The 72089-nt window shown below is 39.8% G+C and overlaps 1 protein-coding gene across 1 annotated transcript; it reads left to right on the top strand.

Moving 5' to 3' along the window:
* Positions 1-1279: 1279 nt before the first annotated feature.
* Positions 1280-55510, top strand: LOC139468853 (uncharacterized). The gene is made up of 5 exons (XM_071250985.1): positions 1280-1870; positions 41414-41710; positions 45201-45321; positions 52568-52818; positions 53835-55510. The coding sequence occupies exons 2-5, from the start codon at positions 41505-41507 to the stop codon at positions 53968-53970; spliced, it is 714 nt and encodes a 237-aa protein (XP_071107086.1). The 5' UTR covers positions 1280-1870; positions 41414-41504; the 3' UTR covers positions 53971-55510.
* The last annotated feature ends 16579 nt before the right edge of the window (positions 55511-72089 follow it).

The following is a 72089-nucleotide window of genomic DNA, read 5'->3' on the forward strand; positions in this document are numbered from 1 at the left end:
CGTGGATCGATTCTCATGATATTAATCACTGGATTGTCTGGTCCAGACTCGATTATTTACAGACAGCCGTAATATAGCTGGAATATTGCTGAGTGCAGCGTTAAATAGCAAACCAACCAACCAACCTCATCCATGTAGTCCTGTTATAATATAGTACTCACGTTAAGTAGAAGAGACTATTTTCTTTGATTGTCCTCTGCAATTCCGATGTGTCTGAGCGTACATGTGTTTATCTCTGTGGTCTGGATACGTACATGTTTTTGTTTAACTGTATTGCCGCTCGTCCTGTACAGTGTCTCTGTGCGTGTGTGTTTGCCATAGCCTATATCAAACCTTTTCTTCCGCTCATGAGAGTCGAACGTATCTACACGTGGATACAGGGGATTTTTCGAAGCAAACAAACATCTATACATCGAATATTTTATGCGGAATACAAAATTACGTGTCACACATTATGACGAACCATTTTGGTTATATATTTTCAACACAATGTACCAATCACTCAACATGAATGACCAAATCTTAAACTGCACCCATCCTTTTCCCAAGCTATATCCTCTCCTTGGTACCCCAGTATTCATCATTAGGTACTTATATTACTTCTTGTAATCAATTATGCCCGTATGCTCCCCGGAGTCTGTACATATGAACGTTCTCGTTCCTCTTCCCCCTCCTGTAATCGAACTGAACTGACAAAATGTCTTATGACATAGTCATTTTGACGTGTTGCCTTCTCACTTTGATTCATCATGATTTCGTCCCCTAGAGCATTAGGTGTCTCTGGTACATACGCGGTGTTCGCATGGCACCACCATCTGCGTCCCTGTGTTATCGGGACTGAAGTACTCCTCAAGGATGAATCTAAGATGTTGTATATGATAAGTAGGTCCAGGTCCCCGCCCGGAGATATGTGACCATCTTTCATTCATCAGAGTCTGAACAAAGCTGACTAGCCCCAACAAGGAAGATATCGTTGATATGAACATCGTTATAACCAAGAAATGCAAACACAACAAAGGAACCCATGGATGAAAACGATCCTATTCATAATAGCAGACATCGATTTCTTCGAAAGAGAAATATGTGAAACACAGCGGCTCGGAGAACTCTCTGAACAGCCCGGTCGATATAAGGAAAAAGTCTTTCCATAACCTCACGGTTCCGCTTACATGTAGAATTAATACATCGGAAGGCAATACTACGCTCTCGATAATTGATTAATCGACAGAGCACTTGTAGGCAGAGAGCCTATGCGTTGACAACAGGTACGGAAGTCCTGGCCAGGCAGGGGGGTTGAGCTTTGTGACAAAAATGGTGCACTAGTTTATCTAGTTATTACCACCGCGGCACAGACATTCCAACAGTGATCAGATCGATTCTGAAATGTACATGATGCTATGAAGTCCCTTCACACCGAGGACAGAAAATGGACCGTTCGGTTTGCTGTTGTGCCACCGCCTCGAAAAATACCCTCTTTCGTTGAGAGCGGAGGAAGAGCGCCGAGACACTCAATTTGTGTCTGCTCTCTCTGCAGTTGACACTAAGCAGCAGACGACAGTAGCAGACGAAGAAGAGTGAAACGTAATCTCAGAGAGAATATAACAACGATTGTATCCACTGGAAACAAGCATTTATAAAGCCAGTGCTCGCTATCCTCAACAGCTGATGCGTTGTTGTCAACTATATATGACTATAAATCATGCATAATTCTGTATCGATCGCTACAGACGAGTCCGCCGATCTGACGCTTCGCCTCTTTCTAGCCTAGTTATTGGTACCATGCCTCGGCAACAGGCCATGTGTGATGGTAGCGGGCTTGCTGCAACACCAGAGGCCTGATTCATGGGACAATTTGGATAGGCTTGTCATGGTGAGTTCCCTATACGCCTCATACAGTATTGTGTCATGTGTTAATCATGCCAAATTCATTGATTTTCACGTTTGTAAACATTACGAGGGTGAGATCTGGCGTATGACTGTTAGGACCGTTGTATCAACACAAGCTTTTATTTCCAACCGTATACGATAGACGTGGTGTTTATGCTGTTTTAAACATTCATATTATCTCCTGATTGTTTAGCTGTGTCGCGTTCTAGAGCTTACAGCGAGATGACAGCACCACATGGTGTTGACATCTCCGCTCTTCCATCCACACCATGGTTCCCGCGACACACGCTGTACTTGGGCTTTTAATATGCATTCATGTAATAATGTGATGTAATGAGAGCTGCGAAAACTGTCTCGATAATCAGACCAGTGCATATTTGATATAGTGTTTACCATAAATGTGCAAATATTGACTAATCCCTGTAGCCGATACCATTCGGCCGTGGTTCCATTAACTAGATTCAAATGCATAGGTGGATCCCTGCCACTACTATGTATTATGCTAAGTATAACTCTAGCAGCCGCTGATCGCTGTATCGCAGAACCGTGCACCGCCAAATGCAACTGTTCGACGATATTAATATTACGTCACGCGAAAAATCATTAGATAGAATTGCAGAAATTGTGCGCGCTGCATCGAGAACAAAACACGATCACTTAAATTCATCGTATGATATCACCCCGCATAATACAAGTGTTTATCAAGCCAAGCCCATTAGAATAAGATGACTCCGAGTTAAGTGCAAGATCATTCGCTGGAACATCCAAATGTTGTGGAATAAGGTTATATATGTCTGCCTTTGAGGTTGATATGAACTGTCAGAGATTTCAGGGAAACATGCAATAATTATTTCTGAATGGAACTTGTACGACTCTACATAAATGACATATTTATGATTTTAGACTCAGTAGTGTTTCTGAATCTGAAATTTCTCTGCTGACACCATAGCCTGCTGGTGAAGGAGCCCGCCGCTTTTGTTGTGCCCAATAGGCGCCAATGACTATCAAGAACCCAATCATAATGTCGGCAATATTCATTGCCAGGCAAATAGGGGCATTGATCAAGGAGATTACCATGAAATAAGTACCGGCTCCTCTAACAGACGGGGGACTATCATTAAGTCAGCTGTTTCACTCATCAATTTCTGCCCATGACTGAAAAGCCTTGAAAACCTGCATTACCTTAAGCAAATGATAGCACTCAATTTCATACAGCAGTTATAGGATCCCAAAATATCGAACTTGGACAGTGATACAATTTAATTACGAGAAATTTGCTTTGGGTAAACAGCGCACACCAGTAAAGTAAACAATAGTATATTATTACAAAATGATTCCAAACAGTGAATGAATATGCAGTGACAAAATGGAAGTTGTGAGATGACTCGCTGATGCACCCGTTGGCCCATTGGAGGTCGCCGTGAGATGAGACTATAGGCGTTGTGTATGCACTAGCATAGGGTGTCGGTCTCATCTCTGCTGCAGCCATACTGTGCAACATGGAACCTAATTGATACACACTCGGACTTGCACAATGCATTAAGAACATTATGAATATTTGATTGTGTAGACTGTCAGTGGTGGAAGCGTCAGCATCACGCAATTGTATATGGAGTCGCATATAAAGTAATTACGTGGAAGTCAATGATGTAATAATTATTTGGCGGATATCATAAGTTTTCCGACAACACGTTTTCCCATTCATTACAGTAATGGATGTAGTGGATTATTTCCCACCTGGTCAAGACATGCTAGGCAACGGTTAGTTTATCTCCAGCGGGTGCAACCTATTTTGGGGAACAGTCACTGTGTCAGGGAACAGCCACCCTGTCTCCCATGTGTGCCAAACGTCAGGGAACAGTCAACGTGTCTCCCATCTCATAATGTAACACATATGTTTGGGAATGTCAACTTGTCTCATGGAACACATAGGCTGGGGAATGTCAACTTGTCACATGTAACACATATATTAGGGAATGTCATCTTGTCTCATAAAACCCATATGTTTGGGAATGTCAACTTGTCTCATGGAACACATATGCTGGGAAATGTTAGCTTGTCTCATAGAACACATATGTTTGGTAATGTCAACTTGTCACATGGAACACATATCGTAGGGAATTTCAACTTGTCTCATGTAACACATATGTTTGGGAATGTCAACTTGTCACATGGAACACATATCGTAGGGATTGTCAACTTGTCTCATGGATCACATATGTTTGGGAATGTCAATTTATCTCATGTAACACATATGTTTGGGAATGTCAACTTGTCACATGGAACATATATGTTTGGGAATGTCAACTTGTCACATGGAACACATATGCTAGGGAATGTCAACTTGTCTCATGTAACACATATGTTTGGGAATGTCAACTTGTCACATGGAACACATATCGTAGGGAATGTCAACTTGTCTCATGGATCACATATGTTTGGGAATGTCAATTTGTCTTATGTAACACATATGTTTGGGAATGTCAACTTGTCACAAGGAACATATATGTTTGGGAATGTCAACTTGTCACATGGAACACATATCGTAGGGATTGTCAACTTGTCTCATGTAACACATATGTTTGGGAATGTCAACTTGTCACATGGAACATATCTGTTTGGGAATGTCAACTTGTCACATGGAACACATATGTTTGGGAATGTCAACTTGTCACATGGAACACATAGGCTAGGGAATGTCAACTTGTCTCATGGAACACATAGGCTGGGGAATGTCAACTTGTCACATGGAACACATATGCTAGGGAATGTCAACTTGTCACATGTAACACATATATTAGGGAATGTCATCTTGTCTCATAAAACCCATATGTTTGGGAATGTCAACTTGTCACATGGAACACATATCGTAGGGAATGTCAACTTGTCTCATGTAACACATATGTTTGGGAATGTCAACTTGTCACATGGAACACATATCGTAGGGATTGTCAACTTGTCTCATGTAACACATATGTTTGGGAATGTCAACTTGTCACAAGGAACATATATGTTTGGGAATGTCAACTTGTCACATGGAACACATATCGTAGGGATTGTCAACTTGTCTCATGAAACACATATGTTTGGGAATGTCAACTTGTCACATGGAACATATCTGTTTGGGAATGTCAACTTGTCACATGGAACACATATGTTTGGGAATGTCAACTTGTCACATGGAACACATAGGCTGGGGAATGTCAACTTGTCTCATGGAACACATAGGCTGGGGAATGTCAACTTGTCACATGGAACACATATGCTAGGGAATGTCAACTTGTCACATGTAACACATATATTAGGGAATGTCATCTTGTCTCATAAAACCCATATGTTTGGGAATGTCAACTTGTCACATGGAACACATATCGTAGGGAATGTCAACTTGTCACATGGAACACATATGTTTGGGAATGTCAACTTGTCACATGGAACATATATCGTAGGGATTGTCAACTTGTCTCATGGATCACATATGTTTGGGAATGTCAATTTGTCTCATGTAAAACATATGTTTGGGAATGTCAACTTGTCACATGGAACACATATGTTTGGGAATGTCAACTTGTCTCATGGAACACATAGGCTGGGGAATGTCAACTTGTCACATGGAACACATATGCTAGGGAATGTCAACTTGTCACATGTAACACATATATTAGGGAATGTCATCTTGTCTCATAAAACCCATATGTTTGGGAATGTCAACTTGTCTCATGGAACACATATGCTGGGAAATGTTAGCTTGTCTCATAGAACACATATGTTTGGTAATGTCAACTTGTCACATGGAACACATATGTTTGGGAATTTCAACTTGTCTCATGTAACACATATGTTTGGGAATGTCAACTTGTCACATGGAACACATATCGTAGGGATTGTCAACTTGTCTCATGGATCACATATGTTTGGGAATGTCAATTTATCTCATGTAACACATATGTTTGGGAATGTCAACTTGTCACATGGAACATATATGTTTGGGAATGTCAACTTGTCACATGGAACACATATCGTAGGGAATGTCAACTTGTCTCATGTAACACATATGTTTGGGAATGTCAACTTGTCACATGGAACACATATCGTAGGGAATGTCAACTTGTCTCATGGATCACATATGTTTGGGAATGTCAATTTGTCTCATGTAACACATATGTTTGGGAATGTCAACTTGTCACATGGAACATATATGTTTGGGAATGTCAACTTGTCACATGGAACACATATCGTAGGGAATGTCAACTTGTCTCATGTAACACATATGTTTGGGAATGTCAACTTGTCACATGGAACACATATGCTAGGGAATGTCAACTTGTCACATGGAACACATATGTTTGGGAATGTCAGCTTGTCTCATGTAACACATATGTTTGGGAATGTCAACTTTGTAGAATGGGAAGTTTGTATATACTTTTACAATTTCCATTTTAGTTTGTATGCGATTTTGTTACTCTGTAGCCTTCATATGGATTGTTAAGGAAAGACATGGTCATATGTATTTGTGAGATTGATAGTGTTCACGACACCATATGGATATTCAAGAATGAATAAATATATTTCAAATGGAGGACATGTATATTACATGTATGAAGGTATATGGGTGTGAAATGGACACTCTTGTATATCACATGTTCGTAAGTAGTTTGAATGGGAAATGGATACTCTTGTATATTACATGTATGAAGGTATATGGGTGTGAAATGGACACTCTTGTATATCACATGTTCGTAAGTAGTCTGAATGGGAAATGGATACTCTTGTATATTACATGTATGAAGGTATATGGGTGTGAAATGGACACTCTTGTATATCACATGTTCGTAAGTAGTTTGAATGGGAAATGGATACTCTTGTATATTACATGTATGAAGGTATATGGGTGTGAAATGGACACTCTTGTATACTACATGTACGTAAGTAGTCTGAATAGGAAATGGATACCCTTGTATATTACATGTATGTAGGTATTTGGGTGGGAAATGGATACTCTTGTATATTACATGTATTTGGGTGGCCAGGGTGTGAAATGCCAAGTTAATTGAGGAGTTCTTTTACAGTTACTTTGAATATGCCCTTTAGAATAATACTGCAATAATTACAAGTTAACAGTTAATTTTCACAAGACTAAAGTTGTTTTTAAGAACGGGGGTATTCACTCGAGAAGCGAAAAATGGTATATATAGAGGAAAATATCTCGATTGTGTGCCATTCTATAAGCATTTGTGTATAACTTTTAGTAAAATATTATCTTGAGATAAGCGTACGAAAAGTGCGGCTTTTCCGGCTAGAAAGACTTTTGTTAGGCATTTTTAGGATATTACATAGATTTCCGTGTGAATTATTTTTTTAGGATATTTGATACTAAAATTATGCTTATTTTACTGTATGGGTCTGAGGCTTGGGGTTGGATAGCGATGCACGTGTTTGCACGTAAACGCTTTCTTGGAGTGAAGATCTCGACACCAAATTACACAGTATTGGGTGAATGTGGCAAATACACTTTGTATCTTTTGCAAATAAAAATTTGATAAGTTTATTGCATATGCTAATATAAGATATCCAAAACCGTGTTATAATATGTTTTTGCAAGCAGCAAATAATGATAAAAATAATTGGGTTTCCAAATTGAAGTATTTGTAGTTTCGACATGGATTTGGCTATGTATGGGAATCACAAACAGTAAGAAGTAAAGAATCCTTTATCAGGGAACTAATGCCAAGATAAAAATGAACAGGACTGGCATGCCTTTCTTTTCAGCAATTCTAAAACCAGACATTATACTTTCTTGCAAGGTACATTTGGAACGGAACTATACCTTGAACATATAACAATTGGAAAATTCGTTGCAGTTCCCAAGGTCTCAAAATAGAAATTAGCAGGTACTTCAACATTCCCAGAGATAAGACGCTGTGCACTCTTTGTAATGAAGATTACGTCGAAGATGAATACCGTATTTCTTTACCGGTATATAACACTACGTGGGAAGTACACACCTACTTAATGTATATCATACCCTACGTGTAGTGTAACAAGAACAATAAGCGTTTGGCATCAACGGATAGGAATGAAGTTACCTAGCTATGTATGGTAATTATGCAAATTGCTTCAGAAAGGTCCATGTTGATATGTATATTCATATATGTTATATTCTGACTGACCACCTGTATGAACACGGACCGGAGGCCTACATTCTTCATGAATAAAGATCAATTACATGTATGTAGGTATCTGGATGGGAAATGGATACTGCAACGTATAGGTTTTCCTGGATTGGAAATGGATACTCTTGTATATTACATACATGTGGGTATCTGGGTGGGAAGCCTATATCCTTGCATATTACATGTATGTAGGTATCTGGGTCGGAAATGGATACTCTTGTATATTACACGTATGTAGGTATCTGGGTGGGAAATGGATGTATATTACATGTGTGTAGTTATCTGGGTGGGAAATGGATACCCTTGTATATTACATGTGTGCAGGTATCTGGGTGGGAAAAGGATACTCTTGTATATTACATGTACGTTGGTATCTGGGTGAGAAATGGATACTCTTGTATATTACATGTGTGTAGGTATCTGGGTGGGAAATGGATACCCTTGTATATTACATGTATGTAGGTATATGGGTGGGAAATGGATACTCCAACGTATAAGTTTTCTTGGATGGGAAATGGATACTCTTGTATATTACATGTGTGTAGGTATCTGGATGGGAAATGGATGTATATTACATGTGTGTAGTTATCTGGGTGGGAAATGGATACTCTTGTATATTACATGTGTGTAGGTATCTGGGTGGGAAAAGGATACTCTTGTATATTACATGTATGTTGGTATCTGGGTGAGAAATGGATACTCTTGTATATTACATGTGTGTAGGTATCTGGGTGGGAAATGTATACCCTTGTATATTACATGTGTGTAGGTATCTGGGTGGGAAATGGATACCCTTGTATATTACATGTATGTAGGTATATGGGTGGTAAATGGATACTCCAACGTATAAGTTTTCTTGGATGGGAAATGGATACTCTTGTATATTACATTTGTGTAGGTATCTGGGTCGGAAATGCATGCTCCAACGTATAGGCTTTCTTGGATGGGAAATTGATACTCTTGTATATTACATCTGTGTAGGTATCTGGGTGGGAAATGGATACTCTTGTATAATACATGTATTTAGGTATTTGGGTGGGAAATGGATACCCTTGTATATTACATGTGTGTAGGTGTATGGGTGGGAAATGTATACCCTTGTATATTACATGTATGTAGGTATTTGGGTGGGAAATGGATACTCTTGTATATTACATGTGTGTAGGTATCTGGGTGGGAAATGGATACTCCTGTATATTACATGTGTGTAGGTATCTGGATGGGAAATGGATACTCTTGTATATTACATGTATGTAGGTATCTGGGTCGGAAATTGATACTCCAACGTATAGGTTTTCTTGGATGGGAAATGGATATATTACATGTGTGTAGGTATCTGGGTGGGAATGGATACTCCAACGTATAGGTTTTCTTGGATGGGAAATGGATACTCTTGTATATTACATGGGTGGGAAATTGATACTCTTGTATATTACATGTGTGTAGGTCTCTGGGTGGGAAATGGATACTCTTGTATATTACATGTGTGTAGGTCTCTGGGTGGGAAATTGATGTATGTTACATGTGCGTAGGTATCTTGGTGGGAAATGGATACTCCGACATATAGGTTTTCCTGATGTTTGTCAGTAGTCGCAGTGTTGAAAAGTATGCTTTTTACAATTGCATTGAATAACAATGTTTATACTCGTGCACATTACAATTGTATAGGAGAGTTGAATCATACTGTTTTATACAAAATATGCTCTGTACATTAGTGTAGGTAGTCTTGAATGAGAGATTGTATACACATGTATATCATACATGTGTTGCATGGTTTTATGTATTTGTGTGATTGATGGTGTTTACGACACCACATAGATATTCAAGAATAAATATATATATTTGGACTGCCATAGATAAAGTTATACACTGAGTGTGGTATCCCAACGTATAATATGTCAAATGTGTGTTGGTTGAAACATACACGTTTATCTTGTGTGCAAATCGGTTGCTACTATTGCAAATATATACACATCTGTGCGTGGCAAATGTTCCTGGGCATCACATCTATGTGAGTAGCCTGGATGGGTGGGAAATGGATACTCTTGTATATTACAGGTGTGTAGGTATCTAAGTGGGAAATGGATACTCTTGTATAATACATCTATGCAGATATTTTCTGGGTGGGAAATGGATACTCTTACATGTAGGTTTTCCTGGTGTTTGTCAGTGGACTCAGTTTTAAATAGTATGCTTATCACAATTGTATAGATACTCAGAATAACAATGTATATACTCGAGCACATTACATGTGTATAGATACTCAGAATAACAATGTATATACTCATGCACATAACAATTGTATAGGAAAGTTGGATTATGCTGTTTTTATACAAAATATGTCTGCATACTCGTTTATATTTATGTAGGTAGTCTTGAATAAGAAAATGTATACCCATGTATATTATATATGTGTTGCAGTCTCAATGAGAAATTGATATTGGTGTATATTACATTATGGCAGTAATCGTAATGAGATTTATATACTCGCGTATCTTACATGTATGTAGGTCTTGTAATAAGACACTCGTGTGTGTCATATGTGTGTAGGTCTTTGAATGAGACACTCGTGTATCTTACATCTGTGTAGGTCTTGGAATAAGAAACATGCGTCACATGTGTGTAGGTCTTTGGAATGAGCCGCTCGTGCATCTTACATGTGTGTAACTCTTGGAATGAGACACTCGTGTGTCTTACATATGTGTAGGTCTTTGGAATGAGCCACTCGTGTATCTTACATGTGTGTAACTCTTGGAATGAGACACTCGTGTGTCTTACATATGTGTAGATCATTAAAAGAGCAACTCGTGTATCTTACATGTGTGTAACTCTTGGAATGAGACACTCGTGTGTGTTACATATGTGTAGGTGTTTGGAATGAGACACTCGTGTGTGTTACATATGTGTAGGTGTTTGGAATGAGACACTCGTGTATCTTACATGTGTGTAACTCTTGGAATGAGACACTCGTGTGTCTTACATATGTGTAGGTGTTTGGAATGAGCCACTCGTGTGTCTTACATATGTGTAGATCATTAAAAGAGCAACTCGTGTATCTTACATGTGTGTAACTCTTGGAATGAGACACTCGTGTGTGTTACATATGTGTAGGTGTTTGGAAAGAGCCACTCGTGTATCTTACATGTGTGTAACTCTTGGAATGAGACACTCGTGTGTGTTACATATGTGTAGGTGTTTGGAATGAGACACTCGTGTGTGTTACATATGTGTAGGTGTTTGGAATGAGACACTCGTGAATCTTACATGTGTGTAACTCTTGGAATGAGACACTCGTGTGTCTTACATATGTGTAGGTGTTTGGAATGAGCCACTCGTGTGTCTTACATATGTGTAGATCATTAAAAGAGCAACTCGTGTATCTTACATGTGTGTAACTCTTGGAATGAGACACTCGTGTGTGTTACACATGTGTAGGTGTTTGGAAAGAGACACTCGTGTATCTAACATGTGTGTTGGTCTTGGAATAAGCCACTCATATGTTAAGGTACTTTGAATACTAAATGGATATGCACCGGTTTGTCACATGAATATCGGTAGAAAGATGTACCAGGAGCCTGAATGTCATAGGGCTTGTTTCATGCTATATCCCATGGGTGTAGCCTGTCTGAAATCCATATGGATTGTTGGAAGTGGAGCTGTAGTTGCATTACTAATCGATTGGGTTTATTTGTGATTCTTGTTCCATATTGTTATAAAACATGCAAAGAGCCTGGCGCCCAACGTGATGGGACCCGGTAAAATATACTGTGTTCTATAGAGTAATATTGTAGCAGAACTCGGCAATATCTGCAGAGAGAGATAATTGTGTTGCCTCAACAATGGCGGTCCTTTGTCTAATTGATAATCTTAAAGTAGTTTTCCTGATTCAGTTGCCTGTGGGGGTAAGGTCAAGCACATAACACGAACTATTTTACTCTAGACGAAGTTTGTAATGAGCATATTCGACTAAACTATAGCGCAAGTGAAGAAATACATTAATTATGGCCTATTCATTTGGTTGGGATGGAAGACAATACTCCGTTAATGTCAACACTTGGCGCATGAAGTCTCATGCATACAGCCACTCCACTAGCATCGTTTGAGAAGATAATACAGGTAAACATCATGGTTTGTGGACTCGTTGAAGTTTCGTAGTTCATATCCTGAATATTTCATGATTACAAGTACATCGCGAACAAAACACGTTGCAGTGTATTTGGGGTAAAGGCGGAACCAAATCATGGTATTGATAAGTAACTCGTAGTACTAGTATCGAAAAGTGGGATTGATTGTGTGTGTTTGGCCACCAGTCGGCGGGCTGGCAGCTGTCGATATGACCATTCTACTTCTACACACAAGGTCTCCGGGTAGTTGTGATCACATTTCATGTTGGCTTCATGTGATGTCAGTTGGACACAATCAAATGCGATTGTTGGTGTCACAGCTTTCAGACAGTCCAGCTCCCAAATGATTTTTAGTCGGTTTTTAATCTAGTTTTGGGGACCAGTTGATGCTGCTTGTCGGCACATACAGTCCAATTTCTGGTCCAGTTCAGTGGGAATAGTTAGTGCTATCTGTACGTCAGAAGAACCAGTTGATTTGCCCCAGTTCAGTCGGAATAGTAAGTGCTGTGTGTTCGTAAGTAGAGCCAGTTGGTGGTGTTTATGTTCCTGTTCAGTGGGAATAATTAGTGCTATCTGTACGTCAGTAGAGCCAGTTGGTGTTGTTTATCTTCCAGTTCAGAGGGAATAGTTAGTGCTATTTGTACGCCAGTAGAGCCAGTTGGTGTGCTCCAATTCAGTGGAAATAATTAGTGCTATCTGTACGTCAGTAGAGCCAGTTGATGTGCCCCAGTTCAGTGGGAAAAGTTAGTGCTACCTACGTCAGTAGAGCCAGATAGTGTTTTTTATGTTCCAGTCCAGTTGGAATAATAAGTGCTATTTGTACGTCAGTAGAGCCAGTTGGTGTTGTTTATCTTCTAGTTCAGAGGGAATAGTTAGTGCTATTTGTACGCCAGTAGAGCCAGTTGGTGTGCTCCAATTCAGTGGGAATAATTAGTGCTATTTGTACGTCAGTAGAGCCAGTTGGTGTTGTTTATCTTCCAGTTCAGCGGGAATAGTTAGTGCTATCTGTACGTCAGTAGAGCCAGTTTGTGTGCTCCAATTCAGAGGGAATAATTAGTGCTATCTGTACATCAGTAGAGCCAGTTGTTGTTGTTTATCTTCCAGTTCAGGGGGAATAGTTAGTGCTATTTGTACGTCAGTAGGGCCAGTTGGTGTGCTCCAATTCAATGGGAATAATTAGTGCTATTTGTACGTCAGTAGAGCCAGTTGGTGTTGTTTATGTTCCAGTTTAGTTGGAATAGTTAGTGCTATTTGTACGTCAGTAGGGCCAGTTGGTGTGCTCCAATTCAATGGGAATAATTAGTGCTATTTGTACGTCAGTAGAGCCAGTTGGTGTTGTTTATCTTCCAGTTCAGCGGGAATAGTTAGTGCTATTTGTACGCCAGTAGAGCCAGTTGGTGTGCTCCAATTCAGTGGGAATAATTAGTGCTATTTGTACGTCAGTAGAGCCAGTTGGTGTTGTTTATCTTCCAGTTCAGCGGGAATAGTTAGTGCTATTTGTACGTCAGTAGGGCCAGTTGGTGTGCTCCAATTCAATGGGAATAATTAGTGCTATTTGTACGTCAGTAGAGCCAGTTGGTGTTGTTTATGTTCCAGTTTAGTTGGAATAATTAGTGCTATCTGTACGTCAGTAGAGCCAGTTGGTGTTGTTTATGTTCCAGTTCAGCGGGAATAGTTAGTGCTATTTGTACGTCAGTAGGGCCAGTTGGTGTGCTCCAATTCAATGGGAATAATTAGTGCTATTTGTACGTCAGTAGAGCCAGTTGGTGTTGTTTATGTTCCAGTTTAGTTGGAATAGTGAGTGCGATGTGTACGTCTGTAGAGCCAGTTGTTGGTTTGCTCCAGTTTGAGGGAATAGAAGTTAGTGTCAATTGGTACAGGACTATAGTTCAATAGAGTTAAGTGATATTCGTTAATAGTACTGTAGTTCAGAGGGAATAGTTGATGGCCGTTTACAGTACTCTTGTTCAGTGGGAATAGCTGATGGCCGTTTGCGTCAGTTCAGTAGGTATTGGTAATACTCTCGTTCAATGGGAATAGTTGATCCCTACGTAAGTTCTATTGGTGTTGGCAGGTGTGTCGTTTGTGTATCAGACTGGCGGGAATTGTTCGTGTTATTTGTACATCAGTTCAGTAGAGCCAGGTGGTGTTATTTGTGCTTACCTTTCATGGGAACAGTTGATGTGAGTTTACGCCAGTTCAACAAAAATCAGTTGGGGTTTGTTTGTCAAGTGAAATTTCCATTATACGAGTAAGCTATCCATGCGTCAGGTCCATAAGGTAGACCTTCACTACTGCTTGTGGCCCAAGCCAAGAACATGGTGATGTCAGTGGTGCAAACCAGTTCGTGGTGATTATGTATCCATCCCATCTCAGTGTTCCGGCTGACCCTGCAGTTGAGCTCCCAGATGTGACTTGTTTACGTCCGAGTCCCAGACAATAAGACGAGGTCGTTTGTATTTCGATTCCAAGTATGGCGGAATCAGAAATCAGGTTGTTTGTCTCTGTAGGCGGCGGACTGTCAGACTGAGGTTATTTACCTTTCAGCTGTAGACGACGGTTTGTTTGCCTCAGCTGTAAACGTCGGGTTTATCTGTTGAAGTTGATTGCCTCTAAGCTGTAGACGGCGGGTTTATCAGTTGAAGTTGTTTGCCTCTCAGCTGTAGACGTCGGGTTTATCAGTTGACGTTGTTGGCCTCTAAGCTGTAGACGGCGGGTTTATCAGTTAAAGTTGTTTGCCTCTAAGCTGTAGACGGCGGGTTTATCAGTTAAAGTTGTTTGCCTCTCAGCTGTAGACGGCGGGTTTATCAGTTGACGTTGTTGGCCTCTCAGCTGTAGACGACGGGTTTATCAGTTGAAGTTGTTTGCCTCTCATCTGTAGACGGCGGGTTTATCAGTTAAAGTTGTTTGCCTCTAAGCTGTAGACGGCGGGTTTATCAGTTGAAGTTGTTTGCCTCTCAGCTGTAGACGGCGGGTTTAACAGTTAAAGTTGTTTGCCTCTAAGCTGTAGACGGCGGGTTTATCAGTTAAAGTTGTTTGCCTCTAAGCTGTAGACGGCGGGTTTATCAGTTGAAGTTGTTTGCCTCCCAGCAGTAGACGACGGGTTTATCAGTTGACGTTGTTTGCCTCTAAGCTGTAGACGTCGGGTTTATCAGCTGAAGTTGTTTGCCTCCCAGCAGTAGACGACGGGTTTATCAGTTGACGGTGTTGGCCTCAATTGTAGACGTTTGGGTTTAACAGTTAAAGTTGTTTGCCTCTAGATGTAGACGGCAGGTCTATCAGTTGAAGCTGTTAGCTGTAGACAGTGCGCTCAGAAATAGAAAATGAGATTTCTTTCACAGTTCAGCATGTCCATCAGTGAGATTGTATCTCCGTTCAGCGTGTCTACAAACTCTCAGTTCAGCGTGTCATTTAACAGGGTGAATCTCAGTTCAGGCTCAGCTCGTTTGTATACTAGTGATAGTATGAAACTGTTTGTATTCTAGTGGGACTCAAATATAAGTCTGACTGTATTCTAATTGGACTCCAGGATGAGTCTCTCGTCATCCTGGTGGTGCTCAAAAGTGAGGCCGGTTGTATTCTCGTGGTACTCCAGGATGATGATGACGGTATTCTACTTGGACCAGATGGAGGCTATATGTGTTATAGTAGGACTCCAGGATGAAGCTGATTCTATACCTGGTGGGACTTCAGGATGAAGCTGATTCTATTCCGATGGGACTTCAGGATGGTTCTGATTCTGTTCTTGTGGGACTTCAGAATGAAGCTGATTCTATTTTTGTGGGACATCAGGATGGTTAAGATTCTGTTCTTGTGGGACTTCGGGATGAAGCTGGTTCTATTTTTGTGGGACTTCAGGATGGTTCTGATTCTGTTATTTGTGGGACTTCAGGATGAAGCTGATTCTATTCTGGTGGGACTTCGGAATGGGGCAGATTCTATTCTTGTGGGACTTCAGAATGAAGCTGATTCTATTTTTTGTGGGACTTCAGGATGGTTCAGATTCTGTTCTTGTGGGACTTCAGGATGAAGCTGGTTCTATTTTTGTAGGACTTCAGGATGGTTCTGATTCTGTTATTTGTAGGACTTCAGGATGAAGCTGATTCTATTCTGGTGGGACTTCGGAATGGGGCGGATTCTATTCTTGTGGGACATCAGGATGGGGCTGATTCTGCTATTTGTCGGACTTTAGGATAGGGCTGATTCTATTCTTGTGGGACTCCATGGCCAGGATGATGTTGATATTATTCCAATAAGACTTCAGATTGAGGCGTTGTGTGTTATTGTGGAACTCCAGGATAAGGCTAGTTCGATACTAAGGGCCTTCAGAAAGATTCTGATTGTATCTCCGAAGTGACAAATAGACCATCAAGAGGACAGGCAGTAACCCTCTTCACGGGCAGTAGCCATCTACCATGAATGCGAGTCAACGTTTAACTAAGTCAGTCATATTATCCTCACTGAGTGAGATATGCCATGGGATATTTCCGACAAATTTTCCTACGATTCAGGATTGTCACACACTCGAGTCATCTTGCAAGGGACTTGTTCTATGTAAACTGCTGCCTTCGTATGGGGATGATAGATCATAGATCAAGTGGAGTGACATACATTCATCTTCCATAGGCCTCAGCATTATCTGCTGCCATCTCCACTGACATGGAGTAGATTTGGTGAAGAGAAGGAGATCCCGTTAGGACTACTGACGGTGTGTATTAGTCAACCATAATGTCAAGGATAATGGAGAACAGCTCACACAATAAGAAGATTGTATTTCGCGCCTGTACATGTTGTGTTTGCTGCTTTACAATGTTTTTTACGGACGTAAAGCTACTTTCCATCCTTACAATTAAAGTCTGATGTCCTGCCTAATATGTTATGATTTTTTTGTTCGTTTGTTGTTTGACGCCACACTCAGCAATATTCCAGCTATATGACGGCGGTCTGTAAATAATCGAGTCTTGACCAAATAATCTAGTGACTGACAACATGAGCGTCGATCCACACAATTGGGATCGATGGCATGCATCAGCCAAGTCAGCGAGCCTCTTACGACAAGCATTGACGCCTTTTACGGCAAGCATGGGTTGCTAAACCTATTCTACCCCGGATTTTCACAGGCAATTTATTATGAAGTTTCCTTGATGTTTGTGAAGCCGGTTACGGGCTATGTCAATACGACAGGTTACGTACGAGGTTAACACGACAGGTTACGTGCTATGTCAATACGACAGGTTACGTACGATGTTAACACGACAGGTTAGTCACGATGTTAACACGACACTCTATGCAAATGCTGTTAACCTGACATGGTCCTTGTGCGGCTGAGACCACATGGTCCGTATACTGTCAACAAGGTATGATCATCGTTATGCCAACACGTCCCGGTACCTCTGATGCCAATTTGATTCCAGTACATGTGAAGCAACGCGACCTTCTCACGCTACTCCTTCCACTGTACAGGTAATGTTGTCGTCATGGGGATTCGTCCCAGTACCCCATGATTGCCATACAAACATATTCAAATGCCAGTCGGGTGGTTTCGAGGGTGGAATTGACTCTGAAAACACTGTTCATTGGTTTACCTTGAATCACGTTTTTGTTATACAGTCTCGATAGGGATAATATGTGTCGCAATGCAAAATGAACACAAACAATCAATATCTGTAAGATAAAATCACGGGTAACATCCATAAGAACCGTCATACAGTGGCGGTGTGGGCACATGATTCAACTACTAGCGGCTAACGCTTGGTATGCAACACTTCTACAAACGAGGTGAGTTGAAGAGGGCTTTGACGTCATGTTTACCCATATAGCGACGTGCATACGTCTGTACTTGTCCAGACTCTAATGCCAGTGTTTTAGTACTGGCCCACTGAGGTATCACGCGGCTGTTTAACCCACCCACTCAAACACAGTATAGAGACTCCGAGCCGGCCAGGCCTTGTGAGCCGTGCGCCAAACAGGGTAACAACAAGTAACGTCTTTAACGTCTTTTGGTGTGACGCGGCCAGGGGATCGAACCCCGGACCTGCCACGGAAGCTGTTTTGCACAAACGAAGAGGCGGCAGTATTTGTCAAGAGCGCCATTCACATACTTGTCTGCATGATGAGCTTGTATTAAAATAGAACATACGAAGTAGGAACGATAAAGTACATGTATATCCGCGTATGTTTAGTGCCTCTTCAACATGGCGATAATCTCCTCTGACTTCCTCCAATAGTTAATAGATAGAAAACAGCATCTTTTCCCCCGGGCCAGTCTCCTGCAATAACATAAAAGATTCCATCGATTGATAAAATGGCATGTCTATCCACGTGTTTTGTCACATTGGTTTTAGCAATACCGTGCCATCTTAAATGCCTCGGTGTTCGTCTCCGCTGATACAATAGAGTACTCTCTTGGGAAACACTGAGACTGGCCTGGAAATGGAAGAACGCTTTGACTGGAGATTCCTTTTGATTTTCGATGTGTATAAGAAATGAATATTTTATTACGTTTCGCTGTTTGCAGTCAAGAAATTCATCTGAAAGGAATTAGGACATGAAAAGTAGCTTTCCATTGTTCAGGATATAGATTCTACATTCACTGATAATTAAACCTGGTACCATTTCAAGCCGCTGATCTGTACACCTGTGAACTTGTATGACCCCATACGTTTTTTTTATTTAATAATAATTAGTAATTATAAATAAATACGACCGAGGAGGGTTTTAATACTTTGGGTTCTTCTTGTGTACCGAATTAAGGTGGTTACAATTTGTCGGATTGTACAAATGTTATGTTAATCTTCAACACACCACTGTCAAATGATGACGTCATGAATGGTGACGTCATATTGTGTACCAGATGGTGATGGCAGCAATTCGTATACCAGATAGTGGCGACGTCATATTGTGTCCCAGATATTGGTGACGTCACGTTGTGTTCCCGACAGTGCCGACGTCATATTGGGTACCAGATATTGTGTCCCGTGATATTGTGTAACAGATAAGGGTGACGTCAAGCTTTGTACCAGATAGTTGTGCCATGCTGTATATCATTTTGTGGCAACGTCATCTAGTATATACCAGACGCTCTCTCGTATGCTTAATATAAGCTGGAATATGAAACAGTTCATCTGGACAAAGGATACAGGAGTATGGCATAAACTCGTTAACTGACGGTTTTTCGTTGCAGATAAATGATTCGGTTATAAAGAACACAATTCATAAAAAAGTTTAATTGGATCAGTTGCTCCTGTACACAACGAAATAAACATGACTACTTAAAAATAATATAACTAAAACAGGCGATATGATGTAATTCCTGTTTCACCTAGTGTAGGCATTGTCTGGGAGCGTGTTCGCTGGCATGGCTACCATCCCCACGGGGGGTTACATCCGACGCCTGGGACACAGCCTACTCACGGTGGCCGGGACTCAACAGTGCTAGCTATCTGGATGGGACACGAGCCTTAGCAATGTTCTGTTGGTGTAGAATTCAGCGACATGACATTGAACAAAGGGCTAATCATGGCTTAAACGATTTCGTCCTATCTGTATTGATATGCGAATAGTCGGGCCCTGTTGCAAATGTTTCAGGTTGTTTCAATCTCTGTATACAGCCATATTGAATTCTTTCTGGCGGAGATAGGGTGCTGGGGTCGGAGGGTGCCTTTAGGGCTTGAATTGTGGCACAATAATCACATGACTGTTAATATCACATCCATATCTCCTTATTCAAATATATAAAGCAGCCGACTAGCGATCGATTAAAACATTCCAGGCCCGAATCCATAAGCCTATTATCCATTTAATCTGATTGCACTAGAAGTCATTGGGGCATTATATGGAAATCGTCGTCATCGCTAATATATGAATATGGGTGGTTCCTATGAATGTAAATTTAACCACGATAATTCAGACCGTAACGAAACATTCACCACCCAAAGTCGCCGGTGGATTCAGTCGAACGAACGTCCCTTTCTCCGCGGCGTGGCTACAGGTGTGATAGTGTGCAATATAGACTAGTGTATATATTCTCTTGCAGGAATATCACTTTTGGTATGATCGCCGTGTTATATTGAGGGTTCGGTCTAAACATACTCGGACAAACGCTCACGCAGCAGCATGGCAATACTGGAACAATAATAAATTATACATTTCTGGGAAGGCCTTCTAATGCTTATTCAGCACTAGGGCAACAGGTGTCATGGTCGCGTAATAACGAGGTCGCAGTGGACATATACTGGGAAACCTGTGTTTCGTTCAATAACGAAGGTCCAGTGGGCATACATTGGGGCAGGTTTTTGTATCGGTCACGCGGCTAAATGTGCCATAACAGCGTTATAACGTAGGTGTTGTTGACATGTACGTGGGCAAGGATAATATGGGATACATGTGTCATGTCTGTGTAGTTATAGTGGTTGGCACTGTACTGTGCAACGTCACCTTTTTGCGTTATTGGCATCAGAGATCATGGGATTAGATCATGACACTATATTGGTTCGTGGGATTCTACGAGAACATTACGTCGTTAATATTTTTTCTGTAAGTGGTGGTGCTTTATAAAGATTTTGTTGTTGACAAGAATCCTAAGATTTCCCAAGAACGCAGTCTTAAAATACTAAGTTAAAAGTTTGTTGGAAGTCAATGACTTAGAGCTGTCGGTATCTCTGTTGCCAGAAGAGAAACAGTGTCAAACAAAACAAAGGCAATGTCACGTTGTAAGTTAAAATTGAAAGTTAAAGTTAAAATATACGATTTGAAACCACATGAAACGGATATTTATGTATAGAGCTGAAACAAAGGAAGGTGCCTGTCGTAAGTGACTGCTTTTGCTGACTTTGAAGATTGGCCAGTAACGAGGCGTGGTTTATTTGATGTATAGATCTTCTAAGACATGTGTCTAGCCTAGTGGTTAAAGCGTTCGCTCGTCACGCCGAAGACCCAGCTTCGATTCCCGACATGGGTACAATGTGTGAAGCCCATTTCTGGTGTCCCCCGCCGTGATATTGCTGGAATATTGCTAAAAGCGGCGTAAAACCATACTCACTCACTCACTCTAAGACATGTGGAGATGGGTCAGTAATAACAAAACAATCCAAGGTACATCAGATAATTAATACAGGGTACACCAAATAGTTAATACAAGGTACATTAAATAATTAATACAAGGTACATAAAATCGTTAAAGTAGAGTTAAAGTGATGGAGGTCTTAAATTTTTCAGTCCAGTAATTGACACCATGAGCATCGATCTACGCAATCGATATGCTGGTATACGCCATCAAACAAGTCACCTAGTCTGACCACAGATCCATTAAGTCGCCTCTTACTACATGCATAGGGTGCTGGGGTTCTATATTCCTACCTGGAACCTCACGTGTACTAAAATGTAAGTACGCACATAAATACCTTTGTATGTTTTGCATATAAAATGTACTGGTATATGGATCAATATTTCGCGAGTAGATACGTGGGCGACCTGGTTATTCGATCACGTTTTTGTTCCACGCATCAGCACATTAAATTATATCTATTCGCTTTAAATATTGAGGGCATATGCTAGTTGTAATTAGCATGTATTATCTATTTCTGACCTCATGCAAACGAGTTGCGTCCCACATGTTACTAGAATCCGATGATCATGAGTTCGAATCCCAGACCGGCCTCGATTATGATCCTTCGTTTGTCAGCACCATACCCGGTTCACCAAAACGGCGAATGTCTCGAATCCTATTTAACAGAAATACTGTTCAAAGCGGCGTTTTACCTAAGTCACTCACACCTTCTCAACTCTATTGGCAACATACTTTCATAATTCACGCATAACTGTCCCTATTGGTGTTTGTCTTTACTTTTCCATGTATATTTTAGATATACTTTCCTTTACCCAACGTAACATTTATAGATGACAATTTTGAGAAACGGCAGTCACTATGGATGGCCACTATCGAGCACCAATCAAACGATCTGGGCCTGAACAAACCCATGTCGAACGTGAACGCACAAGCACAGTGGTTAGCCTAAATTTCAAAATACGTTTACGTTATCAGTCCCGGGGCGGTGGGGTAGCCAACACAGGTACAATGTGTGAAGCCCATTTCTGGTATCACCCGCTGTGATATTGCTGGAATATTGCTGAAAGCGGCGTAAAACCATACTTACTCAGTCTCATCATCAGCCTGTAACTAGTTATAATCGGCAACTCTCTAACAATAATGCAATCTGCAAGCGTTACTGGCGTACAACGGCATCCATTTTTAAATATCCAAAGGGACGTAACTCCAAGTCATTGACTGAAGATTTGTCACACACAAATAGTTAACGTTGCTTTTTTCCGCATTCACCAATATTCCTGATATTTCACACCGGCCTATGAATAATTAAATCTCTATGAGTCAAACTGGTGTTTGATAGCATGAAAAGCAATCCCCAACATCACTTTTTGATGACACTAGAAGACAGGTACACATAACAAACTCTTGATCCTAGTTAAACCATGGTGTACTTGGGTATCCTGTCGTCCCGAAATATATTTTCGGAAGTCCGCTGACAAATCTTTGGCTATAAAGTTGGTCTCAGTTCAGTCATGATTTTCCATAAGTAAATTTTAGGATCAATATTTGTCTGTGGAATGCTTTTAATGACATAGTTGTTTTTCCTTGCAGCGAATATCGCGATTAACGCTATTAAGACTAAACCACCGTTTTCATGTTTACAATATATGCTTTTACATCACGTCTATGTATGTGACAGCCTCCGTGTTTCAGTGGATAGAGCGTCTGCTTGGATAAAGGAAGATCAGTGGCTCGATATCATGGCCGCGCCGAATCAAAAGACGATAAAATATTGTACTTGTTGTTCCCATGTCTGGCACAGGCACCGAGCAGATAAAACAAGGTCTGGCCGGCTCGGAGTCAGTAGTATGTGTCTGAGTGGGTTATCCATGTTAACCTGCAGCATGGTGCGTACCTCAGTGGGCTGGCACCATAAAACTGGCATTTGTCTGGACCAGTACAAGCAAACACGTACATGCGTGTATACACGTCGTTGTCTGAGGGAAATATTCTGGAACACGACTTTAAACAATTACATCTCACATATGTATGACAAAGGGCGAAATGTGCACCTTACCATCTACCTTGTAGCGTATGACGTCATTCCAGGAATTATTTCTCTCATCAAATTACGACCTTATATGAATTATTCATAAATCTCTGCGAGTACGAAAGAATTCACGTGTGCTTTTTGTTTAGTTATACGTTATGTGATGATGAATTAATGAGATGCAGGATGTGAATAAGGGAAAATAACACGATTATTTTGAAATCAAGATTAAAAGCATATTAAGTTCTCTTTGTGGATCTTATAAAGCATAATCGTCGTACTCTGAACACATTAGGTGGTATCCAGATTTATTATAAAGCAATATTTACACCGAGGCAACTGGTCGGTTATCATAGAATTAAATGACACCGATGCCTAAACCGTTCACATGAAACGTATACTTATAGTAATATAGTCACGTTGTATGCACTTGTGACAGATGCCACGTGGACACATTGTCACTTCCTTCATATGGTTGGCTGGTTTGCACATGTGTACCATTCAATGTTTTTGAGGATGTCATTTACAATCGATACAGTACGATCGTTGCGGGGCAGTGATAAAGTAGTAGGCATCGCATAGAGACACGGGTAAATATGACGTGTTTTTCTTACAAGAACAGAAGACATCTGGTGCTGTTTGTCACAGATGCCAGCATTGTTGTTAAATAGTGGTTTTCATGTAACCAAAACTTTTCCAATTACAAGAAAATATCCTTTCTCGTTTTCTGATCATCAGGTTTAAATAAGTGACTACTGCTACTACTACTACTACTACTACTACTACTACTACTACTACTACTACTACTACTACTACTACTACTACTACTACTACTTCTACTACTACTACTACTACCGTCGTCATATAGCTGGAATATTGCTGAGTGCGGCGTTAAACAAGAAAACAACAAACCAACTACTACCACTACTACTACTGGAGTTAGTACGTTAATATGCATGTATATGTACACTCGTCATCTTGTATTCATTACCATGTAATTGCATTTTAATTTACTCAGAGAATTACTAAGCTTTAATTACTTTTCTTTTCATAACGGATTCACTGTAAAGTCGTTAACAATCAACTAATGACAAAAGCTGATAATCGATGTTCTCCATTAACTGAAACGTGCGTTGTAGGTCATCAAGGTATACACAAGCAATCCAGGGAATTTTATTCTCTCCCGAATTTACATGTATGGTATCCTGAACTCTTGGCCCCTTGAACACATATACACGCCCTGTCATCACCAACACTCGTTGTGTACGTACGTTAGCACAGGACCCCAGAGCCATGCTTGTCGATAGCTGTGATGGATGGCAACAGTGACTGTGGGATACATGGCACTTGAGTATGGACCCATCGGGGAAGACTAGCGGAGACCTGCCTGGTTGTGTGTCATCCTATCCGACAGCATAGATCGATGCTAACGCTATATACCCCCGATTCTCTTGTACCGGCTCTATTGTATTTGTAGGCCGCCATTATGTAGCTACGATATTGCTAAATATGGCCTAACCTAATTCCATCCTTCATAACTCTTTCGAGTCACAGCGTTAAAGCAAATACTGGAATGTCAGCGACGCGTCTTCTTACAGCATATCATATGATTGTTTTTTATTCAGTTATCTAAATTTTATTTTGACCATTACACTAGATACAGTTTGAGTAGGATTTTGGGAGTGACATTGATCATTGGCCAAACAAAGGTTCGTGCTTCCTGGTGACACGATGTAACGTCTATGTGCACAATGACAGAGCGATCGATTGTGAACTGAGCTGTGTAGCACTGTCTGGGTCTGTCGTTGTCTTCAAGTCATTGAACCATGTCAAATTACTTCTTTATTGGAGACTGTAGCCGTGGTGTGGCGTTGATTAGTGCTTATCTCTCACGCGGAACGCCACTTTCTAGGAAGTATTGTTCATTTATTGAAAACAAACATGCATGGGTAACATTTATAATCTTTATTGTGGTCCTGAGCTAAATTCATTAACACGTCGAACACATGTCCATGATGACAGTTCGAGTATGACCAAGGGCGGGGTTTACCATATATACTACTCAAAAGAAGTTAAGGACCACCCTATTCATTCATATTATTGCAGTTAATCTGTCATGCCATTACGGTAAGGATCACCCGATTTTTTCATATTACTGTGGTTAAAGTGTCATGGCGTAGCAGATTAACTATACTAATATGAAAGTATCTGATGGCCCTTAACTTATTTTCAATAGTATATGCCATGGTAGATTTGGATAGTCGTAGAATCTAGGACAATGGGATGACATCTTCCCGATTGACGGGTGGTATCAATGGTGCTGGAAATGCTCATCCGTTATGCGAACCCCTGTGTTTTTGCTGTCATTAACATTGATTTGTGTTGGATCTTGAAATTGCCCCTACCATATTGTTTGGATGTTTTAATTAACAGGACAGGCATGGCCAGTCATGTAGATATCATATTGGAAAAAAACAACCATCCTCGCCCATTACAGACAATGTGTTGTTGTTTTTAGTATTTTTGTAAAATTAAGGCTGATCTTAGACAGTGAGGACTGTTTATTCACTCACAGTACCCTGTTCACTCACTAAATATCATTCGACTTCGTCTCGAGTGTGGAAAAGCACTTCTGCCCAATGGCTCGAATTCAGGAACTACTTATCAACGCCCAAGGCTCAAGGATGCGGCTTACAAATTAGCTTAGAGGCTTGCCACACTTTGCGAATTATTTGAAAGAAAGCTATTTCTTGGGCTTTGATGACCACAACAGTCTCAAGGGCAAACCTTGACCTTGACCTTCACGCATCATGAGTGCTACCGGTAGGGCTGGCGTCGCCGTTATAATTAAAATACTTATAATTACAATTACAACGATTCGGGTGAATATTTACTTGATAAGATCAAGTCCACAGTTCAGTGGAAATTCAATTTGTCGCTATATCGTGTTTGGAATCTGGTGCAATGCCATGCTTAGATGCGAATACCAAGAACTCTGCTGACTGTAATGGACACTAGATAGTGTAGAGGGATGGTCAGATCTCAAAGATTCATGTCACGGGTTAGGTCAGATAGCTACTGCGCTCGTCTGTTCTCTTACATTACAACTAGGTGAAGTAATGACTTGGAACCAGCTCTATTTTAGTAATATCCATGTGTGTACTTCAGCTCAATGTGGAAGGAATGTTCAAAGTGGAGGATGTAGATAACGCTGGGGGAAAAGCAACGAACAAGCCGCTGAACAGACAAACCAGTGTGCATGCTCAGAGTCTTCGGTTCGAATGAACGGACATGGGTCCCGGCAATTACGTTCTGGCTGGCGCTGAAACTATACACACTGAGCAAGAATTATCGAGACTTAGGGGACGACCATTACATATTCTATTTCTCTATTTCTCCCCATTATATCATGGAACAGAAAGTACATAGAAAAATAAAATTTAAAAAAAATAATGAGGCAATAACTTTCTCCGCCACCCCCCCCCCCCCCCCAAAACAACAACAAAAAACAACAACCCAAAACAAGAGAAAAAGCAAAAAATAAGGAACAAGAAAGTAGTAATTATAATACAAAATAATATAAAACTATATAATACAAAAATAAATAGATAGAACACAATTCATCGTTGGAAATGATGGTTATCCTCATAACAATTGTGTGAAATAACATGGTTCAACATCACCTTTCAGAGAACAAATTGCGTGTTTTGAAGCAGAAACCGAAAACGTATCCTGTCTCAACAAAAGTCCCCGCGGTATCCGCGGTAAACAGAATAACCCTGAACAGACATGGTGACTGGTTAATGTCCATGAGAACTACCTTATTGATATTCAGCTGACGCACTTGCATATACAATACATTGTATTAATAGAAGCACACGACTACTATGTTTAAGCAACGAAATGTGTCAACGTGTTGTTAAAGCCATGCTAGACTTCTTGCATGTCATTCCGTTTTGTGAGAGAGGAGTATGTTAATGTGTGAGTGAGTGAGTGAGTGAGTATGGTTTAACGCCACTTTGAGCGGTATTTCACCTATATCAAGGCATAATATGGGTGATACAAACGAGTCTGGTAAAGACAAACCAATTAGGGCGAATCTGGGATTCGAACCAACGATCATAGGTTTCTGGCACGTAAATAAGGATGCAACGAACTGTTGCGCCTCAGACGACCGGACTGCCCGTGTTTCTAGTATGTGATGTATATTGGACATCAAGGGGACGTCTTGATATGGGAAGATAAGAGAAAATATATTCTTTCAAAGTTAGCTTTTTCCCCATACTTGACTAGATGACTTTAAGAGGTCTGTGGGCAAAGGGACACATGAACCACGTTTCGGTAACACTCACATCTTATAGTATCAGTTTGACAGCAGTGTCGTAGAAGAAGTTGATATCCATATTATTTTTATTTTTTTAATTAATCATAGGTGTTGGTATGTGGAAGAACGTTACAAATATATATGTGAAAATGCAAGGACATAATGAAGGGGAATAGTCTGAAGTGAGAAGACAATGTGTGGGAATAACATGAGATGGATCTGTTAGAAAAGGTATGAGTTGACCATTTTGGAATGTTGTTTGTATGCCATGGTGATATGTGTGATGTAATGTGAGAATGAAGTGGGAGATTGTTATTAATGAAATTGTGCGATTTTTTTGCAAGGAGAAATTGTGAAATTGTTGTGTGGTGGGAAATTGTGAGATTTAAAAAAGTGTAAGATTTTTGTGTGGTGAGAAAACGCGAGATGGACATGAGATAACAAAGTGTGAGAGAAAATGTGAGATTGATTTACGAGCATACAGTGCGAGCTGAATGTGTGAGAATGAAGTAAAAGTGTGGAGAACGTGCGAACAACGTGATGGAAGTGTACAGATGTGTGCACTACCCTGTAATAACACGGTAGTCTAAAAATTACAATGAAAACTGTTAGGAAAGAAACAAACCTAGCGATGCAAACAACCAGTAACCTAAATACTAATGACCAAGTGCAGATCCCCTATAAGCCCTGCGGCATCGAAAGCACAGTAACCAGAAACACTGCACTGCAGCAGCTAGTGCCGACCATCCACCATGTATTACACGCTATTGTAAACGGACATAATGATATTTGGTTCCTATAAGGACTCTTAAGTTAATGTAACTGTCTCAAATGCCAGGCGTAATGAAACCACAGGGATAAGCGAACAGCCAGGCCTGGTATCGATCCTAAGTGTCGGCTTTTTCTGCCTTGATGATGAGCAAACAAGCATCGATTTGTCAGGAATTCTCGTACAGTCGTACGAGGGTGTAAACATCATACAATCTAGAAGCTCGGAGCTTTGTGAGGAAGACATGCCTGTTCTTGTCGAGGTTAGCTTCAACAAGATGTGACATAAATGCATGTGTTTTCTTCTTCTTACTTGTATACCCTTTATTGTGAAGACATGTCTCACTGTGTTTTTATGTAAAGTTGTTTGTCATGAAGATATGTCTGCTTCTTGTCATGGTTAGCTCTACAGAATGTTTGACATGAAGACAAACTTGCTTTTGTGCAGTTTTGTTACTTCAGAAGAGTTGAAATGTGTTAATCGGTATGTATTCTTTGGGGAATCTTTGTCATGGAGCATATTTTTAGAATTTGATACAATCGTCCTACATGTAAGATTATATTGCAGTTATTCATTTTAGGTTTTCCTTTATTAAGACAGGTTCATTATTGCCGTTGTTTATTCCCTCTAAGACAAAGATCAATTGTACACAATTATACATATAACACAAACTGTTTTGATAGTTGGCCCACTTGCATTCCTGGCAATAGATATCCTGGAATTATGGCCCCAGGCCGCACTTGGTTATGACTTCCGTTGGAGGGTCTTCATACATTCTGGTTGATGACGTGTCTGACATATGTTTGTGAAAGGTATATACACATTCTCTTTGAGCCTATCTGTCAGGATGACGTGTGATGTTGGTGATAATTCTGTACTTCAAATAATTTTTCGAATCCAGGCATTTGTTGATGACAGACGTGTTTTTGTTGATGTCATGACTTCAAAAGTTCAGCCACAAGGGATAGGGTCGTACTAAGTTAAAAGCTACAAGCAAGGTTTTTCACATAGCGTCAGCGTGGGTTTGCCGATTGATCATGTCTGTGATGTTATGGGGTTTTTAATACTACATCAGTACCAGGAGACGCAGGCCTTCATTCGAAGTTGAAAAGATAATCTTGTAGATGCAGTATTAACAAATGTTATATTTGGGATAACACTTTCTTAGTAAAGTACAGATTCTCGTACTTTTTGGGTTTAGTCCTGTCCACCCACACTTGCCAGAGTGAGGCACCTAATCGCACCTAATGATGCAGTATTAATAACATTTATCTTAGTTATCTGTCCTACTGTTACAATTATAACCATGTAAATGTTCTTTATATATTTACCACCATAGCAATGTCTTGGTCAGGTATTTTACAATAAATCAGTACCATAAAAAAACCTACACGTACACTTATATGTCCCTCTATTTCAGTAGAGGTGCTGCTCATGATCTTTTCTTGTCGTCGCTGTATCTGATATCGTGCAGAGTTGATATGAGTTGAGTTGAGTTGAGCTTGCCTTGACTTGCACTGCGTTGAGCTGAGCTGAGCTGCTCTGCGTTGCGATGCGTTACGTTGCTTTGCGTTGTGTTGCGTTGCGTTGCGTTGCGTTGAGGTGTGTCGAGGTGAGGTGAGGTGAGTTGAGGTGAGGTGAATGTTATGTTGCGTTCAAGGTTATAACACTTATATAGCAACGTGCATGCACGTGTGTGAATAGCCGCTTGTACTTGTCCAGACTTATACCGATATTATAGTGCTATCCCACTGACATACCATACTACAGTTTAGCAAGGGTACCAATGCAGACACAGTATACTGACTTGGGTCGATCAGTCCTTGTTGTATCCCATTAGGTCGAGCACAATGCATAGTATAACATCAATTATCGTTGAATGTCATTTGGTATGACGCGTCCAGGGATCGAACCACCAATCTTCCTCTCTCAGGGCAGACGCTCTAGCCATTACACCACGAAGGCGGTCTATCCTACAGAATGTGATTCTTGATGCGTAAGTTACTATAAATGAATATTGTTATAGCACACATTCCTTCAATCGGCCATTCTCTTAGGATATCATTTATTTCTGTAACGCTAGACGTCTGGGTGTTTTGTTTGCTTCTATTTGAAGAAGTATATTTGCGATATTCTTATGAGAGGCATACTGGGAGAACCTCTCTCGTATTTCCGCCAGCAACTTTGAAGCTTTGTGTAATCATATCGTGTTTTCATAATTAGCATGTATGTTAACTGGCACCAATGTTGGCACCATGAAATAGTAGTTTGCATCAGACGCAGCCCTGTGTTTCCATTGTAGGAATATCGCTATCAGACTGGCAGCCATGGACACCACACATGAGCCCAGCAACAATTGTATCATTCTAGTTTTATTATTCCCTTAGAGATCTGAACAACACTAAATCTCCAAGAGGATTCATTAGAAATTCATGAATTCCCAGACCTTTGTTCGATGGCGTTACCATGGTCTGAATGTGGATAGCTTTAAAAATGCGATTTTTACAATGCTGCCCAGTTTAGCATAATGTGCATAATTCAGAGTCATGAAGAGCAAAAACAATTTAAAATATTGCTCGGTGTGCCATCTCAGGTGAATCATATAGCATGAGTAAAGTGTCTTATAAGGTGACAATGAACAATGCATTTTGCACAATGCAACTCCTAAGGTGACAATGAACAATAGATTTTGCACAATGCACCATCTAAGGTAATAATGAACAATATAATTTGAACAACGTGTCACAGAACGATAGAATCTGAACAGAATGTGTATATCCGAGGTTGCACCAAGCAGAGTAATCTTCAAGGTTTTCTAGGGTAAAACACACTACTTGATATCCACAATAATAAGTTGGATTTGTATTCATGTCTTTTGGTACATTACTTTGAATTATACCACTCGCATAAACGTTTTTAGAGACAATTTACGGTTTAGCATGATGAGAATAAAGAGAAAAAACAATTGATCTGTTCATACGATACGTTATTTGGGGCCCCCAAATCAATCCCCTCCATATCCCCTGGATCCTACACTGTTTAGGTACCAGATTGACCATGTGAGACAAGGCTTCGGTTCCTCCTGTATGGTGCTGGGTGCTGGGTGCTGGGTGCAGGGTGCTGGGTGTGTTACCTAGATACAAAAACGTTGGGAAGACCTTGCTGGTATCGGATATGTTTGTTATACACGGAGGTATGGATTAGAAACATTGTTTGGTGTGTATGGTTAGAGCATGGATTTGAAATTACAGAAATACTTTTGTGGACAATAAGGACATTCGGGTAACTGTCTATTGATGTTGTCCCATACACCAACTGTTGGCTGAAAGAAATCTCTCTTAGATACGATATTCTGGTGCCAGTTACGGTATTACATACTGTTTAGTTCAACAGTTAGATCAGTCCTTGTAATCTCTCTCACTCTCTCATCCTTTTCTTGCAATCTCTCTTCCATGCGTTCTCACCCCCACCTCTAATCCCAACTTCCCTCTGTGTAGTATATGAGGGAATGTTTTGATTGCGTGTTAGATGCAGACTTTGTTGGGATGAAGATGGGGACAATAGCGCCAACGACCTTGAAACAGAACATTTTCCGCAGTTGCATAAAATGTAATTGTAACATGCTTTTGGTAATTTGTCATTCTAATCCAACAATATCTAAAATTGTTTATCGTTGCAATCTGCAGTTATATAACATTTAATTGAAGAAAAAGATGTATTTGGCATTTTAGACATCCTTAACGGTTAATCGTTTAAATGTAGAATGGAAAAACACTCTTTGTACTCTTTATCAACCTCCTAACCAACGAACCTCAAATTAGCCTCGAACGTCGAACCATATGGTCTCCATTTGAATACATAATGTTAAATCAAATATGGTTTGAGGGTTAATACAACGTTTTCACAAATACTAGACAATATTATAATATACTGCATTTTAGCCGTTGAATTAGTATAGAAAACTGATCTAGTGTAGAGACTGGGTGACCCGTTGTTATTAATGACTTCCTCAGTGAAAAATGAGTCTTTAATTGTTCCTTCGTTTGCATAATCTCCTCCATGAAGGCCCTTCAAAGACCAAGATGAATTTTGTGACATGATTGTTTTCATAATTTGGTAAGCAGATGAGATTTCGCGTGTCGAAATTCATGCAAACGCCAATGACGTATTTTAATTTTTTATTCCATTATTGACAGCTCCTGTGAAATTAGATCATGCCAACAAATCAAGTGTGATGGCATTAAAAGAAGTTCACTGAGATTGGATGAATGTGTAATTCTTCTTGTCACTTGGATCACCCACAGGCGCATAGTCTTTGCACATCCGTTGCGTGAAGCGCAGAAACATCTATCGTAGTCTGCCAATGATCTGAGAGTGCACACATAATAGCACGCATAAATGTCATTTTCTCTGTGTGGTGCCTCTTGTGTAGTATCCACGGAGCAGGTAATTTGATGTATTGGACTAGATTTAACATTACACGTAGCTGTCATATGGGCGGTAAGGTAATTTGGATATCCCCAGGTTAGAAAGAAGCAATTTGGTGAAGTAAGATAATTACATGTGACTGTCAACATCATTACTTATAGTGGTGGACATCCACGTATAGTCAATCCTGGTAGGCTGTGTGCCTTGATTACATAAATGGATTTGTACCCCGTTTATAGCATATCCTTTGATGGTTTAATTTAGTTCATATTACTTATTTACTATAAGACAATTTCATCTTGACACATTTCACATAACCATTTACAGTAACAAATAATCATTGTACGAATATTAGTATGTTATTTGGATGCATTTCGGGTTATAGATAGGTAGGCTGTTCTTAATAGCGGATACTCCATTTCGTCAGGTTTGTTTGGTGCTTTATTGGTTTGTATTACACCATGACTGTGATGCTGTTATTTTGCAATACACATTTCATTTTCAGAACATGTATTTTCATATCATCTGGGCATTACATATAATGGGCCAATATTATATAAATTCGAACTATTTTCCGTAACTGATAGAAAGCTCGAACACATTAACCGTTGCAGACACCCGTATCTTCACCATGAATACATTTAATTGAAATAGTATCAAGGTTGAGGCTAAAATAAATCGATACAACGATCGATATTTCATTGTCGTTTTGAATAGCATGTACATCTATACATATGTCATCGTATGTTGGAAGTAGGTTAACCTTAAACAATATGTCATCGTCTGTTAGAAATGTGTTAACCTGTAACAATATGTCATCGTATGTTGGAAGTAGGTTAACCTATAACAATATGTCATCGCCTGTTGGAAGTAGGTTAACCTATAACAAAATTTCTTCGTCTATTGGAATTAGGTTAACCTGTAACAATATGTCATAGTATGTTGGAAGTGTGTTACCCTATCATAATATGACATCGTATGTTGGAAGTAGGTTAACCTGTAACAATATGTCATCGTATGTTGGAAGTAGGTTAACCTGTAACAATATGTCATTGTGTGTTGGAAATAGGTTAACCTGTAACAATATGTCATCGCCTGTTGGAAGTAGGTTAACCTTAGGCTATAACAAAATTTCTTCGTCTATTGGAAGTAGGTTGACCTGTAATAATATGTCATCGTATGTTGGCAGTGTGTTACCCTATCATAATATGACATCGTATGTTGGAAGTAGGTTAACCTAGAACAATATGTCATCGTATGTTGGACGTAGGTTAACCTATAACAATATGCCATCGTCTGTTGGAAGTGTGTTAGCCTGTAACAATATGTCATCGTATGTTGGAAGTAGGTTAACCTATAACAATATGTCATCGTATGTTGGCAGTTGGTTAACCTGTAACAATATGACACCATATGTTGTAAGTGTTTAAACCTGTAATAATATATCATCGTCTGTTGGGAGTATATTAACTAATATTCATATGTCATAGTCAATTGAAAATTTGTTAACCTTTAACAATATGACATCATATGTTTGAAATGTTTTAACCTATAATAATATGACATCGTATGTTGGAAGTAGATTACCCTATAAATATATGTCATCGTCTGTTTGAATTGTATTAAATGTGTGAAGCCCATTTCTGGTGTCCCCCGCCGTGATATTGCTGGAATATTGCTAAAAGCGGCGTAAAACCTCACTCACTCACTCATGTAACACTATGACATCGTCTATGGAGACTAAGTTAACCTGTAACACAATGACATCGTCTATGGAGACTACGTTAACCTGTAACACTATGACATCGTGTATGAAGACTACGTTAACCTGTAACACTATGACATCGTCTATGGAGACTACGTTAACCTGTAACACTATGACAAGTCTATGGAGACTACGTTAACCTGTAACACTATGACAAGTCTATGGAGACTACGTTAACCTGTAACACTATGACATCGTCTATGGAGACTACGTTAACCTGTAACACTATGACAAGTCTATGGAGACTACGTTATCCTGTAACACTATGACATCGTCTATGGAGACTACGTTAACCTGTAACGCAATGACATCGTCTATGGAGACTACGTTAACCTGTAACACTATGACATCGTCTATGGAGACTACGTTAACCTGTAACACTATGACATCGTCTATGGAGACTACGTTAACCTGTAACGCAATGACATGATCTATGGAGACTACGTTAACCTGTAACACTATGACAAGTCTATGGAGACTACGTTAACCTGTAACACTATGACAAATCTATGGAGACTACGTTAACCTGTAACACTATGACATCGTCTATGGAGACTACGTTAACCTGTAACGCAATGACATCGTCTATGGAGACTACGTTAACCTGTAACACTATGACATCGTCTATGGAGACTACATTAACCTGTAACACTATGACATCGTGTATTGAGACTTAAACTATAACAATATCATATCGTCTTATTGGAACTATGTTATCCCGCAGCGATATTACATCCTATTTTGGATCTATGTTATCCTGTAGCAATATGACATTCTCGTCTGGATCAATGTTGTCCTGTACCAATATTACATTCCTGTTTGAGTCTGTGCTAAGCCATATAAATATTACGACCCTTATTGTAACTACTTTAGGCCACACTAATATCCTATATCCTGTTAATCGTGTTATGTCATTCCAACAGAACATGCCATAGTAATAAATCTTGTCAGTGTCATGGACAACGCATGTAATGATTCTGTCATTTTCAGTTACTCTATGCATACATAAATACGTTATTTATATTCAAATTTTGATTCCCATCCAGCACCTTATTAATGTAATCTATAACCACACCAACAACATTTATTTCATATCAATACCGCTGGTGTGTGAGAACAGATGGCACGTTTGTGGGAAAACATGCCGCGGGACAAATAGGTCATGTGACATATTCAGAATGAGGACACATGGTGTCAAAGCGTATATGGACGAAGAATGCTGCAAAACACGGGCAACCGTTGAGAAAATCCTTGTCTCACATCAACATGGCACTCCATCACGCGTCTTGATATTCCACCAGGGAGTTAGGTTCAGTTTGAATTTACTACTATGTCAGTTATATCAATGTCAGCGTTATACGGGAAGAAAACCCAAACTGACACAGGTCGTTTACCACTTGGTTGAAACCCGCGAGTGGGGGTCTGCTGACATACCTTTCCCATAGATGTAGTAGACGATATACCATGATACTGCTTGTAAAACAATGTCTGTATCACAAGAGAAAGCTGATCAATACCAAAATTTCAACTAGGAACCAGTGTCCAATGTCCCTGCCTGTGCGGATGTCGCCATATTGCTAAATGATCCCCAGACACGGCAGCATAGAAGATTTCAGCTGCTTGATCCACGGTGGAACGCGGAGTACTAATGACGCTCAAATTACCGGAGTCGAAATCAATCATTAATTTGTGTCAACTCCAGCGATGTGTTTTGATTATAGTGGTAGCAGTGGCCAGGGCGAAGAGATACGCAGATCGATGGCCATATTGACATTTTCTCCGTCATGCGATGGTGCTATCTGTTGAGCACAATGCAGACACTTCCCTTGATATAACGACTGATAACTCCCTGCAGTGCCACAGTAGGCTGACCTGTACCGCTGCCCCACAGGCAAGAAGCAATCTAAGCGCTAACACTGTCTTAATCTCCGCACAGCGACGTGGGCTTGCTTTACTGACATTAAGGAGTCTTAAATCTGGCACTGTCGTTCACTGCATACTTGGAAACGGCTCCGTCATCTCAGTGTCAGCCCTAAGGCTGTTTTAACCCGTAATGGGCCACGTAGCCCCAGTTACGCGTTGCGATCTTTCCTACCTCGGTTGTTGTATTTCAAAGCTGAACCACTAACTTGAAACGATCATAATTTACTTGCGACCATTGTGTTACTCATTACGAAAGGTAGATCTACTAGCGGTAAGCCTCCATTATACGACGACGTTCTATTCTCTTTTGCGTACTTTAGACCAACTAACATTTAAGGACCATTTTACTGCAACTTTGTTTCCCTGTAAAGGCAAGATACAGCTATCAGCTAATTTCATTGAAACTTGGCATCAGATTCAGGAAAGATAGTTAAACTGACATATAACGAGTCCATTTTACTGCAACTTGCGTCCCAGTTAGGAAAGATAGATAATCATAATCCATTTTAATCGAGCCTAGTTCCTCTTTAACATTTTAAACTCTTATCAGTTAGAGTGAAATTCTTCTAAAAATGTACCAAGCGCTTGAAAGCACTGATTTAAACACCCATATTGGACACCCTCCTGCACATATCACAGTAGTGGTGCGATCAATTGCCACAACATATCTCCCTTTGTTTTAAATTTTGAATTGTCTGCGCATTTACCATATGATAATTTTTATCGCATAAATAAGTTTTTTTTAAATATCAGTTTATTCTGCGTAGGAGTTGCACAGACATTTTTAGGTTTTGGTTGATATAAAATTGGTTAGTTGTATTTTTTAAAGAAAGCATACACCCACGTTTCGTGGTGGCTAAAAGTGAAAACAAGAAATGGTTTTGATAGTGATGTATTTGAAACAGGTATTTTTTCCAAGTGAATAATTTCTTTTGGCCGACAGATTAGTATAGGAACAGCTTCTAGGTGTGTGGGAGAGATGGTGTGCTGGTTTGGTTGAGGCATTCGCTCGTCACGCTGATGTCCCGAGTTGATTCCCTGTGAGTGTTTGTGCCCACCAGAATACTGCTGCAATATGGCTAAAAGCTGCTTAATCCCCCATTCCCCCACGAGCAGCGTGCAATACCATTAGTGCCTGTCTGTGTACCAGACACCCTACCTTGACGTGCGACGAGTTCATCTCCATCTCAACACCTCTTCCTCAACCATGGATACATGTTTAGTATACCGCATACAGGACAGAACATGATCTCGTTAATTTTCTATTTCTGTTTCAAAGCGTTGAGAATAGAATAAGTCATTATTCATTCAATTTCAATTTGAAAATGATACCTCTCCTCCTTTTTTGGTACAGGCTATCTGATCTGATCACATTATATATCTCTATCGAGATCAGTATATATACTCACCGCCAGAAGAAACGCGAACCATAGACACATTTGGACAAGTATGTACGTTAAGAAGAGATGTTTCCAGTGTGTACTATTTAATGACAAAACTAACAATAAGTCAAGTGTTACCCTAGAGTGTCTCTATTCTTATCACGACATGCTGCACGTGATTAAATTTTACACGCTTATCCTGCACGGGACAATTATGGTCATGTCGAGATCTCGTCATGGATCTATGACGTCACATATGATGCGTTCATGAGCGTCGATTCACACAACATTCCAGTATGTTTGTTTGTGCATCGAACCTATGTAATATCTCTTGAATATTAGTAATTCTTCATATATTAACCAACATGTATAGTATTCGCGTGTCTTATGTCGGTGAGTATCTTACAATCATTTTAACAAAATCAATACCAACTCTGACGATATAATATTGTATCTGATCTATGACGACACATAATGCACACAACATCCTGCCTGTGTCTGTACCCAGTTGCATGTATTATATGATTACAAGAAAACATCATTCTTCAGTTGTAAACGGGCAATTATTCTTTTTTTCTAATTTGGAGAGAAAGTGAATGCATAAGGTCTTTTTTTATACAGAATTAAAAACATGATGCAACTACATACGTTTTTTAATTCAGAGTTTGGACGTTTCAAACCTTTATCTTATCTATGTAATATCGATCTAATTCAACACCTTGGATATTATTATGTAACAGGAAACTATATCAAGGAACTCTTCAAAGAACACTCCCGGCACATTATACACCAAACACTTTGGTCGTCGGTGCTACGTGTTTACGCTGAATCAATATCAGGAAGTTGTTGTCAGAGCCGGTACGGTGGAAGGTCGACAGAGATAAGTTAATTCATACGATCAGTCCATGCTTATATGGTTAATTGTAGAAGTGTGTCTTCATGGTGAATACAGATAAATATTTATCAAGGAATGGCTCAGTAAGATTAAGATGGTGGTGTCTGGTAATATCATATCGTTAAGTGACCTTATTAATTACATGTGTTTGTTATCTATATTCGTCCATAGGTCGCGACTGAGTTATTATTATATTTTTAGTCGAATCTGGATAACTCGAAAAAATCGGATGTGTGGGCGCTTTTGTTTCGTCTGTGTCCGTGGTATTTTTCTGTCATCATTTGAAACCAGATAACTAGAGTAAAAGTAATTGGAGTAAATACACATCGCAAAGGTCCGTGAGTAATTTTATATAGGCAAACTAGTCGTTTAATTAACACTCTTGTGGTGAATGTTTGATCATAGCATATATTACTTAGTTTGTCTTAAAACATCACTTTGTACTTTTGAGTGTCTTATGATTTCACTTCGTGGCAAGGCATTAATGTCATATCAGTAGTGCAGTGAGGGATTAAAGTTAGAGACATATTTGTCGAGAAAATGGCAAACCTATTATTTATCACGACCGCCTCCGTGGTCTAGTGGATAGAGCGTCTGCCCGAAGAGGGAAATGTCAGTCGTTTGATCCAAGGTCACGTCATACCAAAAGATGTTAAAATAGGTACTTGTTGTTGCCCTGCCCGGCGCCCGGCATTAAGGAGCTAAAACAAGTACTGGTCGGCTCGGGGTCAGTATACTGTGTCTGAATGGGGCCTCCATGTTAAGATGCGGTATGGTGTCTCAGGAGACTATCACTACAAAACCGGCATACGCCCGCACAAGTACAAGCAGCCACCCACACGTGGACGCACGACGCTATATAAGTGCTATACACTTGAACACGACGTTAAATCAGATTATATTTTACCCCACCTCACCTTATTTATCACACATGATTTTCTCTGCTGTTTACGGTAATTAAATGCGATAATGTTCTATTCTGAACGAAAAGGTCACTCTATTAGAAAATACCATGTTGATTGTGATAAAAAACCCTTTGTCGATGCAGTATATATACATTTTGATATACATGTATATTATTACGTTAAAATTGGACCTAAAACGAGATGTGATGTATGTTATTAGGATTTAATACCTCCTATTGACCAATAAGAAACCACTTTACCACAGTTGTTGCATATAATGATTATGACATTCACAGTAAGCATGGGTCATTGGTTCAGAAGTATAAACAGGTTTTCAGTTCTATAACCGTTTGTCCATAATGGTATTCTGACTTGATAATTCCATATTGTTAAAGTGTTATTGTTACGGCGGTAGCGCTGTCAACGTAATTGCTTACAGATATCGTGATCTTGTCATGATATGATGACAATGTAATTCTATGTGATTGGCGGTGTCATTGGTAATTCCACGTCGGTATGGCCGCTCCCTATAAACTAGATGCGATGCTCTTGCTATAAGATGAGTAATTATATCGATAATTATATGAACATGAATGTTTGTGTTATTCCGATTTTGTCGAATGAGTTTATTTTTCATGTTTGCCGAATGAGAGTGAGCAGCAATTATTTATTCTTCAGCGTTGTGCTAATTAGTTAATAATGCACATACGACAGCAATTACAAAATGACATAACATGAAGCACACCGACTGAAAAGGTTTTGTCACTTTTATGCACGTCAACGGTGTCTGTATTACCTCAACAACACTATAGACATTGTGAAATAACTTGTACGGTATGCCTTGTGTGGATCGTAAGCCAGATGCGGACTAATATTGTCTAACACCACAGTAAACACTATTACAATTATACCACGTCGACTGAAAAGAACCAGTGGTTAATTATCCACGCTGTCGTGGAAGGAGGCACACGCCGCCAGTTCATCCCTGTTTAATCTGGCGTTGGGTACGTCAGGCTACCCTGAATCCATGCTTCATACAGATATATAAGATAGCTCCACGTGTATGGAGGAGTTCTTGTCAGCTGATGTATGTAATTGAGCTATTTAGTATGTTAATTCCATGTCATTAGAGCTCCACTGGCATATTCGTGCTGAATTTAGTTTATGTTTTGTCGAATGTGGACACATTTGTTTCTGTTCATTCAGCTGTGAATGGGTACCAGGTAGGTTGAGATGGTTAATGGCATGCCGAAGCGAATTGCATAGCGAATTGCGGCGCCTTTGACGACTGGGCCACACGCACTCCCATCAAATTATTCGAGCACGCCCTTTATGGTATATAGTCTTTGCATTTTGAATTAACTCATTACTTGTGAAACCACATTTCGACTTCATAATTAGCACTAATTAAATAATATTTTTTTTCACTCATGCATTTTCTATGTTTGTTGTGATTCTCGCTGTGCAGAGTTGCTTCCCTTGTGCACGCGAGAAACCTATGATTGTGGTTTCGAATCCCGGTTCGCCCCGATTATGTTTCTAAGTTTGTCAGCACCGTGCACGTGCTCGTTGGTCTCACCGAAGTGGTAAATGTCTGAGACCTGCATCACTTCGGGATTTCCTTCCACATCAAACTTAAACGCCGTGATATAACTGTTCAAAGCGGCGTTTAACCCAGCTTACTCATTCACTCACTAACTCACCCTGTCGTTATCCATTAAAATTTGTATGTCTTTTTCCAGGTCAATATGTGAGGCCAAGTGTTGGGATTCAAGTGACGCCAATCTGATACTCTCAGTCTTTCATTATTTGTGATTTCGTCACCCTGACGTCATGAGGCCTGCACTGCACGCCAACATTCTGCGGCACCGCAGTCAGCGGGCCCGGCGACTATACAACAGACCCCACACCTTCTCCCTCGGTCGCTTGTTAATGATAATACTTGTGGGATCCATCCTCTTTATTCCGGGGCTGATTTTGACGATTCTCGGAATACAACAGGCAAAGGACACTGACTCGATGTCTCCTGGGAAAGGAATGTAAGTATTTGTTGTGCCAATATTCGTATATATTAAATTTAAAGCTAGGGAACACCTGTCTGTCTGTCTTATGAATTATATATCTTGATAGATAGGCTGTCGGTATATTTGATTATGAAAAACATATGACCATCAGAGTGAAATTGATCCGTAGTCCACTATTTGAATCATTACTGATTAGATTTGGCAAAATGTTGGTGTAGGCGACTTTTCAATATATTATTAAACCGGTAAATATTAGGATGTGGGGTCATTTGACCAGAATCAATATGCAGGAATAGCAATCATATTCAGACATATTTCAAATGTTCAAAGAAGCGAAGGGTAATGTGATCTAGTGGAATGTTGTTTCAGGGATTAAACATTGAACCAAATTCAATTAGTATAGCTATGCATCTGGTAGTCTTTGAATCTGATTAATATTTAGGTAGCCAGGCTTATATTATACCACTTAAACTAAATCCGGTGTTAGTCTGGGGAGATTAACACGTATGGATGTATCTAAATAAGAATCAGTTTGTAGATAAAACCAATAACGCATATTCTTTCCTGTGTTTTAATACAAATACATGCACCTCCTCCACACTGGCTGGTCATATGGTATTTGTGAGTCATTTCCTCCATGAAAGTATTTTTTCTGGAAACTCACACATAAATATGTCATCAGTTTCGTAAGAATATTAAGTGTAACACGAACAATATTATGGTAGTCATGATGCTTAAAAAACGAAAATGATATAAGATTGGATTTGTGGCTAATACTTATATTGTAAGGTTAAACAAGAAACAAAGCATCACATACTGATTGTCCTGGTATCATTTTTTTGATAAATTGGTTTCTGTTGTCATTAAAGGGGCACTGATCTAACGCAATTCCCCGGGACTGGTTGTTGCCTTTGTTATTGTTTTTTCCCAGTGAGTACCCGGATGTAGAGCAGAAATCTAGACTAGCTCGCGACCTCTGTTGCGCCATTCGTAAGCGCATTAGTCACTTTTATGGATACCGGTAGTAATAAGAGCGTATGGTCACATTGATCAACAAAATGAAATACAGTTTTCGAGATAATAAGGAAATGTAGGCATCTTTGTGGGTAGCATCGGTAATGGTGACGAAGTTTGGATAAGTCACTTGCTTGGTAATTTTGCGATTTTCGTTTACACTATTTTGACTTGCAACACAAATGAAAATATTTCACCTGAGCATTGCTTTTTTTATAGTGTGTATATTTTTTTGCTGTCAAAATGTGTAACATATTTATTAAACGTCTAAATATTCAGTTTTTTTACAAAGTGACTGAAAAACATTTCCATCTGTATTATTATGATAACGAATTCCAAACATTTGTATGCTTGATGTCATCACCAAGAGACTGAAAATGTTACGTTGAAAAGTACATTTCTATGTTGTTTGGCTTCTAATCCTACATAATAATCTGTTGTGATGTTTGTAGGCCCTTTTGATCGTCTTAATCAATCTGGACAGATTTTTTAGTCAAAATGACTGAAATATTTACACATTTTAAAAATTGCCTGAGAGAATCACATTTTACAAATTGACGGTAATCTATACACGCTTACATTGGAAATGACCTGTGAAAACAACGTCTATCGCGCATTGAAGAATTTCCCAACCAAGACGTAGAAAAACAAGAACGAATCGGTTCAAATGAAGGAAAACAAAATGCAAATACCATAATTACAACTTACCAAATTTATGTGTATAAATAGGCAGCTTCCTTATTCGAGGAATGTATCCGTGAATATCCACACAAAGGAATAATATCCCACTCGTCTGCAGCTATACAAAATAACTTATTCGATGTCACGTATCTCTGTAACTATCAAATATTCTAAAAGATATATATCGTTTCGGGTGTCAAGTCTCAAGGGTCGGCTGAGAAAGGCCACGTGACAACTATTTTCATTACGTCGACGGTTCCTAAAAAATCCATTGAGTTTGATAACAATGAGCAACCAATCAACGTATTATCAGTTAACCCTTTAAACAAATTGTATGTTGTTTTTACATCGGCACTTCACGCCATGATATGAGTGTGTTCCCTTTGTTTTAGTAAACCTAAACATGTGAACACTCACTTTTGACATATCCACTGTGCAAGATAACAGTGATTAATCAATCAGCGTATTTTCTGTTAATCCTTTGATGACTAGGAACGATCCGTTAATTTACCAAAAAAAGTAAATCAACTGATCATTCATCTCTTGCTGGGCTGCCACGTCCATATTACATAACCTCACTTCAAACCTGGATTTAGATTGAATAATTACCCCAGACACAATAAATGCCAAATGAGAACCTTTGTCAGGTAATCTAAGTGGTGCTACCACTAATTGTACCTGTAATAAATTCATTAACTGAGCATCAAGTGAATGACGACAAATACACAAGTGTAGGGTTATACGAGAAAACGTGTATGACAACAAGGTAGTAGTAATCGTATTACACAATCCGAAATCCGAAAATGCTTTCACTGCATGGATACTTTTTTTAGTATTAAACTATAACCATCTGGGGTATTTCCAAATGACGACTTCCGATGAGCTCCGCCGTTCTTTTTGTCTGTTTGTTTAGGCTAAAGAAATTATTTAACATGCGCCCTTTGTCGAATCTTTATAGATCACAGTTAACCAATCAGTGTTTATGCAAAAATGCGTAAAACAAATATTGCCTCCAAGTTTATTTAGCTGTCCTTGCAGACGGTAGCCCAGTCTCTGGTCACGCTCAGTTGCGTTGCGTATCATCCGGGTACTCACGGGGGAAAAAACAATAACAAAGGCAACAACCAGTCCGGGGAATGGCGTTAGATCAGTGCCCCTTTAAGTAAGTTCAGACACAGAGATACTTGCATGATACATGTATATGTTCTAATTAAAAAATAGGTGACATTCATTTTTTGTAGATTTCTGCTTAAATATTTGGTTTCACCGCTATAACAGATCCGATATGGTCATACAATAAGTCTGACACTAACCATGTTTTAGGTCTTTGAAAGGCATGTAGAAGTGATACACATTAGGAAGAGAATATATAGATGTCAACTTCTTTATTATGAGGAACACAACGTTTCGGAGTATATGTTTCCTCCTTCATCAGGTGAATTAATGCCATGAGGCAGAGATCATATGTATGCACAGATAAGGACAACAAAATAATAAGATAATAAAAGCTAGAAAATCACAAAGGATAGAAACTAACAAGGGAAGCCAACAGATGATTGGCGCTGATAGGTGATTAGCAATAGACAATAGAATCCAACAGATGATTGGCGCTGATGGCTTCCCTTGTTAGTTTCGACCCTTTTGTAATCTTATTATTTTGCTGTCCTTACCTGTACATATATATGCTCTCTGTCCCATGGTATCCATTCGCCTGATGAAGGAGTAAGCATATACTCCGAAACGTTGTGTTCCTCATAATAAAGAAGTTGACATCCATATATTCTCTTCCTTTACCATGTTTTATTCACAGCATGTACAAAGCTATAGGCCCTACTATGTGCACTCTGGGTGTGGGCATGCTGTTTGGAGCTGTGGTTTACTATTGTTGCTACGGAATGGGGGATCAGACCCGGAGAGAGGCCAACCAGCAGGTAAGAAGAAAACATGTATTTTTACGTGTAATTACAGGTACAAATGTCGAGAAGCTGCGATCAAGGAATCAGTATGAACGCTCTTAAATATATGCTTTTTTAAAACACATTTTATTCTCAATTGTGAAACGGATTAGGTACAAGCTTTCCAAATTAGAATATCAGATCCATAATATTTACAAAATCCAATTACAATATGATTGTTTGTTGTTTAACGCTACAGCGTTGATATTCCAGCTTTATGACGGTGGTCTATAAATAATCAACTCTGGAGCAGACAATCCAGTGATTGACATCATGAACATCGATCCACGAAATTCGGATCGATGACATGCATCAAATAAGTCAGTGAACCTGACCACCCGATCTCGTTTGTCGCCTCTTACGACAATTACAATATGTAAAATAGGTAGAAATAAGGAATGGAGAAGCGGATTAGAATATAGACTCGCTGCTACTTGTACTAAGGGCTTGTAGAACACACGCAATTCAAAGAAAAGAGGGATGTTATTTTGTCTTTGAGTACACGTATGAAGTATGTACACTTTTCAAACGTCAACGCCAGAGAATAGAAAGTCTCGATTATCCGCCGAAACAGACTCCAATGGAAATAAAGGTATATCATGTATGCACAGATGTTTGATGGGATTGGATTCATCAATCTCTGTAGAAGTATAAGGTGTTTGTAGAATAATATTGAAATAATAGCTGTATAATTATATGCGTGACAGGTGTTTGTGGAATAATATTGAAATAATGGCTGTGTTTGTCGTAAGGAGATATATGAATGTCTATTAAAGCGTACGCATGGATATAAGGGTTGTCATTTTCATGAAGAGGGATTTTACTAAAAACACTATATACTGTTATCGTATTTCCGTATTTTCCTTTGACTTTCGCTTCATGTTCCAAGTTATGAATTCATTAATTTGCATTTGTGACCATTAGTATACATAATCAAATTCCGTTATTTCGGAAACATTGCCTTCAAGGCGATCAACGTCAAAATATATTTGGTCGCTCTTATTCATTTTCGTAACCATTGAAAACTGCGGAAATGTTTCAATCTAGACGATCCCAGGAGGAAAGATACCGTCAGGATGCTCTAGGCTACCTTGCAGTTCCATGTTCCATATCAATATGCATTTTGTGCAAATCATGCGTAGTTATTAAATACTGTCGACGTTCAATTTCTTACAAGTCAATTTAGATACGTGATTTGATGTTAGGGAAATTACAAAAGGTTTTCAGATACGTAATCATAATGTTCTCATGCCATGGCTGAATGAACAGGAACTGACACTGTAAAGAATTAACATGATAACAGGATTTACTTATGTTTGTATTCGGCAATAGTTAATAAAATTATGATTGCGTTTAATACTATAAAGCCACGGAATTATTAAGAGTCCCTCTTAGTTTTATATGTTTGTAAGCTGGAGAAATTGTCAAATTGTCATTATTTGTGTTTTTGAATTCAATATAATAATGAAATGTTCTCCTCTTGTATAATTTATTATTATACTCATAAAATAGAGCTTCTTTAAATTATATATCTTAAAATGGTATCAAATTGCTGTGATCTTCTTCAAGCAATAACACTTTGAAGCAAATGGCCATCATTATGAAAATTGTGTTTTATTTGAAATACTATTATGAGTTAATTTGATAAATATATATTTCTAATTTTTCAGTCTAGCTGAGCTGATCTCCCTGTGTTATATGAACATGCATGATGTGAACATGTGTACAGTGGGATAACTTTTAGGCCATGCTTAAAAAGGCTTTTTCCCTATCAGAGATCTAAACTTTTTCACCATCCTAAATTCATTGAGTTTTTTTATGCATGCGAAATCAGCGCATGGTGTTCCTTGGCGTCAAACTGAATATATACCAACATTGGTATAACAGATACTGTACTGTACATTTATTTGAAGAGGCATTCTGGTACAAATGTGAATATATATTAGAGTGATTGGGAAATCGCAATAAACATTACAATTAAAATCGCCCAACTGACCCACTTCTTAAAACGAAATGTGAAGAGAAGCAAGATGTCAAGAGATTACAGACTTCGTGAAAAGCCAGCATTCGAGATATGCCGTTATTCAAGAACTAGTTGTTTTTATTAGTGCATTGTACAGCATGCAGGGGACTACCGTGGGGATGGGGGAATCTCAGCTATTTGCCGTCGGTCTTCCCTACAACACGAATGCGCAATTACCAGAAAATGAGGCCTGTTGGAGGCTTCCTCGTGGTGCTGTTGCTAGATATACGAAGCATCCTATAGCGTCGAAGACGTGATGTGCCCCATGTTTAGTTATATAGACAACCTTAGCACCGAAGTAATCACCAGTGGGCTTTGACTTCTATGGCGGCCAGATGAATGGATAGGTGGCCTCATCGCTGATCAATATGGCGGGATCTTGTTAATGGCTGGATGGATAAAACTCGTTATATGTGATCAGTGTAGGAATACTCGAGAGGCGGGTAGATGGATAAATTCTTACTTAATTGTATGTTCGACCATATTATCATGAAGATTGGATGAATATTTTCACCGTGGTCTGATCCGCCATTATCTCCTTATTCAAATGTTATTTGAAGGGTAATTGAAATTAAGAGAACGAACACAATTCAACTCCATCGACCCTGGGGCCTTATTGCTTGTTTTGACTTATAACATTGATTGTCTCAAACTCAATACGTACTCGTTTCTGACCAATGTCATTCAAGTTCGATGCGCATTGACATACTTTAGGACATCTAACTGTTGTAATTGCACGAACGTTAAATATATTAATGCTTTCTCTAAAACGATTTTTTTTCCATTTCGAGGAAGAAAAGAGATGTTATATGTATGTATTCTACAATAAAACATGATAAGTAAAAAACGAAATAATGAGTGCAAGGGTTTCATATTACCCTTTTTCAATTGTGTAATATGACACCACCACCCCTATCTTACACGTTTTGGCGTTAAACCCTGAACACCAAAGTTACAGTTGCATGATTCATATTCGTTTCATTTGGACAAGGATACCCACATACAATAATCTGCCCTTTCTTGGATTAAAGGGGATCCATTTTTTAAACAAAAGCTCAAGAAGCACGTATGTTTGTGTGGTCTCACGTCCCATGAAACCGATTAATGCAAATTATAATGTAATTGTATAACACACACGCTGGTACAGTAAGTGGTACTTTTGTATATTTATGTATACATGCGAACTGATAACCCGATGCAAAACACCAGACTAGTTTAGTGTTCAGGTCGAATCGCCCTACAAGAACTATCACATTAACCAGGTTGAGCCAAACCGAACATTTGAGGATATATGTATATCGACCTGTAAACCATTACAACAGGCCAATGACCCTACAATGTGATATAAAACGTCAATGCCAGAAAGTAATCAGTCTCGATTACCTGTCGATGGAGATTCCATTAAAATGGGGTTCCAAATTTGTTCCATGTCAAAATAATGTTACTCAGATTGCTATACAATATATTGAATTGGGGGTTCTACCTTCTGCAGAAAAAAAACATTGCGTATTTTGATGAAGTGATCAATAAGTGATTCTGTCTCTAACAAACATTGTAGCCATTCCAGTCCAAGAATATTCAATGGTGCGTCCCTATGCCGCAATACATGAACCATATGTACGAAGGTTGATTGATTGAATCCTCACATTAAAAGTAATTGCGTAACAGTGAAATCTCTTGTCGTGGACACTACTTTATGTCTTAGAGGTATATCCACAAAAGACAATTGTGCAAATTGTTTGGCTGGACAAGTCAATACAATAAGCCTGAGTCTATGACCTTTGAAAATGGACAAACTTAAGTAACAGGCCGTGATTAAATACTCGCTGAAAAGGCATCCACACCCAAACATGAAGAAAGCTCTATCCGGAAGGAATTTCGACTTCAGCGTTGGCGTCATATCAGCTATAGAGAACGATTTGGAAAACCAAGAGAGAAAAAAATGTATCATTGTGGAAGTTATATAGTGAACAATAAGTTAGGCTAACTCTTTCTCTTTCTATGTGAGGCTCAGTACTTATCAATAACCCCACGTAAACTATACGCGCAACGACCAAGATATAGTTGCACGCTCATCATGTATGTCCTAACTCCTGATACATTTCTGGAAGTGAGAAACAGAAATGCACTGAAACATCCGTATTTCCTTTATTAGCCGTGATTTAATGTGGTATCTTGATAGTTTTTTGTCATGCTATCGTTCGTGTACTTTTGAAACAACGCTACACGTTAAAGATATCGCCCGAGCAAGACAAGCGTCACATTAAACAATGATGAAATGTGCCATGACACTAGAATACATACAGTGATGTTGTTTTGTCTTGTCTTTGGACCTATACGTTCGTATAGGTTGTTGAAGCTATATCTATTTCCCTGCGGCATGTAAACACTCCAACCTGTGGTTGATAGCTTGAACATGTGAGCCAGGTCATATTTCGTGACAACACGATCTCAATTTAATTGTGTTGACTAGAATGAGGGACTGGTACATATTCTGACGTGAAATATCCACAAGAAGTTTACATTTTAAACACAAGTTGACAATGATGACCTATATAGTATATTGCGCTCAAAGACAAGAAATGAATTGAAAATGTTTTGTTTCAAATACCTCCATTTCTAGTTTTTTTACATAAGCTTTTAAAACGTTTCTTTTAATTTCAAATGTTATTTTTATAAGAAGAATGTCTTAATAAAGATTGATGCCATAGACATGTTCTAGGGTCATCTATCTCTTGCCAAATACCCCTTCAGTAATAGTTTCTAGCATCTTGGCGGTTAATGAACAACATTGATTGTGTTTATTGACGCCTAGTGCCATGGCTGTAATGAACGGGATTAACTTCAGTTTGTCATTACTATCCCTGGCTGTGACGGCTATTGATGATAAGAAGTCCTGAATTATTCTTCATCCTAGCGAACGTCATGTATTGTATGTCTTGGTTACACAGATGGTATGATCTGATGCTCCACTATGTAGAAAATAATGATATTACTCACTTGCATATGCTATATATAAAACATCTCCAGAACATCAAACCAGGTGTCAAACAATTAAATGACGCACTGACCCAGTTTGCAGAACCATTGGAAAGCTGACAAGGGTAACTAACTAACTGGAATTGCGATATTTATCTAACGATATTTGACCAAAACATTTGACCAAAGGACAGTTGACTGAATCAATGATATAAATGTCGGGATCTATTAAGCACTGACATTCGGAAATGAGACAACATCTTTTACACAGGAACAGCAGAAGGTCTGGAAATCCCGGTCAGGGAAACAGCATGGGAAGGCCAATGGAATCAATAATTTTGGCTTATTCTGATGGAAAACATTATCAGGCCTCGTCGATATTCGCAACCATGGAAGCACAGTGTCTCTTTTCCCAGGAGTATTTTTTCTGATCGATTTTTCGGGGTGGCTCCACCACTCACGTGTCAGTCGCTATAGGTCCTCGGTCCTCTAATGGTGCTGACTGACTTTACTAGGGGAATTTTTTGTTCGTAATCCTTTAACATTTGGAAATCTGCAAGGAAAGCAAGGAATCACTGCGAACCACACATTCAAGGGTTGTGTATAGTCTACATTAAGGGTCTGTTTGGATGCTGTGATAAGGTGCGGGGATAGATGAACAATTACACGGTAGTTTAAAAGATACTATCTAATATAGGCAGTTACTTAGAGCTGTTCATTTCCAGCTTGGGTACTCAGAAATAAACATTCCACAAAGATTGGTTTTATATAACCGCTGACAACGTAATTGCTTCTTTATCTGTTAAACTGAGTGAACATGTGGCCTGGTCCAATGATAAAGCTCCTTCACTAAACCAATAAATCAAATTTATTGATTATTGCCAAAATACAAGCAAAATATAAGTCCATAAACTAAACAATATCGTTATATGCTGTACCGGGGGACATCAACGGTGTTTAGCCTAGTTTCAAGTCGGTGGGAGACATGGGGACATGGTGACCTTTCACTTCACCTCAATTAACCTTAGTCAGACAGGTTTGAGATACGGGAGTATTTTCTGCCACCCAACTGGAGGTGTTTTTTATTGTAATTTGATATACCATGGATCATATTATAAATGAAAGTCATGTCAGTGGAAAACAAGAAGTTGTTATCCATAAAAAAACTGTGTCTATCTTGTCATCCGTCAACTTCTAAGTAATGCCTATCAAACAAGTGTATATAACTGTTTCCATGAGTCGTTTGTGTGTTCATGTAAGAGGCACATTATGTTGGGATTGTTTTGCGAGACTGATATTTACATAATTATGCATTTGTATAAAGAATTTACTTCAGTATGTTTTGCATTGATGGAGATATTAACATAGAAACCGGTGTACACACGATGTAAATCCGCGTATCGTATTAACGCAAATTGTGCACACCGCTCTTTACGTTCGGAACTTCATAAAAACAAAAATATATTGTAGTCAATTCTGATGAATATAGACGTAAAAACTAATAACTTCACAGTCTGCTTATTTAATCAATAACACACACATCTCTAGACAAACAGCGCAATAATCCAACAATAAGCTCCGCCCATTGTATTATTAACCAATGAAGAATCAGAAGTCTGCTAGTGGGCATGGCCTTTTTCTTGGTTTTTGGAATCATGAACGCAGAATACTTGCTTGGTCGGCCAACCAAATGCAACAGAATCTTTTGTTATTTGTTAGGGGATATACTTATTTATCAGAGAATTTAAATCTTTGCCAGTATAGACAGTCGAACATAGAATAATCGAATTTGCAATATGTTTCCAGTCACGAATTTGAAATGTAAAAATGAAAGGACAATGCTTTGTGTTTTGTTTGTTTGTTGTTTAACGCAATAGCAATATTCCAGCCATATGTCGACAGCCTGTAAATAATCGAGTTTAAGTTAGATAAACCAGTGATTGGTGTTATGAACATGGACCCACCGAGCCTGACGACTGGGTCCATGTGGTCCAGTCGTACAACAAGCATAGTGTATGGACCTATCGTAACCCGGAATCCACCGGTAGAAATGTACTATGTATATAACATTATGATTAACGCTCGGGTCTGTTAACGTAAGCATTACTAAGCATTTCTTGTTTTTGAGAGATGTGGGTGTATTTAGATCATGAGATTAACATGTCCAGATTTCAAAGCCTCGTGTTTTCGAGGGTTTCAAGAGAGTTGTTTTTCTTCCAGGCTTCTGTGATGTCATCCGATTCTAAAGGAAACCAGGGAACGCATGCTAGTATACGAAGTCACCATGAAAATGGTAGCCATCTTGGATCGCCTGATGGAGTCATTCGTCGCCCCAGTTACAAGGGAGAGCACCACTCTCCCCGGCACATTCACCATCACACATCTCAGCACCAATATCACGCGAACATGGGATCTGATGAAGAGGCAGTACCACTTGCTCCATCGGAAAACTTCTCTACGATAGACAGTTCGTAAGTATCCCAAATTCATTGATTACTGTCTGATGGTCAGATAAATGGAGTCTTCGATATGAATTATTTATTTAATTATCCACAATTGATTCACGAATATCATATTCATGTAGAGTACACCACTGGCTCCATGAACTGATCTCATTTATTATACGGTATATTTGGGAGATAGAGTGAATTTTGTTTTACGCCGCATATGTAGACATAGATATATCCCGCCATGTATTTTTTTCGGAGAAAAGAAGTGATGCACGTGGTTTCTTCCAAAGAAAATCTTCCTCAAACACAACCAGTCTTCTCAACCACATTGAGGAGCAACGGGTGGCCCAGACGTCTGAGTCTCAATTCACTGTGCAGAGTTGCGTCCCTTGAACACGCCAGTAACTTATTGTCGTGGGTTGGAATTCCGGTTCGCTAGGACGATGATTCTCTGTTTGTCAAGTCCATACCAATGCTCTTGGGTTTCCCGAAGTAATAAACGTCTGAAACTTGCATCACCTCGGTTTCTCCAAATTTAAGCTGACACGCCTTGATATGACTGGAATATTGTTTAAAGCGCCTTGAAAGCAAACACTCACTCACTCTAAGCAACATTAAGCTGTTCAAGGAAGCTAGTTCATTGTAAACCATTCTCAAAAGTAGTTCGTGACTATCTATAACCAGACTGTCTAAACAACATTAAACCGTTTCAGAGTGAGTGAGTGAGTTGGGTTTAACGTCGCTTTAAACAATATTCCAGTCATATCGCGGCGTGTCAGCTTAATGTGGGAGGAAAGCCCGAAGTGATGCAGGTCTCAGACATTTACCACTTCGGTGAAACCCACGAGCACGGATATGGTGCTGACAAACCTAGAAACATAGTCGGGGCGAACCGGGATTCGAACCCACAATCATAGGTTTCTGGCGTGCTCAAGGGACGCAACTCTGCACAGCGAATCGCGGCGCCTTAGACGACTGGGCCACCCGTGCTCCCAAACCGCTTCAGAACAATGTCCCATGTGAGTATGTATTTGCAGGTCACCCTCCAAGCCCATGGTGTCTATAACAGTGGAAGATGTGTCCGACTCGGCTCTGCGTCACTCACCGTCTAACGCAGAAGAGACGGAACTAATGATCAACGGAGGTGTAAGGACTGATAGTGTTAAAGTCTGAAGTTTCATCTATTGTGATGGGAGATTACATAAATCCTGCTCAAACTATATTTTGTGGCCTTCTGACAGAAAGACTTTCCCAGGGCAGCAGGCTGAGCTAAACTAGACTGGTTGTGGAACTAAAGTCTAGAGCATTAAGATAGATGTTGTAGTTGATACAAAGTGGTGTGGTCTCAGCAAGTAGCGAGTTCTATGTACGTCGGTAGTTGTAGCAGAGTCTATGGGCAATGCAGCGTACAGAAGGCGGAAGGCCCGGTGTCCCACAAGTCCTGCACGAGCCGGAGAAGCACCTCAAAGCTGGATACGAATATCACCTATATACGCAGCCACTTCGCAACGCACCAGTGGGAGGACGATCTAGGATACCGAATTTGGTTTTAGATTACAATGGATAGCCTACACGTAATTTCTTCGCATTTTTCATTTGTGAAAGTGTTTGGGCGTCTTTTAAAACGTAGTTTGAACATTTTGGGCACATGTTTATATGTCCATGCACCAGAGTCCCTGCTCACTGATTCTGCCTCCAATTTCAATGGCTTCCACATGGAATAATGTTTTGTGTCTCGTGTTTGTGTATATTTTACAAGTGGAAAAACGAACAAGTCATCGACATTGCGATATATCACTAAGAAGACTATGCGTCATATTTTTCATGGCGTCGAAGCAGAGAACAGCCTAATGTTGATATTCGATCAGGGAAATACCCATGATCCTCTTGTACATAATCACAAACAGTAGCACATGTCAGTGATGGACAAACTAAACTTTCAGTACAGCAAATGTTACGCTAAGCCTTTTAATCAACGTATAACGGCACTATAACATTTTGCACATGAACTATTTTTCAAGTATGTCATTTGCAAGTTATTTAGCAGGATATCATTGTACATTGTGTGCAAGATGTCAGTGTAGATGTCTTCGCTTCTTTTCAGTCGTTGGTTTACAATCAATATCGATGTCTGATGAAACTTGACTGGGAACTTTTACTTAGACAGTTCCGACTGCACAATAACTGTTTTTGTGTTTGATGATACTTGTGTGCCCTGTTACCACTGATGTTTGAACATAAGACATTTGGAGCAGAATAACACTGGGACATGTGGAGAAGCATGGCATGTACTCAAGCAAGACGTGATATCACAGAGTCGGGATACAAGGTCGTGTACTGAGATGCTGGAAATACACATGTCCTGTCCAAGCAAGGAGACACTTGGATACCACGTGATATATGTGGGAACTATTTCACACATCTCTTCATGTAACGAAACCCTTGAATTCTTCATACCGTTCCCCCTCCATCTCTCCACATTCTTCAACCCAACCCTGTCTAAACCCCTTACCTACCGTGCATCTTCCTCATCTAAAATACCCCATTCCTCCCTACTCCTCCCTCTGTCCTCCCAACCCTTCAATACATCTTAACTTTAACATCCCTCTCACCAACCTCCATCTCCCTCGTCAGATTGATCGCTGTGTAGAGTTGCGTCCCTTGATTGTTGGTTTGAATCCAGGTTCGCCCCGACTATGTTTCTAGGTTTGTCAGCACCTAACCGTGCTCATGGGTTTCACTGAAGCGGCAAACGTCTGAGACCTGCATCACTTCGGGATTTCCTCCCACATTAAGCTGACACGCTGTGATATAACTGGAATACTGTTAAAAGCGGCGTTGAACCCAACTCACTCACTCACTCACTCCTTAGATTGAGGGCCATACTTCAAAATTCAAACCCCTTATTTCTCCATCTTGCCCCGTTTACCAACCCTCACTTCTCATCCCTGTATTTCGTCACGCGCCAACATGACCCGGCAAACCCTAACTCCCATAAATCACCGTGTCATCCTGCTCAGCCTACAAAGTTAACCCTCCCTTTCCAAATCGCATCCACAATTCGTAGTCCATCCCTGTTTACCTTGTCATCCTTTTCAGACCTTCACATCACCTCTCCTGATCTTTCAAACCCTTCTCAATCCACCCCCTTCTTCAAATCGCCAAACTGTTCCTGTCAGCACCATCCTTTAACTTGCAACCATCCTTCTAATCCATCAACCCCCCAGTGCTTCTCAGTCCATCCCGTCTACTTTCCATCCCTTCTCACCTCATTCCTTTAACATACATTCTTGTCAACCATCCTTCAACTTGTGGTTCTTTTCTCCTCGCCATTCCTTAATGCCATATCCCTCTTCTCTCCATTCTTACCCCTCAATCCTCCATACATCCCACTGGTCCCATACTTTCAACACCCTCCATACCTTCCTCCCCATGTCCCGAATTCAACCTTTCAACTCCCCCTGAGAAACCTTTGATCCCTCATTCAAGTTTTATCATATCATTACATAACACTTTGTTCGCTTCACAATGTTAACTATGACGGTGTTTTAAACTGATGTATTTAATGTTTGTTACATTTTGACGTAAAAACATAAACATTACGCATATATCAAATTCGGACAACTTTGATTTCTTTCTAGAATGAAAGCACCATGTTTGATGAATGAGTTTTATTTAACTCTTATTTTGTGAGTCTCTGGTAAAAATTGCAATATTATATGTAGTACTTTTTTATCTACTTTTTAGCCTTACGTGAGGCAAATATATGACGTGTATATTTACAATTTTATGTCGTTTAATCAAACTGATATTTTTACAGCACTTGGATAGCTGTCACCTTGCCATAAATCACATCTGTGCACGTCCATGCTCCTCGATCTAACACGATATATTTGTGAGACAGACCTCCAGTTCATGCACAACACATGCAAATTCACATACTATGCTTCAAGCTTCATGTTGCAAGTTGAAAGACCAAAGGGTTGCTTTGAGATAACCATAGTAGTCCTTGTAGGTCCACTTTAAGATTCACCAGTTTTAGCTCGATGGACTGTAGGGTTGAATAAAGGCATTCATAACGCATGCAATTTCTGCGTTGTAGAAGTGAAAAATTGTATTATGGTATTCACAAGCTGATGCTGTTCATGAACTTGGGGTGTGTCACGCGGCAAATCGCCAATACACAACCCACATACAAGCTTATTCATCTGATTTAATTTGTACTACGTTTGTTCAGGGGAATGGCATTGTCTTTAAACAAAGTGTACGAAGCGTTCTGCAGGACTTGTTGTATACATAGCCACTCTTTCAGGATCAGTGATGTTGATTTTAGAACATTCAAATATATCATACATACATTCGGCAGGAGTGATGGTATTCATGAAGACACGTTCAGCAGGAGTTGTGGTATTCATGAAGACACGTTCAGCAGGAGTGGTGGTATTCATAAAGACACGTTCAGCAGGAGTGATGGTATTCATGAAGACACGTTCAGCAGGAGTGATGGTATTCATGAAGACAAGTTCAGCAGGAGTGGTGGTATTCATGAAGACAAGTTCAGCAGGAGTGATGGTATTCATGAAGACACGTTCAGCAGGAGTGGTGGTATTCATGAAGACACGTTCAGCAGGAGTGGTGGTATTCATGAAGACATGTTCAGCAGGAGTGATGCTATTCATGAAGACACGTTCAGCAGGAGTGATGGTATTCATGAAGATACGTTCAGCAGGAGTGATGGTATTCATGAAGACACGTTCAGTAGGAGTGGTGGTTTTCATGAAGACACGTTCAGCAGGAGTGATGGTATTCATGAAGACACGTTCAGAAGCAATTAAAGTATTCAGATGAACTCGGTATGTCACTTGATTGTTTAGCGGAAGTGACGGCAGTCATAGCCCAGAATCACACACTCGTTCAGCAGGGGTGATGGCATTCTTTGCCCCGAGATATGTCACACAGTCGTTCAGCAGGAGTGTAGGCATTCAAAGCCTCGAGGTATTCACACACTCGTACAGCAGGAGTGACCGCATTCATAGCCCCGAGATATGTCACACACTCGTTCAGCAGGAGTGTCCTCATTCATAGGCTCGAGGTATGTCACACGCTCGTTCAGCAGGAGCGTCCTCATTCATAGGCTCGAGGTATGTCAAAACACTCGTTCAGCAGGAGTGACCGCATTCAAAGCCTCGAGGTATGTCACACACTCGTTCAGCAGGAGTGTAGGAATTCAAAGCCTCGAGGTATGTCACACACTCGTTCAGTAGGGGTGTCCGCATTCATAGTCCCGAGATATGTCACACACTCGTTCAGCAGGTGTGTAGGCATTAGTGGCCCCGAGATATGTCACACGCTCGTTCAGTAGGAGTGTAGGCATTCATAGCCCCGAGATATGTTACATACTCGTTCAGCAGGAGTGTAGGCATTCAAATCCCCGAGGTATGTCACACACTCGTTCAGCAGGTGTGACCGCATTCATAGCCCCGATATATGTCACACACTCGTTCAGCAGGAGTGTAGGCATTCAAAGCCTCGAGGTATGTCACACACTCGTTCAGTAGGAGTGACCGCATTCATAGCCCCGAGATATGTCACATACTCGTTCAGCAGGAGTGTAGGCATTCAAAGCCCCGAGGTATGTCACACACTCGTTCAGAAGGAGTGACCGCATTCATAGCCCCGAGATATGTCACACACTCGTTCAGCAGGAGTGACCGCATTCATAGCCCCGAGATATGTCACATACTCGTTCAGCAGGAGTGTAGGCATTCAAAGCCCCGAAGTATGTCACATACTCTTTCAGTAGGAGTGTAGGCATTCAAAGCCCCGAGGTATGTCACACACTCGTTCAGTAGGAGTGACCGCATTCATAGCCCCGAGATATGTCACACACTCGTTCAGCAGGAGTGACCACATTCATAGCCCCGAGATATGTCACACTCTCGTTCAGCAGGAGTGTAGGCATTATCAAAGCCTCGAGGTATTCACACACTCGTTCAGCAGGAGTGACAGCATTCATAGCCCCGAGATATGTCACACACTCGTTCAGCAGGTGTGTAGGCATTCAAAGCCTCGAGGTATTCACACACTCGTTCAGCAGGAGTGCAGGCATTCACAAAGCACAGAGGTATACTTGTGACATTCCTCAAGTAAACGGGATATAGGTTAACTCCGGGTATGTTACACGCATGTGGAGCAGTTGCTATCAAGAAAAATATAAGTTGGCGCTCTGGTTATTTTTCTCACGAAGCTACCCTCACGATACGTCTATCCACTGATCCTCTATCCACTGATAGCTTTTCTCCTCTGTCATACCATTCATTTATTCATACCGTATTCGACGTAATAAGCGCCCCGCTCTAATAAGCGCCCACGGCGATATTTGCTAATATATTGGCTAGTGAACAATCCAAATTAGCACCCCTTCCGATTGATCAATGTAAACAAGACTTATGCATTCGCGTATAATACGCACTCCTGCATATATGCACCATTAATTATGGGCAATTAAATTCTTGCAAAATATACCTACCGTACATAAACATTTCAGGCTGTCAGCATAAACCACGAAATATATCTTTCAACTGTTTTTTTTTCATTCACCAAAATAATATTTTAATATGAGGCCCCTCTTTCTAATTTTGAGAGCGCCATGGGCGCTTATTACGTCGAATACGGTATTTTTAAAATTTAAACACCCTCAGTTAGGTACATGTATGTATATATGCTAAAAGTGTCATCTTTTTACAATATGTCTAAAGAAGTTTTCTTCATGACACATTGTATGTTGTAATGATCTGTCTTTTGAAAAATAGACATAAGACCAATGAATCTCTGAAAATAATGTTTTCGAGGAACTCTATACTCTCTTCTACATGCATAGGTTTTTTGTCAATGTGTTCTAACATCAACAATGTAAGTCTTTTTAGATATGTGTATATATATTTTGTTTATATTAAATAATTGTTTTGAATATATTATCTTTGGAAGAAATATGACGTTTAAAATCACAAGAGCCGATCTGATTATTTGGTGCCTGAAGAGAGCGGTTTGTAGTCTCGCTTGTGTGCACCGTTGTGTCCAGATTGTTGACAACTTGAGACATAAACAATATCGCTTTTTCGGGAGAGTTAATGTCTCTCTTTCGTGTCACTGTCGGGGTTATGTCATGATCTATGAAATATGTCTACGTCAGCGGGTCTTACATTATTAACCAACTTAATTTAATATATAAGAAATTACACCGGGAATAAGGAGCAACGTTTTCTCTACTCAAGCACACGCTTTCCTATAAAAACGCCATATGACATATTCTCAACGGAAGTGTAAATTATTACATTCGTTTATCAATTTTATCTATTTTTCTACTCCATTTACTTTCAGGAGCTCCCCCAATTATAAGTAAAATATATCTGAGGAGCACAATGCTGTGCTTGCGCCACTTTTCACAAATCTCTAATAGCGCTAATAGCGTCTTAAGCCCCATGCTAACACTGATTTACGGTAGTCGTAGTTATGAGAACTTTAGCCATATCCCAGGTAATGTTAAAGGATGCCTAACACTAAAGAGGATGGGGAGCGAAAGGTGCCGGTCGTGTTTAATGAAGGTACCATCTGGTAAACAACTTTATCACCTCACTGTTGTGACAAAAGCCAGAGCATTTTTTTCAAACGTTGGTTCTTTACGAGCTTGAGCATCAGTATGATAGATCGAGCAGTTCTGGCTAGTATTTTTCGATTGATTTGTCTGCCATGTTTGTACTTTAATGTACATGTATATTATAACGACACTTTTTTAATAACATGCCATTGATAAGGAGATTTATTTTCACATCATCCTCATATTTGATTTGTTTGCAGTGGTATTCGACGTCCGGGTCAACAGGATCATTGTCGGACCAGGAACGTTCGTTTTTCAACGACAATGTCTTTATAACTGATACACTTTTACTGTTAATGTACGATATTAAACGAACCCGTACAGCTGTATACTCGACAGAATGGCCGTTGACAGCCTCTGACACCAACACGATATATATCTGTCAAGGTTTGCCTTCCACCTGTGTATTGAACATCAGAACCAGTTTTTTGTACAGGGGTATCACTTGGTTTGATCCTTACGCTAAATAAAATACCTTTATTATGAATGCAGTGGTTAGTTGTACTTGTAGGGAGCGATCTGAGTGATGGTTGTACATGTAAGCGCTCCATCTGTTTGTAGAAGGGAAGCTGATGGAAGACTTACATTGTGTTATTGGCATGTGTCATGTAATCATTCGCCCCTTTAGTATTAATTGTTATTCCTGAGGGCAACTCATACGTATACACTTCGCAGACACCATGTATCATCACTGTATCTCGTGGTGCAGGCTTCAGTTAATCTGTCAAATTTGTTGAGTACCTTTCAGTTCATTTGAAATAGGACCACGAATACCATAAGGTCTTTGCGTTTCGTTAAGCAAAGTTTTAGACTGTAGACTTAACGTGACATAAATTCCAAACGTGAACGGCAGATACAAATTAATCTGGACAATTCGCCGAAGGAGACTCCACAGGGTGGGGAACAGCAATGAAGTCATATCAGCTAAACAGAAGCATATCCGTTCGTCGTTTTGTCAGTACAGCAGTTTTCGTCCACACATCAAGCGGGATAGCTGTTGCTAAAATATTCAGACAAATCAGAGCATTAGTTGGACCCAGCCTCTATGGAATCGGGCATTGACATTTGCGTGTTTCATCATATATTCCGGTCAATGCCATTATATTTAAAGTGACAGTTAATGATAGGGAGATGGTTAGGTTATTTATGTACTATCGTCAGTCTGTATAGGAGGGCCTAGCATGTTTTGCTTCGGATTCTACTAGTCGGGCAGGACATATTTACCCTTTTCGCGAACACCTGGTTTCAACACTCTATGATGGTGATTCATTAACACATGTTCATGTTATAGTCGGAATCGTATAATGAACTCTGCTATTAGTCGAAATGTCTAATGGTTATGGAAAGTATTTTGTCGCTTTCATTCGCATGTAACATATAACTGTACTATTGGATGCTAGGTTTAAGGTTAATGATAGGAACTCTCACTCACAGTATCACTGCAAAGCTATCTGAACGTTGTCAATGAAGGCATGATGTAGATACAATCCCTTCTGTTATATTTCTTACAGAAATGTAGAATTAGACTGAATAGTTACGTACGGAAGCGTAGTAGGGCCACGGTGAAATGTTTTTTTGTCTAAGTATCTCCTACGTAGGATTTATTATCTCCTACGTAGGATTTAGTATGACCTAGAATTACTATCTCCTACGGAGGACTTAGTATCTTCTACGTTGGCGATAGGAAGTCCTACGTAGGAGATACTAATTCGTACGTAGGAGATACTAAATCGTACGTAGGAGATAGTGACTCTAGGCCAAACTAAGTCCTACGTAAGAGATAGTAAGTCCTACGTAGGAGATACTTAGTCCTACGTAGGAGATACTAAGTCTTACGTAGGAGATAGTGATTCTAGGCCATACTAAGTCCTACGTAAGAAATAGTAAGTCCTACGTAGGAGATAATAAGTCTTACGTAGGAGATAGTGATTCTAGGCCATACTAAGTCCTACGTAAGAAATAGTAAGTCCTACGCAGGAGATACTTAGTCCTACGTAGGAGATACTAAGTCTTACGTAGGAGATACTAAGTCCTACGTAGGAGATAATAAGTCGTACGTAGGAGATAGTGATTCTAGGCCATTCTAAGTCCTACTTAAGAGATAGTAAGTCCTACGTAGGAGATAATAAGTCTTACGTAGGAGATACTTAAACAAAACAATTTCACCGTGGCCCTACTACGCCTCCGTAGTTACGTGCATATTATGAGCGAAAGGTGAGTTGCCCATTGCCCATGCGACGAGCTTCCTACGTTTGATTGTAGCACGTGTGGATGAGTTGGTATAAAGGAGGTAAACATTATATCATTCAAACAAAAGACATAAAATCACACCATATAACATCACATGTAATATAAACATAACATCACGAATAGCGTGGATTGGTTTGTTGTTGATTAACACCGCACTCAGCAATATTCCAACTATATGACGGCGGTCTGTAAATAATCGAGTCTGGACCATACGATAGCATGAGCATCGATCCAAGCAATTGGGATACGATGACATGCAGGAATCAAGTCAGCGAGCCTGACCACCCAATCCCGTTAGTCATCTCTTACGACAAGCATAGTCGTCTACATCACGCATAACATAGACACGTAACATCACACATGATATCACACATAACATCACACTTAACATAAAACATGGCATCACACATAACATTCACACATAACATCAAGCGTGGTATCCCACATAACATCACACGTGGTATCACACATAACATCACACTTAACATCAGACATGACATCACACATAACATTCACACATAACATCACGCGTGGTATCACACATAACATCACACGTGGTATCACACATAACATCACACTTAACATCAGACCTGACATCACACATAACATTCACACATAACATCACGCCTAACATTACACACAACATCAAACCTGACATCACACATAACATTCACCCGTTACATCACACACATCACACAAAACATCAATATGACATCACATTCATAGTCATAATGGCCAAAATTGCTCACTATGTCGTGTGGCCAATATGCTCACTATGTTGTGTGGCCAATATGCTCACTATGTTGTGTGGCCAATATGCTCACTATGTTGTGTGGCCAATATGCTTACTATGTTGTGTGGTCAATATGCTCAATATGTTGTGTGGCCAATATGCTCACTATGTTGTGTGGCCAATATGCTCACTATGTTGTATGGCTAATATGCTCACTATGTTGTATGGCCAATATGCTCACTATGTTATGTGGCGAATTTGCTCACTATGTATAGGCTATTCTGTTCTGGTTATGCTGGGACTATTCAACCCGTTATATTGTAATACATAGTTATTGTTGTGACCTTTTAAATCCACGTGGACATTTCTAGTGGGAGTACATAGCTGACGGTTATAGATTTCTAATTTTAGATTTATCCCTCCGGTAAGTATTAATTTAATGGTCCTATGGCGGTGTTCGGCAAGGAAGATACTTAATATTGTGGTATGTTCCTTTAGCAGAAATACTAATATTGTTGAAAATAGAATGAACAGCTTCCTAAAACCCTTGATCAATTCGATGTGGCCTAAGAATAATGTCAGACAAGTTGGGGACTAACGCCAGTAGCATATGGATCCTTTTCAAGAGTAACAAGAAATCGCGGATAATGTTCACTCACCAAATACTGCTGATGTCTGGCCATGGCTAATATTCGCTCCGTCAACCAAGCAAGTATTGTTATCGCTGTCGAAATGCCACTTTAAAGACGTCGTGTCACTGTTACTGACAAGTGCACTATTGTTACTTCCGTTTAATTGTCGGGTGCCCTATCTGTCAACACTGTAACATTTACCATGTAATGGCGTATTGCCACTGTCATGTGATGTTTCAATACTCTTCGTCCTTGTACGAGTCATTGTGAGTTAATAAGTCTCCCGTTATATGATCGCGTCACCTCCCTCTGTTATCGATAGTCGTTAATGGCTGTGTCATCCCCTCTATTGTTGATGGTCGTTAACAGCCACAACCACCTTATACCTCGTTAATGCTCTCGTTATCTGTCATAATATGTCCTGTATGCTATTGTTGCAATTGTGGGGTTATTTCTCTTGAAACGGACCGGGTGTATCGTCATCACTGTCCAAAAGTTCTTTGATACCACTCGCCATATAGCTATGTCCCAATGTGTTAACCTGGTCTTATTGCCTGTTTCTCATTGTCTACTGTTAACCTGGTCTTATTACCTATGTCCCAATGTCTACTGTTAACTTGGTCTTATTACCTATGTCCCAATGTGTTAACCTGGTCTTATTGCCTGTTTCTCATTGTCTACTGTTAACCTGGTCTTATTACCTATGTCCCAATGTCTACTGTTAAGCTTGTGTCTTTACCTATGCCACAATGTAAACTGTTAACCTGGTCTTATTACCTATGTCCAAATGACTACTGTTAACCTGGTCTTATTACCTGTATCACAGTGTCTACTGTTAACCTGGTCTTATCACCTAAGCCCATATGTAAACTATTGACCTGGTCTTATTACCTATGTCCCATTGTTAACTGTTAAGCTTGTGTCTTTACCTATGCCACAATGTCTGCTGTTAACCTGGTCTTATTACCTATGTCAAAATGACTACTGTTAACCTGACCTTATTACCCGTGTCGCAGTGTCTACTGTTAACATGGTCTTATTACCTATGTCCAAATGACTCATGTTAACCTGTTATTACCTATGTCCCAATGTCTACTGATAACCTGGTGCTATGACCTGTCCCAATGTCTACTGTTAACCTGTTATTACCTATGTCCTAATGTCTACTGATAACCTGGTGCTATGACCTATGTCCCAATGAGTCCTGTTAACCTGTTATTACCTATGTCCCACTGTCTACTGTTAAACTGGTTAACTTAGGGATATTGCCATTGCCTGAAAGGGCGTCACTCACATTATCAGCTCCGCCATTCTGCCACCTTCCCTCTGGCAAACAGACGAGAAGGTTAAGGGTACTGGTATCACTACCAAACTGAGAAACAAACGAAACAGAAATATTGCATCTATACAGTCACATTCTCTTCACAAAATCAATATATAGACTGGTCACCATGGAAACGACATTTATATCCTTTTCTGCCGACCCAAAATGCCGACTCTATTCTCCGACCCTGTTACCGGATCACACAGTTAAAAAGTATCGCTGGAAACTCCGGTTTCAAGAGACGCTGATGACTCAGAGCAACCCGCACCCACTTCAGAGAGTCGCCACACACCGATGGAAATTGACAAGCACTGCACTGCACTGAAAAAAGCGTGGGGTGGCAATGTAACGGGGGCGCCTGGTAGCGACTTGTTGGAGTGTAGTGAAGTAACAACAAATGAGAAATACGATGGACAACCGCAGAGTATGACAGCAAGGTATCAAAAATGTTACAGACAAATTACATTTGGTGGATTTAAGAGAAGACTAGCGTAACTGATTAGAAGAAATAGGAGAAGAAAAATATATAATTACAGTACATGAAATAGAAGCACAAAACCAAGATATCCCTGGTAAAAGCAGAATCAGTTGTTATTCAGATCATATCATGAGCAAGGGTAAGTCAACTGTTCACCTGGAAAAATGGGAACATATGGTACAAGTCAAAATAGGGAATTGCATCGGACATAATTTTTGTCAGTGATGAGTGATATTTAGAAATGTCCTCTACATATCTGCCATGAAACGTTTTGGAAGCTTTCCTGAGGCCTTGCATATTGTAACCTTAATCAAACAATTCTTGGACAAGAGTATGACGTTCTTTGAAATCTTCGCAGAAAGGGCATACTCGATTGTACCAGAGGCTGGAGCTTGACAAGGAAAGTTGACTATCAGAAAGTTAAAGTCATCCGCCTTGTCATACAGTCTTGTGGGGAATTTTTTGTTTCTCGAAAGTAAAATCTGAATGGTATAATCCCTGGCAGAACAGTACTAACTCATAGCGTATGGGCGGAGTAGATTTTCTCTGTACAACTGTGTGTGAGTGAGTGAGTATGGTGTTACGCCGCTTTTAGCAATATTCCAGCAATAACCACTAGGCTACCCGACCGCCCCTCCGGTACAACAGTACTTTCTGGTACAGGGTGATAGAATTACCTGGCAGAAAGGTACTGTCTGTTCCAAAGGCCCGTGATGGTAGCATTGCTTGGCACAACCCACTGACTGATAGCAAAGGAGCAAGATGATAGATTTGCCTGACATTACAGTACTGCACAGGATCAGGGTGGTAGAATAGCTTGGAAGAACTGTACCGACTGATAGCAAAGGAGCAGGATGATAGATTTGCCTGACATAACAGTACTGCACAGGATCAGGGTGGTAGAATAGCTTGGAAGAACTGTTCCGACTGATAGCAAATGACAGGATGATAGATTTGCCTGACATAACAGTACTGCAACAGCATCTGGGTGGTAGAATAGCTTGGAAGAACTGTACCGACTGATAGCAAATGACAGGATGATAGATTTGCCTGACATAACAGTATTGCACAGGATCAAGGTGGTAGAATAGCTTGGAAGAACTGTACCGACTGATAGCAAATGACAGGATGATAGATTTGCCTGACATAACAGTACTGCAACAGCATCTGGGTGGTAGAATAGCTTGGAAGAACTGTACCGACTGATAGCAAATGACAGGATGATAGATTTGCCTGACATAACAGTATTGCACAGGATCAAGGTGGTAGAATAGCTTGGAAGAACTGTACCGACTGATAGCAAAGGAGCAGGATGATAGATTTGCCTGACATTACAGTACTGCACAGGATCAGGGTGGTAGAATAGCTTGGAAGAACTGTACCGACTGATAGCAAAGGAGCAGGATGATAGATTTGCCTGACATAACAGTACTGCACAGGATCAAGGTGGTAGAATAGCTTTGAAGAACTGTACCGACTGATAGCAAATGACAGGATGATAGATTTGCCTGACATAACAGTACTGCACAGGATCAGGGTGGTAGAATAGCTTTGATGAACTGTACCGACTGATAGCCAAAAGTCAGGATGGTGGACGTGCATGGTACAACCGTACTGACTGGTAATTGAATTGTAAAACAGTGTTCGGTAGGCATGAAACAGTTCATATAGTGCGAAAAAGGTATGATAGAAACCTGAACTGGAATTTCAGAAAATATTTTTTTCAGGAGAAATCTTCAAGTATTGTCTATTGGTAGTTGTAAGGAGCCTGGGTGATAACAAATAGTCGTGCAAGTGATCGCAAATGCATTTGTTGGTGGCCTTGATGCAGTAATAAACACTGGTAATGGACATAAATATTGAGAACAATTCGCATGTCCATGACTGGCGGTCAGGGGAGAGTAAAGTATGGCTGATGGATGACAAGTCACTAATGGAAAAGGCAGTGGAATGGCTCACTGAATTAGTGTATGCCATCTAATATCATACTGACCACTGGTCGGTCACATTCCTGCATATTAGCTGATTAGTTGCCATACATGATCTTGAGACTTGATCCTCGTGAAGTTATACACGTGACTGCGATAGAGTAAAAGGAGTACGAGGTGACCTTTACGGAGATAAGTAGCACTGAAATAATTTGTTTTTGTATATTCATGATTCACCGTTTTTGTTCATCTGTATGTTAGTTAATAAATTCTTGGTTATCCAAATATCTTGAAGACGTACATACACAGATCGGTATCAGATCAATACCTTCTGCATTCGGTGTTTTCCCAACATATACAAAGGTTGCACGATTTATGTATGGTACCATGAAATATATCCATCTCTGATCTCCGAACAATTAATGATGTCCTTGTCGCATATATTGCCATATATCTATCACTTCATTGTGAGTATTCCGAGTTAAATTAAGTCCTCAGTAACCTGTGCTGCCGTAAAAGACAACTGCATGCATAGGGTGACCTATGATTTCTTTTGTAGTTTCATGTCATCAGATCCGTGTCATCGTAACGAGGTGGAACCCTGCTCATAATATCAACCATTGGTTTGTCTGAGCCAGACTTGATTAGTTACAACGCCGTCTTGATCTATCTGAAACATCTGAAATAATGCGGCGAAAGAAAAACAAATTTATAACTGAATACCAAACTTGTTCTGGAATACCCCAGCAATTCTAAGACAGATTTGATCGTTCTTTCTGACATTGTATTTCTGAATTTGGGATTTGTAGGAAACAGATAAGCGAGATTCAGGTTTCCCATCGAGCAAATTGAGTGAGTATGGTTTGTTTTACGCCGCTTTTAGCAATATTCCAGCAATATCAAGGCGGGGGACACCAGAAATGGGCTTCACACATTGTACCCATGTCGGGAATCGAACCCGGGTCTTCTGCGTGACGAGCGAACGCTTTAACTATTTAACTACTAGGCTACCCGACCCCCCCCCCCCCCCCCCCCCCCACCACCACCACTACCCCCACCCCACACACCCATCGAGCAAAGGGTAACAAGGGTAGCTGGTCTTAGAACATGGACCTTAGGACCTTTTTCCACAAAGCACATCGGGAGTGACAATAAGAGCTAAGATCTCTTTGTAGAACATGGCCCGGGTCATGTATAATTAGAAATACATTTCTTGACAATGTATATTCTAAGGTGGAGGTAGTTGGTTAATTCTAATTCATTTGCACAGTTGAAGAGTACGACAGGAGACGAGTTTATATCAACTGGATACATGTTTCTAGGGTTCAAGATTGGTCCTCAACGGGAAATAACTGGAGAAATAAACCGGAGAATAGTTTGGTAAGCAGGGTGGTAGTACGACATAACGGGGTGATTCATGTGGTTAAAACACAGTAGTAACACACTAATGGGGTGCGGCATGGTATACAGTTTGAGAAGTAAGCTTATGAGAGTGATTCAAGAGCTAGGTACTTGCTCTTCATATTCACTCCTGCACTCAGACTTGTCAACGAGAGAGAATAACACTCTTACTCCACTCTTTAGAGCAAGAGCGCGAGTCTCCACTTAGACTATTGTTTGAAGTAGTGTCAACACTAGCGAGTACTGCTCTGAACACTGCTCTGCGGGACTACAGACTGGGTCGGCGCATTATATATTGTAAAGAATAACTACCACTTGAAGCACCATGGGAGGTAGAGGCGTTACAGATGGTACTGAGATACATGCCGTCCTTGTCAGGCGCACACTGGTCCTCTTGGAATAATAACATCGATTTCACTGCACTAGCTATTTGAGATGTCTTTGTCAGAAAATGGCATCGATTGCTCCAGTTGTCCTGTTTCTGACTCCTCAATTACGGGGAATTCAGCCCAAATTGAGGTAATTAGCACTCAAATACCCAACTCTAACATGCTCCTTTTCACAAGCTCACATGATAACTGGCAGGATTGGGAGGGAACCTAAACTTTGTTAGGCGCAGCCGGCTTGTAATAGAAGGAATATCGACGTAGAAAAGGAGAAATGGTCATTAGTTGCATGTACATTAATGTTTCAATGACGTAACCTATTGTTTTTGTGACGTAACTGCGCGGGCATATTGTGATATCTGGCTGGTTGTTTTTTTATGCGTTGCACGAACAACCATTTGGAAGTAAGCAAATTTTTAAAGTTATTGTTCTCAAGAGTTAAAGGAAAAAAATCAGTCTGAAAAGATAGATTTTGAATTCAAATCAATGATTTATCCGTAAGGTGGTAAACCATCGGCCCATATACAATGTAGTTAATCTGTATTTGGCGTATCTGTAATAAATGAGGTAATGTGGTCAAAGCCGGACCGGGAACACACTTGATGACAGTAGGAGTGAAAACAAGGAGGTTCAATTCAGTAAAAAGTATAACATTTTTATAACCCATTTATAAATCAGTGGCAAGCAATCATACTAAGTGGTTTAAGAGTAGATTTAACATTATCCTTCTTTACATAAGCAGTTATTATGCTTACTATATTAGCATAAGAATTTTGGCTTGTGAGTTTCATTAAGATGTTGTTTTCAGAGTGATCAGTAGAAAAATTAAGAGAAACATGAGCTCTGTGAATCAATTCCCTTAAACGTACATAGATAACACAGAAATGTTATCCTGGCTATCAATTAAGTGAATGGTGCCATAAAAATACCCACACCTGTCTCAGGCAAGTTACATCATATATATATATATATATATATATATATATATATATATATATAATATTATATATATATATATATTTATATATATATATATATATATATATATATATATATATATATATATATATATATATATAGTGTGTGTGTGTGTGTGTGTGTGTGTGTGTGTGTGTGTGTGTGTGTGTGTGTGTGTTTTGAAAATCAGATCTTAATCATGTTTGCCCTAAAAAAGGACGGTAAAAATACAAATACCTGCCAGAACCACTGTAATAATGCTGATGCCAGGCGTTTGTGGTTGTTTGAGAATTTTAGAATATTGGTCGCTGGAAACACGCTTAGTGTTTGAAAGTCGAAGTGCGCTATGATGGAGAATCCATCTATCAGCAGCTTGGGTTGGGTTCATGTGTTTTGGTACAGAAAGGTTTGATGAAGTTGCATGAGCGTAACCTGTGCGGTGTCTCAATCGTTATGACCAAAGAGAAGAAGGTTGACATGACATATGGTTGTGATACAGAACTAGACAATGTCTAGAAGCGTGTTCTTTTCAAAGACGATTTGTAACATTTTGGCACATTTTTATGGGTATTTTCGGTATATGTTTTTATGTGAAAGTAGTTTTTGTGACGCTTACTGTTGGGGATGTATGTATGTGCTGATTATCCACCGGATGCTGGTAAACGGGTTTCAAGTGCTGTCTTTGCCAGGTTTGGACAGCAGTCAACCACCGAGCTTTCCATTATGAATTTGCTCTAGAATTAGAGTTATCTGCCCTTGTAGACTATATCAACGTCACAGGATTGATCGTTCTCGATGTGTCTGGATGAGAAAAATTTCTAGAAGGCTGGCTGTACCTATATTCATAAGAGCGACAAGAGGGCTTTTCGATTCCATTTCGAACGGACTTGCTTCTAATTTACTTGCCAAGTGAAGTTGGATACCTATTTGGATACACCGATTACCTTTCAGCTACCAAAACTGTTCTGGGTTCAAGAACGGAGAGAGGCCTCTTTCAAAACATTCAACAGTGATAACATTCTGAACATTCGTGGGTGCATTACCATTATTTCTGTGGCATGTTACGTATTGCTGCTCCCTCCATTTGACCCACTGCATTGCATGTTTGATTGTGAACCTACATTTGTGTGTTTAAATATAATTGATTGATTATTCATTAATCGTGTGTGGTCATTTGATGATTTCACAATTTAATAATGTGCGAAACGATTTCCGGGTTAACCTCAATTTGGAAATCACTTTGTACCAGAAATTGGGGGCTCTTCCGTGATGCGAATTAAATTGCTGAAAATTCTATATTTGTGAAAAAATCAGTGCTGAATTTGCCAGTGATCATTCCACTATCATTACTTTACACAGGATTATTGTAAAATCAGTTTCAGTAACATGAGTATAGGGTTGAATTATTTATTGAGTCTCCAGGTGAAAAGAAAATCAGGGTTTTGAAGAAATCAGGCTTGTTGGCTTTAGTTATGTATTATAGTCTTGGTGCTACGACTTCAATGAGAAGAAATGAAATATATAAAAAAACTTGATGTGGAACATT

This window comes from Haliotis cracherodii, unplaced genomic scaffold, assembly GCF_022045235.1.
Source record: "Haliotis cracherodii isolate W230 unplaced genomic scaffold, xgHalCrac1.p SCAF_2, whole genome shotgun sequence".
Classification (NCBI taxonomy): Eukaryota; Metazoa; Mollusca; class Gastropoda; order Lepetellida; family Haliotidae; genus Haliotis; species Haliotis cracherodii.

What these genes read in the sequence shown, in the direction of transcription:
- LOC139468853 (XM_071250985.1), top strand. Translation starts at nt 41,505, where the DNA reads ATGAGGCCTGCACTGCACGCCAACATTCTGCGGCACCGCAGTCAGCGG. An exon ending in ATGTCTCCTGGGAAAGGAAT is followed by an intron (nt 41,711 to 45,200) that starts GTAAGTATTTGT and finishes TTTTATTCACAG; the next exon opens with CATGTACAAAGCTATAGGCC. An exon ending in GGAGAGAGGCCAACCAGCAG is followed by an intron (nt 45,322 to 52,567) that starts GTAAGAAGAAAA and finishes TTTTTCTTCCAG; the next exon opens with GCTTCTGTGATGTCATCCGA.